The 69,192-nt window shown below is 35.8% G+C and overlaps 2 protein-coding genes across 2 annotated transcripts; both read left to right on the forward strand.

Moving 5' to 3' along the window:
- The first annotated feature begins 991 nt into the window (after nucleotides 1-991).
- On the forward strand, nucleotides 992-26,712 carry LOC110465050. The gene is made up of 2 exons (XM_021520624.1): nucleotides 992-1,051; nucleotides 26,120-26,712. Exon 2 carries the CDS (start codon nucleotides 26,130-26,132, stop codon nucleotides 26,499-26,501), a length of 372 nt encoding a protein of 123 aa, XP_021376299.1. The 5' UTR covers nucleotides 992-1,051; nucleotides 26,120-26,129; the 3' UTR covers nucleotides 26,502-26,712.
- A 32,155-nt stretch (nucleotides 26,713-58,867) lies between these two features.
- LOC110465035 lies at nucleotides 58,868-59,701 on the forward strand. The gene has a single exon (XM_021520599.1). The coding sequence runs from the start codon at nucleotides 58,868-58,870 to the stop codon at nucleotides 59,699-59,701; it is 834 nt and encodes a 277-aa protein (XP_021376274.1).
- The last annotated feature ends 9,491 nt before the right edge of the window (nucleotides 59,702-69,192 follow it).

The following is a 69,192-nucleotide window of genomic DNA, read 5'->3' on the forward strand; positions in this document are numbered from 1 at the left end:
TTAAGAACGAAAAGACATCTGCTACGATACATGTAGTATATACCGTATATCATTTTAATTACACGCTATGCAAATTTTGGAATTGCTCTCGGCGGCAAAAACTTTCGAGTTGGTTTGTAGGCAAACGTTCTGTGATTATCGAACGCAAAGTAGTATTCATGGTTCACACATTATTTGTTTTCTCCCTGTAAGTAATATCGATCTCAGGCACGAGTAATCAAATTATGGAAACGGGTTGTGACATGCCTCGAAACGTGTGGAAATCCTTTTTTGACGATTTGACATCTCGGAATCACGCCCAAATGTGCTCGCAACTATTCGGTAGTACTTGCGAAAGGTTGCGTGAACGGTGTGGTTTATTGGCGAAATGTTTTCGCTACCGAAATCACCACTGTGTCATCTGCCTTCAGTTGAAGGTGTTAAAACAATATATACATAAGTCACGTTTTCACAGAATTCTAAAACTCATTTTAGCCGCCCAAAACATATTTAGCTAGACTGATGATCAATATCCTGCCAAACTCACGGCAGTTCAAATTAATTTCTCAGAAGCACCGAGAAACTAATGATGCTGTTTGTTTTGTTCAACCATTACAGTGCTTATCAGCATTCAAATGAAACCCTTTGTATCCTTTAGAATATATTAGGTTGATTCAAGAAGAAAATGGCGACATCGAGCGGTAAAATATAAGAAGTCTGAAAGGGTTTTATAGACGACAACTTTACGATAATGCAATACTGACCTTCTCCAATTCAGTATATATACAGTATGGGACAGTCATGGTTCCCATCAATTTGTGTCTCATGTTACACACAAGTCACTTAGCTGCCATTCATTTCCTCATAGAACCTGACAAACGTGTTAAACGACATCTATTAACTATCTTTCAATTTCTTGGAGATTTTTGACGTCATTACTTAATCTTCCTCAGGTTATTATCCTCGACTGATCGATAAGTTCCTGCTGCCGTATATATGTACCAATCAGGATCGGTGCGGAATCACAGAGCTCACAAGCAGATTGGAGCACGGGCTTACATTGCAGAAGCAGGTACGTTACTATTACATTTCATCGTTAGCGCCTAACACAATTTGTATCGATAACATATTTTTTTAGTATGAATTATGTGCTTTAGAAATTAGACTTTAAACGAATCAATACCGTAAACCTCTTTTTTCTATCTTACATATTTTCTGTGATATTTTGCAACATGAATAGTACTAACCAAAGTTTGCTTGGAAAGGAAAATTATGTTTATACATGCCAAGCACTACTTTAAGCTTATGTTTCAACCATTGCGGTTTTATACTAAGGTCTGTGTTCCTTTCAATATATAGCTCAATTTTATTGGTTGTTACAAAGTTGCATTCATCATACACTAGGTTTTTATAAATAAATTACATGTACACCTTTTTACAACATATCTAACATAAATAAAATAAACTTCACTTTTAGATAAGTGTGACCACTTAATTAGTCTCTATGGGATATTAAAGCAATTGCATCATATATTGATAGAAAAATTTGAGTCTGAGTTTTGCATTTATCAAGCAGTTCACTGGCATGGACTCAGATTCTGCACTTCAAGATCAATTTTTCAATTTGATGGGAAAGTCAAATTTTACAGCACTTTATGTTGTAAAGAGACTTTTTGAATGCCGCCAGAAGAAGAAATGTAGTTACTTTGAGCATGATTGCGTCGTTATGCATACAGTAACATATCGTATATAAATCAACTTTGTTATGTGCATTGTACTTGTATCAACTGTTCACAGATAATGCATCACTGACGAGAAAATTACTACGGAATCGGGATATCGAATAGAAACCAAAAATATCTTTTGAGATATATAATGATATTTTGGTATTTGTAAATAATGATAAAGGGGCGAGAGTCTTAAATGTCTATCCCAATGCTTTCCAGAGGGTTTGAGATTTAAGAATCTTTTCTATTCACAGAATGGGGAATGCTTAATGATTCTCCCAGTTACATGTACAATGCAACTGATTATTTTATGTACCAGAAACGTTGATTGCAATATTTCCAGCATTTGCTAGTTTTATTCCGTGATCTGCCATTTTTTACTTGACGTCAATCGTTGTTGACTTGACGTCATACCATTGTCTTTTTCCTAGATTAAGACAGACATATATTTCCGGAAGTGTGAATATCCCTGTCTGATGGGAGAGAGGCACGCTTCCTCAACTTGTAACTTAGTTCAGAACGTGGTTTTGCCCAGGTTGTGATACAAAAAACTTGCATTGGAGTAATAAAAGTAAATTAAAAATGGGTCCCTTAGGTCTTTCAAAACATTCGATAATGTAGAATTACGTTCCAAAAATTACTATTTAACATTACACCAAAATGACTATATATTTTTTTAAATTAGATTAAATAAGGGAACAGTATTTAAGTACAAGAACAATAAAAGTACGGGAACAGGGCCCGCGTTCATGAAACCATTCTCATGCTCAAGCATGGTCTTTGAGCTTAAAACCTATTTCTTATTCCGTTGATTAAGAATGAAATGTTATGTTTTCAATGATCTGGAAAAAAAATGAAAAGACTTAAAAAGCCAAATACAGTTATTAATGTTTACATTTTCGCATAAGCGGTTTGCATAAAGTAGCAGTCTGAGTACGGGAACAGTTTTAATAAAGGATTCTGAGAATAGGATTTTTGAAATAAGGGAACAGATTCAGTGCTAACACGCTTAAATATATATCAGTTCGAGTACCGAAAGTCAAAACTGGTTAAAGAACGTAAATTGTAAAATATGGTAACCGTTTGAGTGAGGTCGTTTTTTGTTTGGCACGACATCAATTTGAATAAGGGAACAGTGTGCATACTATATCAGTTTGAATGCAACATCACTTTTGTGTCAAGAAGCAATTTTAGTAAGGGATCATTTGATACGGGAACAGATAATAAGGAAAATAAGACACTGATATTGTCGTATGGTGCAGTTAATTCTTACTCTGTTTGACTTTCGACTTTCGAATTTCTATATACTTTTCCGTGCAACGTATTGATACATTTGTCTCTTGTATCCTCTAATCAAGGATACGACATGCGCCTCTATATAAATCACCTGTTAGAACTTTACGTACGTAATGACCCAACAGGATTACAAAGCTTTTAAGACATGAACCTAGGACACACACATGAGATTTCTAAACTTTATGTGAAGTGTGATTATTACAATTTTCTAATAATGAACTTTCCTTTTTCTTTTTCTTTAGTTTCAAAACAGAATTCAACGGGCTTGTTAAGAATGTTACTTTTTTCTTTATATACATGTCTAAAACAAACAAAACAAAATACAACATAGGGTATCGAGAGATGAAAGTTGATGGAGAGCATCGGAAAGCTTTATGGTCACCACCATGCTCTCATTCGGAAGTCCTCTATTACCTTTTATCACATAATCGGCCTGTTATCCAGTGAATTCGCCCGTGTAATATTTTTACATATGTCTCCAGTGTAATATAATCTGGAGCGTTTTTCATTGGCTTTGCCAGTCAGAAATCGATTGTAACGTCATGATATGGACAATGACGTGACGTCATAAATTGTGAATGACGCAAAAAAGACTGTCTCCGTTTGTAAAACCTGTCAAAATGTAACTTTTATGAGTTATGTGATAAACATTATCTCACATTTGTTTTTGTTTCATATGAGCTGATATGAAACTCGTCTCGAAGTTTTAATTTTCGCTCGCCAAGGCTCGCAAAAATATAAACTCCTAAGACTCGTTTCATAAAAGCTCATATGAAATGAAAACTCATTTAAGACCCTATATGTACGATATGGATATCAATGCTTCTGATGATATTATATTTAAGGTTCCATTGTCGCTACCTATTACCTCACTTTGATTATGTAGCATTACTTGGATTTGACCTAGATTAACATGGCGGGTGTTGGCGTGGAAGGAAAAAACCTACCCGTACAATTCCTAAACACGTCACCTTATTAATATTGTACTTTTTCAATGGTTCTCTGTGGGTATATCTATTCTATGTTTAGTTTTATTAATTTTGTCAATTTTCAGTTCGAATTACTGTTTTATTAACATTTTGATATCATCTTCTTTTCTCTGTTCAACGCTAATTTCAATACTACTTCACCTCAATGAATAGGTCGAGGTGAATTAAGAATACCATCTTTCATGAAAACGTAGTTATTTGAATTGGAAGATACTTTAAAATCAGTCTGATTCATCCTTTACATCACAACGACTGTCCAGAACAAGAGTTGTTCCATTCAGTTAGGTCACTAGATGTTTATTGTTGTGGTATTTTTTAACATTTGTAAATAAAGGCATATATTTCATTTTAATTTTAAGTACATTGTACAATTTATTATGCTTTACTTACGCTTTATAAATCATTTTGGAAGGCTTGTAAAGATATGCAACACATTTCGTGTAAAAAGGTTATAATATCAATGCAATGTATATATAAATATGCAAAACACGGCGTTTAGCTCTTAAGAACGTCAAAAATAAATTCAATGAGATGGACTGTAGTTGTAACGTTATGCGTTTAAATCACAATAGCATGCTATTTTTGAACGAAGTGCCGATGAATGTCATCCTCATTGACCCTTAATAAAAAAAATTGCTCATTTGGATATTAATTTTCATTTTTTTCCCGTTGCAAAATTACTTAATTGGATATTCCCCCTTTTTTGGCAACCGCTTAGTCGTTTTTACTAGTCCCTTGAGGGTGTTAGACAAACTTACTGTTCTCAAGTATGTCGTTTTGCCAGGAAGTTTCAGGATTGCATAATCTTATTCTTCTCTAACGTTTTATAATAGTCTTTTTAATGTGCACTTCGACGTTAAAGAAGCTATTCTAGAAACCATTCCACTTTTAACGGAATATTCAAGCGTGGATATAATGTATATATGACTGAAGTATCCTGAAATGAATTATACTTGAACTACACATTTCCATTTCCCAAGGATGAAGAAATCGATATGAAAAATACTTCCTGGAAAAAATATCAATTACACATGGCATGGGATATTGTACTGGTATCGTAAATTTATCACTCTGGAAGTAAGAAACCAGTTATATTAAATTTAATCTGATAACAAACTGCAGGGATATCTGTATAATTGTATTATATATACCTTTACCTGACGTAAACACTTAGATGACTCATTGTATCAAGTTTAAAAGTTAGCTATCCTAACCAATCCATGCATAAATACATGTAGCAGTGTCTGGCGAATTAAATATTGCTAATGAAAGTTAAAAATAAGGCTTTATTGATGTATCAGAATATGCAATACAATACGGAGCTATACATTATTTGTGTGTTTCATGTCTTCAGAGAGACGATTAGCTAAATAAACATACGATATATGTGGGTGTTTTTATCTGGTAAGACTTATCTGTGTATTATGTACATTAGCTTAACTTAATTCCTCATATTATCTTATTTAAGTCATGTCATGGAGGGCTGGATCCCCTGATCTTACATCTCCAAACTGTTTTGGATTATTGAGGCGATGCCAAGAAAAGATAAGTCGATGACATCAACCACACATTGTGTTTTGTAATTGGGGCGATGTACGGGTTGACTAACCACAGAGAGCGTTTAATAATTTGGCAGATGAAAAGTGTTTGCTTGGTCGTGAGATAAACACACACAGAGAGTGTGTTTTGTTATTCGGGTGATGTAGGGGTTGATTTGGTCTTAAGAGTACCACGCACAGAGCGTGTTTTATTATTAGGGTGATAAAAGGATTGGCTTGGTCTCGAGATTAACTACCATAGAAAGTGTGCTATATCATACAGCTGATGTAAGGAATGACTTGGTCCTGAGATTATCACCCTAATAGTGTGTTTTATTATTAGGTTCGTGTTAGGTATGACTTTGTTCTGAGATTATCAACCACATAGTGTGTTTTATTATCAGGTTGATGGTAGGTATGACTTGCTCCTGAGAGTATCACCCACAAAGTGTTTTATTATCAGGTTGATGGTAGGGATGACTTGGTCCTGAGATTATCACCCACATAGTGTGTTTTATTATTAGGTTGACTTTAGGGATGACTTGGTCTTGCGATTATCATCCAAACAAAGTGTGGTATATTATTAGGTTGATGTTATTGATGACTTGCTCCTGAGATTATCGCCCTTATACTGTGTTATATTATTAGGTTGATGTTAGGGTTGACACGGTCCTGAGATTATCACCCAAAATGAGTGTTATATTATGTTGATGATGTAAGGATTGGCTGGTCCTGAGATTAATAGCCTCGGAGTGTGTTTTATTTATTAATGTGGTGATGAAAGGCAAGCCATGGTCCTGAGATTAAGACTATCAGAGTGTGTTATGTTGTTTGGGTATTGAAAGGGATGACTGGGTACTTCTATCAACCCCCACAGTGTGTGGTTTATTGTTCGGATGACGAAAGTAATGGATGTGTCCCGAGAGCAACACCAATACAACGTTTTCATTTCTTCATTTTCGGTGTAGGTTACAAAAATGGTGTGTGACAAATTCAAAAATTCAAAAAAAAAATACTTGGGGCAATGACAGGGATGGCTGTGTCCTGAGTTTAACATCTTAACGGTTGATTATGAAAAGACCAGTAAAGCGTATGCACACAAAGATGTAAAATGTGAACGAGTTTTTCACAAAATCAATGTCGATTCGGCTACTTTGTTAACAGATTTGAAACAATAGTCACAGAAAAACAGGACAAAACACAAGAGCACAATCACATCTCTAGGGCAATGAGAACATGTGCATGTCCGGAATGGGCCCTAAAACGGGTACAAAAACAGTGTCAAAGTAAGGTTAAGAACATGAATAGACCATTCAAGGATAAAAACAAAACCAAACGTCAAGCGATCATCCCGTATATAAAGGGTACATCCGAAACAATCCAGAGGATAAATCGCAGTCATGGCATAGCAACAGCCATGAAGCCCCACAAGACGCTTCGTAATATTCTAGTACACCTAAAGAAATCGTCGCAGAATGCGTATACAAAATCTGATGCAAAAACTGCGACGCATCGTATATTGGAGAGACCGGAAGACGATTTATGGTCCGCCTTGGTGAACTGGTGAACACCGGAAAGATTTACCAGTTCAGAAAGAAAGCAGTTGGAGTCCCAGATAATTAAATCAGCAATCACAGACCATGCCAAAGAGAAAGATTGTATGATTGACTGGAATAACTCCAAAGTCTTTTTGGTACAGCCATAACAACTTTTGTACACACGCTTACAGAGTAGCTGAATCGACATCGATTTTGTAGACAACTCGTCTACATTTTACACTTTTGTGTGCATACGCTTCACAGGTCATTTGTCTAAAAAAGGTGACACATAAAAATTGTATTGGTTGTGTAAAAAGAACTCATCATAATCCATACTTACCAACCCGAAGAAAATGTTTAGAAAAAATCTTAACGGTTCGTTTCGTTTTTCTTTATTGGGCAATACTTATCACACATATGTGGTTTATTTGTTCGGTAAGCAAATGGATGACAGGGCTCTTAGATGAACACCCACACCTTTGTGGTTTATTTATCGGGTGAGCAAAGTCGTGACAGGGTCCTTAGATTAACACCTACACATTTGTGGTGTATTTATCGGGTGAGAAAAGAGATGGCTGGGTAATGAGATTAATGCCTACATATCTTTTAGACCGTCGTATTTGTCTGTAAACACCCGATAAAATAAATAGTGTGCGATCTATAACATTACATCACTAAACTACTACATGCACATAGGTCTCAGAACCCAGTCATTTAGCGGAGGAAAAGTTGTGGAACTTGCACTTATCCTTTAGAAAACAAGACAGACGAAGGCAAAAACATCATCCCACGAAACACAGGGAAGACATCCATAAGCCAGCTTATCAGTTCGTTGGAATCTAAGCATTCCTAAAAACTCGCATAATTTGATTGAGAAAATGCCAGCTGAGTCACAGTAATACCCATTATTGACTCGACCTTGTTTTCCTCCATCAGCTTTACATCAACAGATATTTGGTCGCCACAACAAAATCCCTGCTTTGTTTTGAGATATTTCACCATACGTGATTTGTTTGTTGAGACAAGAGTAGCTTCCTTAACCGATTGTCGCAATATGTTTGCTAAACAAAGCTTCGTTTGTTCGTCTGTATCGAATCACTGTTATACTAATATCCCATGTATGGAGAGCAACCTAATAATTACATTTATAAGGAAACCGTGATATTCTGTTATGTCCAATTTCATTGGAGGCTGTATTCCCCCCACGTTGTCATCGAGAGTAAACCATTAATTCTTTACCAGTATTTAGTGTATGTTGTTTTGACTTTGACGTGACAAATTTTTCTGTTGCAAGCTATCCTGTACCCACACTTTATTATTCGGATATGAGTCGTACGCTAATTTGACAATGTCGTTACTGCTCCAACATCAAATGGTCCTCAGGAGTGTTGTCCATTCCTCGAAATTGAATTTTCCTGCAGCGAGTTCTTCTCCCCTTTCTTTTGCAATAAACTGGTGTAAACCGCTGTAGGTGATATAAATTGCTGACACGAGCTGGATTCCGTTTCTGTTTTAATGATATCAACCTTATCACACTGATATCCTGAAAAAGGTATATCATTGATTCGAGTTAAATTTGTAACCATTAGTTACTTTTTTAACTGAAATGTGTTCCTGTCAAGAACAGATACTTTATGTTGTTGACTAGAAAAAATATATCTTAAATAAACAAACTATAATAAGATGTTTTCCAAATGCGCCTTCGTTGGCGTGGCGACATTATCACGCCTTCCTTCAAGAAGAAGCATGTCTATACAAATTAGGCAGATCCCTCATCTCATCATAAACGATGTGACAACTAATATTACACCAGCTGTACCATGTTGCTTCTCATTATTCACTGATGGCACTGTCTGTTATCTCGATAATAATATGTCAAGTTTGATTGTCTACCCAGAAAGACAAAACAAAATTTTGAGAAAAGAAAATTTAAGATACTTTATTGTCAAAATAATGTCAGTGTACACAATGTGAAACCGTTGTCAGGGGATAGAAAAACATGTGAAGTTAGACGTTTTCGAATTCTACTGCATTTTTCTAAATCTGGAATGTCCAAGTCTGTTATTTTTAACGACATTGCAATAGTGTCTTTGACTGTTATTTGCCAGCATAATTCCTAGATTCCATATCATTAAAAATCATCAAAATTTAAACATGTTTCCATCTTGTGTATTTAAGAGTGAATGTTATACAAATCTGTACTTGGCGCACGCTTGAATATTCCATAGCTTTGAGATATCCCCATGTCACCCAAACCTCCACTACGGGTTTACATAGATAAGCATACGTTATGGTGAAATTATCTTATTTGTCAACACAAATACGCTTTAAACCCCCTGTTGTAAAACTAGAAACAAAGAAATACATTAAATTATCATTTGTTGATAAGTTCAGGCATTTAAACCTGATACGTCAATATGATCCGTATTAGGATGATTATATGGTATGTTCACACCGGTGACTTACTAGTATTTTTACTGCGTTACTGGAAATGCCTTGGTATTGGACTGGGGTTATCACGTTTGGCAATCCCAAATGTTGAATTTGAAAATAATTTTAAATGGCTGCAATTTTGAAACATTAACATTCCCGCGAGAATTGTTTGGACGAAAGCGGACCGGTAATGACTATGTAGTTTACCTCTTTTTTCATTATTTTTTTCTGTGCTGAAACAAATAATATTTTTGACTCAAATACGGTCGTTTTATTTGCATCAAATATCATCACGTTGGAAGGTACATGTAACACTCGTTCAGTTGGAATTTTCCACTTCGTAACGCCACGTTATTGTTCTTCCACTATGATATCACGCATGTGAAATACAGTAGTGTGTTAAACACAGTTTTATACTCATTTCATGTTCTGAACAATCATTCCCACACACAGGAATGAGAAGTAATGGTAATGGGTTTTTTATGTTTGTATCTTGGTATCCTATTTCTATAATGGCATTATGAGATAGGGAAACTCTTCTAAAATTTATGGTATTAGGAAAAAAAATCAAAAAAAAATCCGATGCGTGTTTTAAATATGTTTAAAATAACGACCAATCGACAGTAATGATTTATAATTTAGAAATGGGCTAACTGACTCCCTGCCAGCACATTAATATTTTGTATGATAACTGATCTTCATCTAATACTAGATTGGAATGGATTTTGTTTGTTCAAAGAAATCTTCCGATCGCGGATGACAGTCAAAGTGCAGAACATGCGTTATGAATTTAAAGGAAAAGTTGATTAAAGGAGAAAGTAATGAGTTACTGTTCAAATCATAACATGAAACAGTTTCTGACTTGCTCCTCAAATTCATCACCACTGAGAATGGACGTATACTCCACAAAAAAACAAAACAAAAAAAAACGAAAATTAAAAACATGTTAACAAACAGAGGTGACTTCCTTTTTCCCTTAATGTAATCATGTGTATTCTTTATAAGGTATTATATTCAATTCATTCACAAACAGTGAGGCAGTATCTGTGTTAATTAATACATTACGCAATTACAATGGACAACCGGTCACATCTGAAATACTGGTGGATACATAAACATAGAGAAAAACAAGTAGCCTAATACCATGTTTATCCCCATATTTCTGTATCTCTGCAAAGACTGTGTGTGATGTTGAACTCTTGAATCGACGCTCGAATTGTTGTTAGTTATCGGGCTTAATTTGATGATTTCTAGCTCGTTTTCACTAGACATACAAACCATTTGCTAGAGATAACAAATTAGAAGATTGTCTTTAATCCCGATCTATCGCTTGAGTTTCTAGAAATATTCCGCTGACGGGATGACGATACTATTTTATATTGTTGTGTTGTTTTGTTACCCGCGTGATGTCATTGCAATATAAGAACAACGACTCGTCAATATATATAACAAGACCAAACCGAAATCAATGGACGGAAACCTGCAGCCTGATGCGATAACCAATACAAAGATGAAATCAAACCATAACTCTTCTAGCACCTACTGATTGCGTACGCAGTCGAAACAGTCAACGCAACATTCTTCACCGTGCCGCCCAATCTCTACCTTCAATCACTATAAGTAAGCAAAAGAAAAACTCATCAACAGAACGAGCTTCCCTTGCACGCTTTTGACAAGACTTTCAGCATCTGTGTATGATCTGGCTACCGATACAGCAAACAGGAAACTGATTCTCATATTGACCGTGACTGAAAAACCTGAACAAGAAAAATAAAATTACACGTTTCACGGAAGCTGTCTTTTGTCAAACGCCAAAATACAAAGTGAGCAGTAAGACGTATGCATCCAACTGAATTTTGTACTCATGTTAGTTTTCGTAAATATATGATAAAGGTGTTTTTTTCGTTATATTATAGTCAGTATTCGAACCCAAAATTAGGAATACAGATAATTCGAAGTAGCTCTGTTGACACGATTAATTATTAATAATACTAACAATAATTGGAGGTTCTTATATACCGTTTTATCACAACCTAGTTCATAGGTCTTCTCAAAGCGGTTCATAAATTATCATCCGTGGTTATAGGGCCTTTGCAACCAGCCAATATCGTTCTAAACTCCATGGGGAGCATACAGCCGGTGCTGCTGTTTCGGCTTTCTCAGCTAGCATTCAACAATTCTAGCTCTGCCCAGCCACGTACTCATTTACAGCTAAGTAGACCTGAACAAGCAGAGTAAAGTATCTCGCTCAAAGATACAACACAGTGCCGTGACGTGAGTCGAACCCGCAACCCTTCGGTCACGAGGCCGGCGTCCTACCATAAGATCTACCCAGGCTGTACATGACATGTCAGACACTAACTACAGTTTGAACATCTTTAGTTTAAGTACCCAGGCTGTATATGACGTTATATATCGAACAAAGTGGAACATCTTTAATCTAAGAACCCAAGCTGTACATGATGTTTCATACACTGCATATAGTGAGACATCTTTAATCTAACTAACCAGATTGCACATGACGTTATAGACACTGCATACAGTGAGACATCTTTAATCTAACTAACCAGGATGTACATGACGTTTCATACACTGCATACAGTGATACATCTTTAATGTAACTAACCAGATTGTACATGACGTTATAGACACTGCATACAGTGAGACATCTGTAATCTTAGTATCCAGGCTGTACATGATGTTTCAGACACTGAATACAGTGGAAAATCTTTAAGCTGAGTATCCAGGCTGTACATGATGTTTCAGACACTGAATACAGTGGGACATCCTTAAGCTAATTATCCAGGCTGTACATGATATTTCAGACACTGAATACAGTGGAACATCTTTAAGCTGAGTATCCAGGCTGTACATGATGCTTCAGACACTGAATACAGTGGAACATCTTTAAGCTGAGTATCCAGGCTGTACATGATGTTTCAGACACTGAATACAGTGGAACATCCTTAAGCTAATTATCCAGGCTGTACATGATATTTCAGACACTGAATACAGTGGACCATCTTTAAGCTAATTATCCAGGCTGTACATGATGTTTCAGACACTGAATACAGTGGAAAATCTTTAAGCTGAGTATCCAGGCTGTACATGATGCTTCAGACACTGAATACAGTGGACCATCTTTAAGCTAATTATCCAGGCTGTACATGCAGTATTGCGGTGGTATACATATTTACTTGTGAGCAGACTGTACAGGATGTTTCAGCCATTTACATACAGGTGCAGACTTTTCTTAAGGTTAGGTAGTCAGTTTTTGTATGATGTAATAGTCACTAATGATAAAAATGGAAAATATTTTTGATTCAATTGCCTAGTTTCTGTATGATTTTGATGCTTACGTACAGTACAAGCCATCTTTAGTTCAATGGCTCATTTTTAGAGTATTTAGAGTGTTTTCGAGTCTAACCCTGTCATAGAAAGAAAGAAAAAGGTTAGTTTTATTATTGTTTGTATACGATTTTTCATGACACTGACATACCGCAATAAACACTTTTGCAAATCGCCCACTTAAATACTTAAATTTGGTTTTGGACGATTACGTTCAATGAAAGACATCGTTAATTTGTTCAGCCTGTATATGATGTTCAGACACTGGCATACTGGTTGAGACATCTTGAGCTTAACTGTGCAGTCTATTATTTCGACAATTATGTTCAATTTGAGAGATATCCTTAATTTGTTTTGTCCATGTATGATTTTCAGGCACTGGCAAACAGTTTGAGACACCTAAGGTTAATTGCTGGTTTTATGATGCTCCTAACAATGACGTGAAGTTGAAAATACATTCCCTTCGTTTTGTGTTAATTGGATAATACATCATCCTGTAACGATACGCAATATTTCCCCATGAAGTTTTAATCGTGGCATCGTGACGGTTTGATATTTTACACACGCAAACAAATCTAATTACAATGTATCTAATCCTCACGGTCTCAAAATAAACGACTCGAATCACTTGTGTAATTTGTATTAACAGTTTAATAGTTAACTCACTGAAATAGGTCAACAGAAAACTTAACACCGCCTGCGTTTACTGTTTCTCAGATGAACTTCAAAGACATTTGATTATTTGCAGTATTACTTATATTCCTAGTATCACACAACATATGTCAATTTGTATAATTTAGAAATAGCTTTGAGGAGTCCGCAAAAACAACACATGCGCATCGATCTACGACAGATTACTGATCCGGGAAAAGACTTAAAGCCTCTTCTGGGGAAGTCTGAAACATAACAAATTTGAATGCCAAGATATCAATCTCAGGCTTTAAGGATGCTACACACCCCCTAATTAACACGAAGAGAAGATATAACCCTGATCAGTGACAGTTTATCAAAATAAACTCGGCATTTGCGGTCGAGATTGTGTGTGGAGATAAACAATTAATCGTAGGTTGACTAGAATGATTTAGGAATTAAGCAACAATGCGTGACCCTTAAGCAAGTTACAAGCCTCACATCAAAGAAGGCAATATTGGGCTTAGGGAATACTATTATTTTTATCATCTTTCGTGTTAGTTTGACATGGATGGATTGCTCGTACAGAGTCTGTGGGTATGTTAAAGCAGACTGCAGATACGATCTGTCTTAACACCCACTGATCAAGGTTGGTCTCGTAAAGTTAAAGAGATGTATTGAACAAATAATGGATGACATTTTATTTGTCTTTTGATGTACCTGTATCAGTCCTACATAAAAACGCACGTTCTTAGTTTTTGTTTGAAACGTTTATCTAGGCATATTTTTATATAGAGAAAATACAAGCTGAACCTTATATTTGTTTTGCTCCTGAATCTTATGAAACTTAATTATTCTAACTACCTAATAAATGTTAGTATATGTTATAAAGAATATTAAAGCTGTATTACCTGCAACCAATCAAATCAATTCAGCTATATTGACATATGACGTCATGACATAGAAAACAATGGTCACCTCATCGAGCTGTATTCTTAAAAGAGCATTTGAAATATCATTCTGCAATTATTCGTGTGTGTTTAGAATATGAGGCAATGCCCTCATGGCTTCTTTAGAGTAGTATCTTATAAACTCCCCATGGATTTTAACAGATAATGTGTAATAGACCTGTTATACAAAAAAGCACAATGTGTTTCTATAGTTATGTGTACAATCGTTTCTATGGTGATACCGTGGTGAAATCATTGCTCTTAGTGATACCATGACGACATCCGTATACATACCACGCCCTTCTAACCTTTAGCTGGGTCAACGTAATCAATGACAGCTATTCACATCATCACCGTTGTCATTTTATAGATAGATTAAGAGATGGTAGCAAAAATGAAAGAGTAGAGGAGAATGATCCACTTTGTATGGTATCCCCATTTCATTCCTGTGGGTTAGGTTAACCATAAACATTCGTATGTAATAATTCCTGGTGGTTATCCACCAGGGGGAAGAGAGTTAATTATTAAATAATAATATTAATAATTTTGACAGGAGGTGTGCATATAATAATAGTAGTAATACTAAATCGAGGTTCTTATATACCGCTTTATCACAACCTAGTTCGTAGGTCGTCTCAAAGCGGTTCACAAATTATTATCCGTGGTTATAGGGCCTTTGCAACCAGCCAACATATTTCTCAACTCCTTGGGGGAGTATACAGCCGGTGCTGCCATTTCGGCGCTCACAGCTAGCATACTATATAATTCCATCACTGGCCAACCGCGTACTCATTTACAGCTGCGTAAACTGGAACAAGCGACGTAAAGTATATTGCTCAAGGATACAACACAGTGCCATGACTTGACTCGAACCCGCAACCCTTTGGTCACGAGCCCGGCGTACTATCGCTAGACTACCGCGCCTCCAATATCTCTCAAATGTTGGAGAAGAATATTAACTTCTCTTTTTAAAGTTAATTTGATGTTATGCCGATGCGAATTTTCATTTTGCTTGCCCCATTCCACAACACTACCTAAAACTAATTTGAGACTGTAAAACCAATGTATGCAAATATAAGAGAGGGCCTTTATCCTCTAAATGAGTTTAAGAAAAGTTATCGATAATGGTGGCTTCATATATAATCCTTTATGAGTATATGTCAAAGTTTTCCTTTATGTTCAGAGGATAATGACATTTACGTCATCTGAGATGTTTTGTGCTTGACACAGGTTTTTACAGACAACGTGCGAGCTCCCACAAAAGAGATTACGGAATACTCCAAGGATAACTACTAGTACAGACTGTAAGAAACCTAATTAAATGCGTTGAAAACAATGTAATTGAACAGAGGAGCTTTTAAGAGAGACCTAATTATCCGCAGACGCTATGCGCCGGGCGCACTACATAAAAGCTTAAGACTGGAGGTGTGGTGGTAAGTCAACTTAAGACATGAATTCTCTGACATCGGACCTTCTAGGAAACATGTAATGTTAAGGTCGCAAAAAAAGTGAAACATCCCTCGAGTACGCGGATGTAAAAGTATGAGTTAGATGCTATGTCAACTTAACATGAATAATTGAGATTAATAGCGTCTCTAACACACAAGACCTGCTTTTTATGGACCCTTTTAAGCAAGGTCTCTTACCATTTTGTTACTGACGGCTGAAACAGCAGTTAAATCTCAAAGAGTCACAACATTTTTTTTCTCATTAATCACCATTCGTGTTTTTAAAAGAAAATAAACTCCAATCTGACAGATTCGGATTTTTTTTCCCCAAAAAATCATTGCTGAAAATGTGCCTGTATTTCTACATCTCTCTGTATAAGTTAGTGGTGATTTGACAGAACTGAAGTCATTCCGATTCATTCCCTGTCAGATCGCATTACACGGGACCTTTAACCTTTACTGAGATAAAGACTAGGTAATAGTACCACTCCATTTACGGCAATGATAAGTACCTATTCCGCACGTCCCGTGCTTTACGCGTGACTTTGAGTAAACGTCTCGTGTTAACCCGGCCATTATCCCTATTTATCTGCATTCCTATTGTTTTATTGTTTAACAACAGTCAGAGACAACACCGCCTTATCGGTATTTGGTCACATTAACCCGTCCGTAAGATGAAGCGAGTCTAATCGTCAAATTGTAACGTTTTGGTTTTCGATTTCGTTATTCATTGTATGTCTACCAAATATAAATAGCTCTCTTGCATACTTCATTTTTGTTATGCTCGCTCCCAAACTTACTAGGTTTTCTACATACTTGCTGTCTCACATACTTGCTTTTTCATATAATCGATTGTCCCACATGCTTGCACACTTTTTTCCCTCTAACATATTCGCTCCTTCAAATGCTAGCTTCCTGATAAACTCGCTTAATTTCGCACATACACATCCGCTCACATACTCGCTATCTCACATACCCTCGCTATCTCACATACTCTCGCTATCTCACATAATCGCAATCTTACATATACGCTTTCCGCTACAATATTTGCCCGACACTTTCCCTCATAATGTTTCTAGTAGCATGAATAACAATTTCACACGCCTTCTGTTGTTATGTATATTTTGTTTCCCTAAACTAGCAAAATAATTACCTTATGTAAGACGTTCTAACATAGTGAGGGCATAAAGTTGTTCTTTTTATACGTTTTACCATAGAATATACAAAACATACACTACACTCTTCCATAGTATCAACAAAACATATCCTCTCCTAGGCATGGTGATAAAACGTTATGAAAGTTGCTTTTTCATATATGTACATTGTACTATAGTGTAATACAAGAGTTGCCCTCTCTCATATCCTGTACTAGAGTGTAATAAAAGAGTTGTATTCTCTTATACATTGTACTAATATGTTGTACTAAAATGTAAAACTAGAGTTGTCTCCTCTTGTATATACCTATATTACTATGGCGGTATAAAAAAGCTCTCTTCTCCGATACTTTGTGCTATTGCATAAGCGAAGAGTTGATTAGATAAAGTGTTTTCCTTTTATTTTTACATTGCACTGTAGCGTACCAATAGATTCACCGTGTCATATATTGGTACATTGTATTTTAGAGTTAATTAAGGATATGTCTTCTCATATACGTTATTCTTGATAAGTCTAAATACCCATACTTTTTTTGGTTTTCCAAAGGAGTGTTTTTTTGTTTAATTAAAGCTTTTTTTGTAAAAAAAATAATCGATATCCTACATATAATTTATGCTGGAATCCAAAGACTTTTTATGTGGACATTATTGCATTTAGTAGAAGTTGTTTTGAATGTAGTGAAATCTAGGATTTCGGAATGTCAACGATGTTAAATTACATAAAATGCAATCATGCTTTCTCCCTGTCATTCTACCGTATGGTGGACTAGTATGACAGAACTGAGCCCCCCTCTACAGCCATTACACCGGTGCTGCCCACAGACACTGTAAAATGTTCATATTCATTCAGCAGTAAAACGTTTATGACTGATAGGAAATTACGACGACAGTCTACTTCCATATTATCAAGAAGGTATCATCATAAAAACAAATTATCCTGACACTAAAGACATTTAGTTATATTGCCTGATCGGTATACAATCTTGCTACGTAATTTCAATATAATATTTTCGATGGAATATATTTGTTACTTTTGACATGAAAATCATTTGAAGACTTTATTGTTGTTATTGGCAGATCAGAGAAGAGATTAACATCATACATTGTAACTTTTCCTTATTAGATAACCATGCTAATCGTTTTAACCATTAATACACTTATATTTTCCTTCACCTAGTCGTTTACAATGCAGGTTCATATATTCACAATCTTTAGTAATAACAACCCTGCTTCCCCTGCTAAAGGATTTTAATTTTCACAGTTGAATCGTTGTTAAAGGACTTGAAAGGACTTGCTCTGAATTCCCGTTTAAGATGTCGAAGGTATGCGAATAACCTTACATTGAGCAACCTTTTGAGATATGCAGAAAATGGACTATTTTTGTGGTCGCCATTGTTAGCTCATTTAGACATGACTGATTATGCTTGTACATGTGCCTTTTGTTTCGTTGTTATTACCCCGATTTTCACCTTTTGGTCAGTCATATTATACCGTAGTTTCATCAATTTTGAGTTTAAGTTATGGTTTTATTCAAAATTCGGTATGCCTTCGTTATATTTTCATTGACCTTCACCGTGTCTATAATCCATATTAGGGTTGATGTTTAAATGACTAGGGCGTTGAGAGTCAATTCTGGCCTCAATCTGGAATCAACAAAATACGCACATATGAAATTTCAAATTCGTTCGACATCTGGTTTGTAGATATGGCATTACAAATAGAGACATAAACCCGCATTTTCGCAATAAAATGCGTGAATTTTATCTGTAGTGCACTATTTGGTTGAAAATTGTCCATTTCGAAGGAAATTAACGTAACATTCTTCAATTTTTGAAAGCCTCCACATGCAACAAACAAATAAATATTTGACATGCTTAAACATTGTCCTACCAGTGTTCATTCGTAGAAAGTAAGTTTTGTTTTTCACATGCGAATGCATTCATTTCTGCATGCTTACTGTCCAAAAAACACCATATTTAGGCTATTTCTGCATAGCAACGCAAATTTGTTGCTAGGATATGGCATCTAAGCATGCGCATTGGAAAAAATCTTCACCAAAAAAGAAAGCCAATTATCCAATATGATGTTTTTAACAGAAATTGGAAAATAAATTCACTTTGGAATTTTTACTTTTTATGATGCCAAAAATGACCCATAACGCCCCAAGTCCTTTGTCGTGTCAGTAGTGTACATATATACAGAGATTGTAGCTGCGATGGTTGTCATTGTTTTCGCAATGTCAAAATAAAATCTTCCAGAATATCGAAATTGCTTTCTTTCGGTTTAACAGGCGCCTACAATCAAGTATGTCCCTGTCGATCAAAACTATGATTGTGACGTACTGGGGTAGATATGTTACTGACGTACTGTGGTAGATATGTTACTGCCGTACTGTGGTAGATATGTTATTGACGTACTGGGTTAGATATGTTATTGACGTGTCGGGGTAAATATGTTTTGAGATACTAGGGTCGATATGTTTTTGACGTACAATAGTAGATATGTTTTTGACGTAAAGGGGTAGATATGTTACTGAAGTAATGAGATAGATACATTTGGCTTTCTTTCGGTTTAACAGGCGCCTACAATCAAGTATGTCCCTGTCAATCAAAACTATGATTGTGACGTACTGGGGTAGATATGTTACTGCCGTACTGTGGTAGATATGTTACTGACGTACTGTGGTAGATGGGTTACTGACGTACTGGGGTAGATATGTTACTGACGTAATGGGGTAGATATGTTACTGACGTACTGTGGTAGCTATGTTACTGACGTACTGGGGTAGATATGTTACTGACGTACTGGGGGAGATATGTTACTGACGTACTGGGGTAGATATGTTACTGCCGTACTGTGGTAGATATGTTACTGACGTACTGTGGCAGATATGTTATTGACGTACTGGGGTAGATATGTTCCTGACGTACTGTGGTAGATATGTTATTGACGTACTGGGTTAGATATGTTATTGACGTGTCGGGGGAAATATGTTTTGAGATACTAGGGTCGATATGTTTTTGACGTACAATAGTAGATATGTTTTTGACGTAAAGGGGTAGATATGTTACTGAAGTAATGAGATAGATACATTTGGCTTTCTTTCGGTTTAACAGGCGCCTACAATCAAGTATGTCCCTGTCGATCAAAACTATGATTGCGACGTACTGGGGTAGATATGTTACTGACGTACTGGGGTGGATATGTTACTGACGTACTGGGGTAGATATGTTTCTGACGTACTGGGGTAGATATGTTATTGACGTACTGGGGTAGATATGTTCCTGACGTACTGTGGTAGATATGTTATTGACGTACTGGGTTAGATATGTTATTGACGTGTCGGGGGAAATATGTTTTGAGATACTAGGGTCGATATGTTTTTGACGTACAATAGTAGATATGTTTTTGACGTAAAGGGGTAGATATGTTACTGAAGTTATTGACGGACTGTGGTAGATATGTTACTGACGTACTGGGGTAGATACGTTATTGACGTACTGTGGTAGATATGTTACTGACGTACTGTGGTAGATAGGTTACTGACGTACTGGGGGAGATATGTTACTGACGTACTGGGGTAGATATGTGACTGACGTACTGGGGTAGATATGTTATTGACGTACTGTGGTAGATATGTTATTGACGTACTGGGGTAGATATGCTACTGACGTACTGTGGTAGATATGTTACTGACGTACTGTGGTAGATGGGTTACTGACGTACTGGGGTAGATATGTTACTGCCGTACTGTGGTAGATATGTTATTGACGTACTGGGGTAGATATGTTCCTGACGTACTGTGGTAGATATGTTATTGACGTACTGGGGTAGATATGTTACTGACGTACTGTGGTAGATATGTTACTGCCGTACTGTGGTAGATATGTTATTGACGTACTGGGTTAGATATGTTATTGACGTGTCGGGGTAAATATGTTTTGAGATACTAGGGTCGATATGTTTTTGACGTACAATAGTAGATATGTTTTTGACGTAAAGGGGTAGATATGTTACTGAAGTAATGAGATAGATACATTTGGAAGTCCTTGGGTAGATATGTTATTGACATATTGGGCTAGATTCATAGAATCTTTCATGGGTCTGTTCCGTGGACAGGGATATCTCAACCCGAGTGTAAGAGTTTGGCTGACCAGCACGAGGCTTGAGATATCCCTGTCTATGGAATAGACCCATGTTGGATTATATTTCTCACATACAAATAAACAAATTCCAGTCGGAATAAACATCGATCTTATTCTTCCGGCAAATCCAAAAGCCCTAGGGTTGAGACGGATGATTCCCCATTCACAACAATTGTATGACATCACGGAAACAATAAAATGACGTCATAGCGCGTGTCAGCTGTCTTTCCCTACCCCGTGTAAGATTAATAGAATCCATACCTAATGTGAGGTATGGATAAGATTATTCAAACCCAAGGGATAAAACATTGAGCAGGAGACCCGAGGCTTTACATTGTAACTACATGATACACTACATGTATGGCCTAATAGAGGAAAGTAATTCTAATGTAAAATAAACCAAGAAGTCACGTGTTTCACACCGGCAATATCCATTTTATAACATTTGAATCCCTCTACCAACAGATACTGCAAATACGTATGGGGAAAAGCAATATGGCTTGGTGTGTGTGTGGTTATTAACAATGAAGGTTCATTGTATATTGATTTGTGTATTTTCTTGAAACCTACTTTACTGAACTTGAAAAAGGCGGACTAACTTGCAGACAAATAACCTCCTAAAGCTTTCCCCAGTTAAGAAATATGTTAAAATCACTACAATGTTGACATAAAAAGATGTCAGCTCCACATCCAATCATGCCATATCATGACGTACACTGCCTTTGATGTATTTGTGTGATGAGCGCGGTAAATGAAGCAGTAATGTTGACTTGGGATGAAAGAATACACAAAGGAAGCACTTGAACATTGCAATTAAAGTCATCATAGCATTAGTTTATATTATAGCTTAATATCATAGGACAAACAATTCCTCTTTAGTATTGGTATGTCCATATTCACATGTGTCCCGATTTTTGATTAACAAGAGAAGCCTTGCAGTGCGTTCCTGGTGAACAGTACCGGTGATTTTTTTCCGTTTTCGAATCGATTGACGTTTATACGGGAAATTAACACCACTGACAACCCACATGAGGTTAGAATGGGATTTCGCTAATTCATTTGAATTATTGTTTAGCATCAATTTGGTTCGTGCTTTAGTCATTATAAGACATTGGATTCAAATATTACTAAAACGCATTAAACAACTAAACATTCAAATCATCAAATAGTTTGTAACATTTGACAGGGCAACTAAACAACACCATTCTCTGCCTCTTATGTTCTTTTTTAACTTATAATTTATATTTAAAATTATTTTTTTTATTAAAAGAGTGATCTTGCGACGGAGCACAGGTTCGTTACAAATGTCTGAAATGCTTATGTGTGCTGTGACTCATATCAGTAGGTCTGTAACATATGTGTCAGTAGGTCTATAGAATATGTGTATTTCAGACATTTGTAACGAACCCCTGTTGATCAGTGCAGACGATATTTCTGATAAATTGCATGAGCGTTAAAAATGTTTCCATTGCCGGCCTTGGTGATTTCAACCGATGTGCATTTTGTACGATATTGCAGACCTTGGTCTTGTTTTCGTTGTAATAAAAGTGTTTTTTATCGATTTTTTTTAATTTTGTACCTAAATTTACAATGACATTGTCAAATCTCACAATGCCCAGCGATATTTCAGCAGCCGTCATGTTTATTTATATTGGATATTGTAGTTCCGGTCAGTGTTGTATTAATACGCCAAGAATTGTGTCTCGTGATGCATGGTAATTAAGGTCCCATCAACGACACAGCTTTCAAAGAGGCTATATAGTGACAATGCCATGCAAATGTAAATATAACACTTTATTGTAATTATTTTATGGTTAACGTTTAAGATTGTTAAAACGATGATTTATTAAAGGCTTGCGTCTGACTCCGATAACCGGACAAAACCTGTTTTAGATAGGTAAGCTATATTAACGCAACAAACCTTACTTGGAAATAAGAGCCATATCGAGTCCTTAAATATGTCTTGCTCCAACCAATCATAACTATAAAGGAGATGTTCAGTGAATCGGAAAGTGAAAAAATGTACCACCTAGTTTGGGTGTAACAGGTGTCTTTCCCGTCTGCCGAAAGTGAGAGTGTGTCAATCTGATGTTCTATTACAAAAGAGGCCTATATATTTTAGGAGTGTGATCCTAAGTCTCGTGCTAACAACCCGGATTGTGAATCGAGAGATCAACGGTGGTTATTAATAGATCAGCCAATGCCAAAAATAGACGCCCTTATGAAACTAATTTGTAGAACCACTTTACCCAATAACAGGTAATCTCTCTATATAGCGCTGAGAAAGAGCGTCTGTATATAGCTGTGACGATCAGTTTCTACAATTTACGTAAATCCAGTCCGTAATACCTTATCTACTAGTGCGTCATCAACTTCACCTCCGTCTATATATGTCCATGGTTTCCAATCCTGAACTGTATTCAATATCTCTCTAATTTAAACCTTTCAAATTTAGCAGCGTCATTCCCATCATTGGCCATACAAGATTTTATCGATTAGTGCTAACACTGAAAACATAATATTAATGTTCTAAGACAAAGGGATGATATGGTGAAGCCCCCTCGAGGGACGGATTGCAATATTGGTACTGTTCGAGCGAACTATGAGAAAGATCCTATCCCTTTTACCATGGATCTGGTAGTGGTAATGATTCACTTGAAGTATAGATGTCTAATTATCTATAGGATTTCCTATACAACAAAGAGGCTTTTCATCGTCACTTCACTTACACCTTCCCTGGGCGGGATCAAGTATTCAGAACACTGTGGCATCTATGACACTTGTAGTTAATAGTGACATAATGAAATTTGGCGTTTCCTCATACAATGATAGTAAGCCGGTGTAAGCCAAACGTAGTTAGATGGACATATTCATTGCCTGGTGTATCATCAACGACGCAGGAGGGTTCCATACTTTCTCACTTAATCTGAATTTGATTGACAATGATTGCTAAAATACCAAATACATAATAACTTCAGATGTAGCCAATGTGTGTACGTTTGGCGGGCGGATTGTGTACACAGCACAGAAAGTCACACGGCAGTGGTATGGTGACATCACCGACGAAAATATTCAAACTGCCCTGAACTGGTTGAAGGAATGGTGGATAACTCTTGTTATATGATATAATTATGATATGTTTCAGTGGCTTAGTGTATGTTATAACAATGATGCTATTGATGTAACATATAACACATGTCAATAGACATGTCATTTGATTGCATGCATAAATAAATAAAAACAATATCTTACTACTTCTAAACATTTTCTTCATGTTGGTAAGTATGGATTATGCTCTTTTTACATAACCAATACATTTTTTTTTGTGACGTTTCGATGACTAGTACGATATGTACACTGTCACCCTCATCAGACAAATGACCAGTGAAGGTGTAAAGTGTGTACGAGTTGTCCACAAAATAGATGTCGATTTCGGCTACGCTGTAAGCGTATGTACAATAGTTGTTATATCTGTACCGAAACGACTCGATTCAGCTACGCTTTGTTTAATACTTGAACACCGGAATGATACAGATTCCGAAGAAGGTAGGAAATTCACAGGATCAAAAAGGAAGCAGTCAGATAAATTAATCGGCAAAAACAGACCATGCCAAACAGAAAACTCATGTGACTAACTGGGATAACTCTAAAGTTTTGGACAGAAAGAGCAACCTGTTCAAGCGGCAGATAAAGGAAGCCATCTGGATACGCCGCACTGGTCAAGTTCAAAATCGATACGAGGGGGCTCAAAGACTATCGCACATCTATGACCAAGTATTACACAAAGCGTAACTGAATCGAGTCAATATCATACGCTTACAGCGTAGTGGAAATCGACATCGATTTTGTGGACAACTCGTACACATTTTACACCTTTGTGTGCTTCACTGGTCATTTGTCTGATGATTGTGACATTGGACATATCGTACTAGTCATCGAAACGTCACATAACAAATTGTGCAAAAAAGGACTTTTCATAATAAAATATCTTACTATAGAAAACCATATGACTTTTAGTCCAAATATGTTCGAACTATATATAGATAGATATATAAATGGGCCACGATGGCTGAGTGGCTAGGTTTTGAACTCTGGTTGCAGGCTCGAGGCCTATGATTGGCAGTCACCAGGTACTGGCCGCAGGTCGGTGGTTTTCTCAGGGTACTCTGCATCCTAGATGTTAATAGCACGTTAAGCACAAACAAAACAAACAAATATAAAGAATATAACTATAAACATCTTAATGCATAGGTATCTATAAACAAAATAAACAATATTTAGATACATGCATTTGAAGGAAATGTTAATGCTATTGATTTAAATGTACGTACATATGTCAAAAAACCACAATGTACAATGTAACTGTTACTTTTATATATGGGGCAAAGAAGTAATTCCAACAGTGTGGACAAGTTTAGGTTGTCAAATTTTCGGAGCGATCCGCTCCTTTTTCAAGACACAGTGAAACAGAACAGTTACATGTACATATACATCATATTACATCATGTTACTTTGATATATGTAAACGTTTCTATAAACTGTCATAACAACACGGTATTGCAATAATATAATAGTAATGTCCACCATAAGCTATTAAACTTTATATCATATCAGAATTGGAAGAGTTTATTACTGATCGCCTACATGGATAGATAACTCAGTAATAGTCAGCGTGGATTATAGATACCGAATTCCTAACGATTCTTACCGGACTCACTATATTACCAGTACAGAGTAATCACTCAGTAGGACTGAGCGTGATATAAAATATCTCACAAATATTTATTCAACCATATTATTACATTTTCTTTCTATGACTTATAGAAAGGAATCAAATATCTTCAACAAAATGGTAGAAATATCATAATAATGATACTCGATACAGTTACATGGTTATCACTTTTTAAAATGTTTTATTGATTAACTAACCTTTTTTTTTTGCAGAACTGATAAAATGGACAAACTTCCGATAACGCTGTTGCTCGCCACGTTGTCTCTGTTGGCCGCCGTCACAACTGTATATGGCGACTTTCCCGCCCATGACGATTTCGGTGCTAACCCATTTGAAAAGCAGAATTTCTTAAAATGGAACCTCATGTACGATAAATTGCGAAAACGGAGCAACATGGCCATGTTTCCAGGAAGGGGTTGGGCGTTCGGTCCGGACAGAAACCAGCTTTCCAACTGGAACAACTTGTTTAGGAGCCTGCCGAATACAAAACGGCACATGAGTGCTGAACCAGCAGGCTTTGAGTACTTCAACCCATTTGGGAGCAATTATCAGAACTGGAAAAGCCAGTTCGAAAGCAAAAGAAACCAGGACTAACCTTTAACGAGGACTTATTTCGATACGTTCTTTTGGGTGTGGCCGTGGTGAAGGGGAAACTTTGCTTCGTTTTAAGCTATCAATTTTAAGTTGACAAATTAATCATATAAGATATCTAAAAGATGTATTTGGTTAACATAGTATCAATCATGCACGTATTTTCGTCATTACACATAACACTTTAAACTTTGTTCTGATTAAATAAGTTTTTCCAAGTCGTATGTGTTTATAGTTTTTATATGATCGCATGTCTAATTAAGTATAATTACGAAGTATAAAGGTGACAGTGCAAGTTAAAAAGCTTTTAATTGAGATAAAAAATGTTTCATTTTTTTCTGGTTTTGAGATCTTCCCCATCTCTTCCGACTACCGTTTCTAAGGAAGTGCGGATATTTTAGTTTTCCTTTGCTTGGTAACGAGTATGGATCTCGCTGGATAAAAGTACCTGTCAAACCGGTTATCATCCTAGAACTGACCGTCTTGTGATTCAATGCACCATGCACCTTGATCGGCAACCGATATAAAAAATCAAACGCACTCACCTAAAGACTTTGAGACATTGTCAAGCTGGTTGTTACCTATGGTACATCCTCGAAATTGTGTTTCCAAAATAAAAGTATATCACTGAAAGTACTTCAATAAATCCCATATATATCATCGATCTTTTACATTCATAGAACTGCACCAACACACGAAAACTGTATCATGAACTCTCTAGTCTTTACTAGCAAAACACGTGCAAATGAGACTCCCATGTGGGTGGTCAACAATGTGAAAATTGATAATTGAACCGTTCTCATGGAAATGATTGGAACTAGTATTGGTTTCACACAGGATGTTATTACTAGTTGAATATCTAAAAGGTAGGCATTAGCGTTAGTCATTTGTTTGTTTCTTTCATTGGCTTTTGTTTTTGGGCTTTTTTGGGGTTACCAGAAGCATTTAGGAGGTCATTTCGTAAAGCTATGGCAGTCTGGAACCTGTGACGCCGTGCCTGTATGCGCAACGACCTCCTGGGAGGGTTTCCGTTAGTTTGGAAACTATGTCACATTCTTGCAACATCACTTTGAGACATCCCAAGGTCTGCTGCAACCTGACGTTGAGACAGGATTCCGATCCCAATTTGGCATACACAAATGACACATCCGAGAGGTATATCCTGAATGTACAGAGCTAAACAAATGAATCTATATGTACTACTCGAATTTTGCTAAGGATCACTCTATTTTTGGGCATATTTAGAATTAAATATTTTATTTGGTTTATACTGAGATTATTTTTAAAAAACTGATTGTTCTTTTAATTCATCAGCATGCAAAGTTTCCAAAAATCATATTTACCGTCGAAAAATGAGCAACAGGAAAATGGATACCCTTTAAATTGGTAGCAACAAGGTATTCACTAAAAAACTGAAATTGAACAAACTCATCCTAAACAAACAGAAACTGTTTTAGTATCGAGTGTGAAGCCCATGAGCATCACTTACAGTTCACAACGTCTGTACATGCCCCGAATGAGATCGCGTATCCGGTTTTGTGGGATAGCGTTCCACTCAGCTACTAAAACTGTTCCTAGCTCCTGGAGCAAAATGTGAGTTGTACATATAGCTATTTTTCATCAAACCTATTTCGTGGACAAAGTTTAATTTCTTCTGATGTACGTTCTATACAGACCAGCGACGTATAAACATCCCGAGTTAAAATGGCAATTTGAAAAGGTATACGCTCGTCGCTTCTCTTAAACACATCAAAAGGACATACACAGCAAGCTTACAAATAAAAGTAGAACATATGTTTATGTATTAACAACGGGCTAACAAACAAAGGTAGAACATATGCCTATGATTCAACGGCAGCTGTACAAACAAAAGTAAAACATATACATATGTATTAAAAGTGAGCTGAAAAAGAATAAAAGTATATATGTCTATGTATTAACAGCGAGCTTACAAACAAGTGTAGAACATTTGTCAACAGTGTATGTATTAACAGCGAGTTTACAAGCAAACGTTAAAAATATGTCTTTGTCTCAACAGCAATCTCAAAATCAAAATTAGAACATACGTCTATGAATTACGCTTGTTATATCGAGCCTGCAATGTAGAACAACTGAATTCTAAAAGTGAGCTTACATATAAACGTAAGATATAGTGTACACGAACATTTGTACTTGAGCGTATAAAGAGCTTACAATCAAAATAGAACACATGTTTATTTGCAGTACTTTTATAGTATATTTGTACGTACTGAAAGGTAGAACATATCAACGATGACAGTGAGCAAACACGAAAAAGTAAGAGCGAGAGAACAGAATGAGCAACAATATTTTTACAGTGAGCTTATAGATAAAAGTGTAAAAAAAAAAAAAATGATAATGAGATCAGGTGTTCCGGAAGAGTAAACGCCGTCTGCTTTAATTGCAGATACCCGTCTTACAATGTAACATCGAGAGCTCAGGTACTATCAACAAACCCACAAAGGCTCACTTATGAGCATAATTTAAAATATCGATCTTCACATCACACACACAAATGGCATACTTACCTATGCGAACATGATGGCGACCATAAAACGTGTCCGTTGTCTTCATCAACCGGCAGCTTGGAATCATGCAATTTTGTCCATTAGAAGTTTGGAATACCCAATCAACTGAGACATGGTAACACTGTATATAAGTGAAGCGCAATGTTACTATCAATAAAGGGAAATAACATATATACACAAACGGTGAGGTGGCAAACAAATGCAGAATATATTTACACTAGCAGTTTGCTTACAGAGAATAGTGTGGAATAAATGTACGCTATCATTATGCTTCTAGACATAAGAACATAATTGTAAATTATACGTACACCATCAGTGAGTTACAGACACCATTAGACGTCAGTGTTAGCATTAAAACCACACATCGATGTTTATACAAGATCAACTGGGCGATGTTTGTTTCCACTTTACATTTGGTAATTGATGCCGGCAGTACTGCTGCAGCTTGTCTATATCCACTTGGTTTGATTTCGTTGGAGGTGAAAATGGGATCGTTCTTATTCCCAGGACAGAAGGGGCGACTAATATGGAAAGAGACCAAGTGTTGTTTTTGGTAGAAAAAGTGCAGTCTACAGCCAAACATGCAGTGTACATAGGTACACAAGATGAATTTCTTGTGCACAATTGCAAATCCTTCGTGCTACAAACCAATTTCTGGACTAAAACAACAGAATCCTCACCAACGTGCCGGGATGAAGCCAAATGTACAAATATTTCAAGATTGGTCTTATCCACTGACATCAGTACATGTGTTACAACGTTCTATCATGCATTACAAACATATCACTTAATACGGCATCGCAGTACATGCCTATGTGATGAAAACCATGATGGAGACGCCGAACCAATTCTACATTATAAACATATTGACATATTGACCCCTGGTTAGGTAATAGGTAATCACAAAGAAACAAATATCAATAATGTGCCAAATACACAGATGTGCACATATCCCAAACGCATTTTAGCGAAAACTGTATACATTGCTTTTTACATTTTGTGAAACCTGATGATTTTCAATGAAAGTAAAATCACTTTATTTAGACACCAAATTAAATCTAGCCTTTACATTAATGTTCCTTTTCGTATTACCCTTCAATATACATGTTTATGGCTTTATTACCGACGGCTTAAACGCCAGCTGGCTAGCTAAGTTTTAGGTTATACTTTGGTTATAGTTGCTACCATGTTTGGGATATTTGCAACTCTTTTGTATTTCTGTGTTTTTCATACCCTAATTACCAAGTATAATGGACACAAAAATATATTACTACAAAATAAAATGTATGTTGATTAAATTTTATATGTACCAGAAATTTAATCATCGGGCAAATTCGTGCATATTCATATTGTATCCGTTACTAAATAGTTATATATATATATACATGTATCATATTATTTTACATCATTTGAAATGAACAATCCTGTACATCAATTTTTTATTGTCACGTATTGTCTTACAAAAAGGTTCTAACGCCAAATGTGTTACCCGTTTCCAATGATTAATTTTTGACAGTAAGCAAAATCTTCATAATTATAATATCAATCCATTATGTCCATATATCTACCAACAATGGAGAGGACTTATACAGGCTATAAGCCTGTTGTCCAATCCTTTTGACAGTGTAACATTCTTCTCTGTCAATAAAATATGTTGAAATGATATGTGTTTTTCAACATGACGATACATTTTTGATAGATACCACATGGTGGACTAATCAGTAATACAGAAAAGTCACCTAAGGGTGTTTTATTTCGTTCACATTTCTTGTTGGAGGTGTTCTTGTTAGGAGACAGACACATTGCAAGTGGTACGGTATACATGACAAGGTCCTGTATTTCTCACTCTGATGATATAAGATGATGTATTATCCCGATAGTCTCTTTTGTTGGAACCCAATAGATGTTATTTACTGGTCAAATCGCCGAATGGATGCAAGAATTAGTTTCAACACTTTTGCACTAATTTAAGCTATAGTGAAGTGATTCCGTCTTCTTCCTATCTTTGTAAACCATTGATGTTCCATTTGAGTTTTCGGAAACGTAAAATATGGAATAATGATGATCTATGTTATGCAGAAAAATATAATATACATAGAAAAAACAATTGAAGATATGTAATACAAGCAATACCACAAATATGTGTCCATTACATTGTAGAAGGCACGGTAGTCTAGTGGTAGGACGCCGGGCTCGTGACCAACTGGTTGCGGGTTCTAGTCACGGCACGGCACTGTGTTGTATCTTTGATCAAGATAATTTACCCCGCTTGTTCCAGTCTTTTCAGCTGTAAATAAGTACGTGGTTGGGCAGTGCTAGAATTGTTGAATGCTAGCTGCTAGCGCCGTAATGGCAGCTCCGGCTGTATGCTCCCAATGGAGTTGACAAAGGTATTGGCTGGTTGCAAAGGCCCTATAACCACGAATATTAATTTGTGAACCGCTTTGAGACGACGTATGAACTAGGTTGTGATAAAGCGGTATACAAAAACCTCGAATTAATATTATTCATCTGTGTGTTCATCTGTTTATCAGACGTTTCAAATAACTCACATTTATTGAGAGATTGGATATATTAAATTCAGACCACAGCCCTCATGGAACATATTCGTACGCGCAATGAACTCGTTCAATGTGAGACATCGATTTAATACATGTGAGGTATTGTCCATAAATAAATTGGTTTGCTTTTTCTTTGACACATCTCCATCACATAGTCCGTCCCTTGATATTCCCCTCCATATTCATCATCGAGTTTTGCCCACCTAAATCATACTGATATTCATGTGATTTCCATTTAAACTTGTACATGTGTCCTTAATGTTTAAATCTCAAAGTTGCACATATCTCAAATGTGTTAAAGCATTTAAAACATCAACCATCTTTTTACACGGCTTTTACCTTGGCATTTTATTACAAAGTGTAGCAACAAGTGTCTACCTGATTCTGCACTGATCGTGCTACTGTTTAGTATCATACTAATTTATACGTAATCCACGTTGTTAATAAGCATTCTTCGTGCTTAATTCCATTACACGTATTGGATTTATTCTTTTATTACGACGAACAGCAGAATATTTAGTTTATATTTTGTATGTAGATTTTTTTCTTCAAATATTACAAAAAAACGAATGCAATTCAAACTTTTCCATCATGATTTGGTGGAAAGGAGAACAGACTGATTGCTGACTGACTAACTATAATGTGTTTCGATCATATATATCAGTAGAAATGCTTATACATGTAGGATATTTGATAATTTAATGAAGCTTTATTGACAGTCTAAAAATAACAAAAAATAATTTCCAAATGAATTAAGAAGATAGGACACACGCATACGATTACACATATATATAATTTGATAAGTGATACACTATGACAAAAATAAATAAAACTGCATCATACATCTATTTCGTCCTTTTTGTATACATCGTCAATGTTAATAGGTGGATATATAAATTGGACCAAACTATGTATATTATTCAGAAAGAAGAGGAGTTGCATACACCTCCTTTATAATAGGAATGGTATGGGGTTATTTAATCACAACCTAAACTCAAGTGGATCTAGAACAGTACTTTTAGTCATCCACCTCGCTCTATACAACACTCAAATAACCTTTAGACACTGCACAATTATTAGTAAAGAGGAGAATGATTGATGACACAGACAACATGCTTTTCTCTGGTTGCATTTCAATTGTTCTACGACTTCCTTTGTCGTCAAATTCCAAACCTCAACCTACACATCGTGCTTCAATATTCAACAAACTTAAGTTTAAAGTGTGTATAGGTCCAGCGGGACCTATTAGAATGCATATCAATACTTGATAGCGAATTGAAGTTATTGCTGCCTTTCACACTCAGCAATACGAGTACTTGATTGAGGGTCGTTTGAGAACGTTACACTAGCGTAATTTACTTTGATGCCATAGGAATAAAATCTGAACTGAAACTATTTTAAATGTTACGCGTTAAGTGCTGTCTTTCACACTCAGCAATATAACTACTTGATTGTAGAAAAATTGTGAACATTTAGGACACGTTTTCGTTGATGTTAAATTATAGGTATTACAACTGAACCAATATTACATGTTATGTGTTAGCATTATTCTGACAGCACACGACGACACCAAAAATTGAATGCTACATGTACGAGCGAACTCTTCGCAGAGTTTCAGTTGCTTTTTCCGTTCGAAGCAGTCCTGGACAATACTAGCCTGTCATCAGACCGCAGATCAAAATATCATTTTACAGAATAACGATGGAACACAAAGACCTTTGAAACTGCAACAGAATAAGACCAGGCGTTCCGGAAGGTACGCATATGACAGAGTCATATTCTAAAGGAATGAATCAGGTGACAAAGAGAGCACGAGAGTTAAATTCATGATCCATTACCCATCAAGTCCTCAAGTGCTTTTTTATCTGATTGTAGACCGAACTTCGAGTGATTTTGCTTAAAAAGTCTGTAAAGTATTTAAAAGTACGAATGCATGTTCGCCTTGGCATCAGCCACTCACTACCTGAGCCCTTGCCAAGGAGACACACGGTATAGATTACACTTAAATGAATCTGCCTTCTCAGTTTATAGAGGTAACACGGTACGCATTTCAGCATTAAACACAACCATCGAAAAACACAAAAACAAAATTAATGATTAATTTCTGATGATAGAAAAATCAAATATTTTCATGAATATTGGGCATGTTACACCGCCAAGGCACCCAAGAGGCTCATACTACGAACACTCACTCACCATGTCCTAGAATTGAAGTTCCTTATGGTTGTTATCAACTATCTTCAATCACGAACTGACACAAGACACAATAAGATAACTGCTGCATCCCGCCGGAGAATGAACACAGACATGTAATCTCACAATTCAAAGTTAACGTTTTGCGTATATTGAATACCAATCAAGCCTGCGTAATATTTATTGCAGTGCTTCAACAGCAGTTACCTCCAGAACTAAAGGCTATCTATCAATATCAAAGTTAAACCTTTGCAAAACATATAACTGTCTTGCTGATTGGATTGAGTTTTGAACAAAAGGAGAAACAAGATGCGTGATTTACATGTGAACCGTATGTCATTCATAACAATTTTGCATACATGTAACTTTTCGTTCTTACTACAGTTGTTGAATCTGACAACGATACACGGTGTGCAGTGTGCGCACGATAAAAACAAAATGTGATTGTAGTCTGCACAACTGTGCAATAGTTATCGCATAGTTGTTCGATGGGTACAATGGATCGTGGATAATATATATTGAGGAATGGCCTGTGGATAAATACTATTTCATATTTAAACTGGTATACATGTAATACCTCATTTACGTACGTTGCCATATTTCAGCCAGATTTACATGTAATTATTTATCTTACAGTTATGGGCACATCACGTAACCGAATATATTTTGAAATAATCTAAATCGAAAAGAGTGTTGATAAACGGTCATGCACATGTACGTAAGGCAAACACAGATAAAATATATACAAAGCAGTCTCACATGTTACCTGTTAATTATCAGGTAACGGAAACATATTTTGTATCCCTAGTCAACCGTTAATTAGATGTGAAATTTCCGCACGAAGCGTTACAGACACAATTAAAACAGGTGAGGTCCAGTTGTGGTTTATTAACTGTCATGCGTGGAATTTGAAAAAGAACCAAATATGTCAAACGTATATTCAATAAGTATACATTGTACCTCATTTCACTCAAGTCTTTTTGTATTCACCTCGTAACATCGACCAACCGATCTTACCATATTGCACATACGTATGCATTTTATTGCTCAACGGGGCAATCGATAGTTAAATCGCTCAGTTGTGCGTATTTTGTGCGGACGATGTGCACACTGTTATTAAGTTGCATTGTGGGATCATAAAACTGTAAGATTTAAAAAAAAAAAAACCTGGACAGATTTATATATGATTTACGAGCGCTAGCTATATTCAAAGGATCAATATTATGTATTATCAAAAAAGAAATACTGTGTACATAATGCATGCGTAAGTTACCAAAAGCTTCGTCGAAAATGTGCCGTCAGAATCTTGAAGTCAACGATTACTATTTAGTTCATCGATTATGACGTCACGACGAAGTTTTAATCACAATTTCGTTTTGTTACATATATACTTTTCACGCCAAATGTGGAATAACAGCCACCAGTAGACACGACCACATCAGTATATTGTATACTAAGCGTGCCATATTGTCGCTGTACCTAATTACCGACACTTTGGCCTTTGGTCCTATTTCATCAACCCATACGACTGTAATGTCTAGGCGACGCCCAAATGAGCGGTAATGATCGAGGCTAATAAACAAGAACAGCGAGCGGTGCATGGACATTGTGGCATTGCTTGCTTGCTTCATTTACTCGTTTAATTAAATTCATTCGTCTATGAACGACACGGCGTATTTTTCACCCAGGGAAGCACCTCCGACATCACGACCATTCTACAAGTCTCAAACGCGGGACTGAAACGTGTTTGTGTCGCTTTGTTAAATGATATTGGCGGCGCAGACTGTACAAATTACTCCATACTGCGGGTCAAGCAAACGTCAACTGAACTGATTAGATATAATATCCATGGTGACGGTCACTCTTTGCGGTCACACTCGTCGTTCCTAATGATGTTCATCGTTCACACGAACGCTCCTTCTAATCGGTGGCGCTCAGTATTAGGTTGGTGGTCATGTGACCATGATCTTTCACCATTTAATTTGTTCGTCTATATTTTACATTACAATATATCAGATTGCGTCCACCAGTGTGTAATAAGATATAAAAACAACTTATTTTACGTGGACGGAACAACGATTAATAAAATAAATGCTCATAAGTAAAGGTTAGCATTATAACTCTTAGTCAAAATCATAGGGCACCTAAGGAAACAACACAATTATTGTCATACACCTTAAATGGAAAAATTGATATATGCTTAATATTCTCTGAGCTTAAAATCAATTTGCAGCTTTAAAAAGCTAATTGACATAATAAAAACCATCAAGGTCAGCGATTTGGAATATTAAAATTCAATTTTATTTTGATATTGTAAACATGGTAAATGGAAACATTACGAGTCATATACAAGAATTTACTGAAACGAAGATGAACGGAGCATACTTGGAGGAGATTGGCTCATTGTTAAGGGGTGTGATACATGTACCATCAACTTGTAGTTGACAAATGTGGAGGTATTGTCAGTCCATACCCAAATGTTTTATTAACTAGGTTCGGTATTTTTCCATTGCGAATGTCTTGTGTAAGTACCCTTTTGGGGTTTCAATTGACATTTTCTTTACGATCCGCATTGTTTTATGATTTAAACAAATGTTGTAGTATCTCTTCTAGCCTGAAGTATAAACTGAAATAAGTGATTCACTAAGATTCCGAGGTCGATCGTGACAGAACAATGTGTAAAATAAACAAGCACTGTGCAAAACGTTCAAAATAATAGAAATGCTTTAAAAAATAGACAAAACATATTTGTTTAGCTCGTGACTCACTCAATGCAAACACATAAAAAGGATAGGTATTGTGACGATGAACTACGTGAACATTAATCAGCCTTAAGTTAACAAAAATGTCTCAGAATACACAGAGTTGTTATAAAATCATATTATCAAGACATGATTTGCATATCAAACTTCAAACACACAGAGGCATGAACAACCCACCTTCAACCGGAGTAAACAGTAGTGCAGTATATTCCGGGGTGCACTACGGTTGACTAAGCCTGTGTGTAATTTAAGCTGGGTATGAGAACAAGTCTTAATTATTTTATATTTGTGATAGATATATGTGTATATAAACGTTGTCTAGCTAACATTAGTTTATTTGCTTAAAGTTGCATAAACATTATTCTGCCCTTTGGTCCGACAGATAGACGACGGCGACGAACATGTCAATTTCTTTAGACTTTTTATTCATCAAAACCGTAAGAAACTACAACAAAAACATACAACAAAATGTAACAACGGTAAAAAAAACTACAATTATACTTGTAAGGTACTTTACTGTATAGTATTGATACATCTCAACTTGGAATTCAATTAACAAATCATACCAGGCTGCATAATGAACACAAGTGGGGATTATAGGTGGACATTTACGGTATTATTGCAGAAGTTGTCAAAGGGAAGTAACTCCAGGACAAGTCAAGGAACAATCAATTACAAATATCAATTAATTCCCTATATTGATATTTTCCAAGGAACAAAATGACTAGTATTTTACATAATACATGTATGCTATTGTAATAGAGTTATGCGACAATAGGTGTCCAGTGGATAACTAGTGACAAAAATGTGTAAAATTACTATATACAGTAATATCATATTTAGTTGTTAATGTCTTCTCAAACGAATAAAAAACAAATAATAAAGTGATTATCTAGATTGTGAACTTACACGTTGCTAGCTCGGGGAGAACTACAACCAACCATGGGTGCGAGGATGCATTATCATGTTCTGGTGACACACTGTAAATAGCAGTAATATTTATATGATAAAAAAGTATCTTCATTTCCAAAGTATTTTGACCTTGTTATTTACTACCAAATTAGCTACATGTTACATATGTGACCATAGCAACACGAATGCACTGTACCAGCAAATCAGCTGTACTTTTTATACTGTAATTATCTATAGCAATACAATAGCACACTAGCTGTACAATTAACAACTGGGCAATTTGCCAAACCGCAACAACATTGGCAACTAACAAGTTGGTATATAACTAACTGTAATTACATTGGATACTTATGGAAAATGTTGTTACATAGCTTACACCATACAAGATTGATGGTTAACATTGATTACTTCTCCAAATAATAACACACATGATGAACACTGTTCTGATAATACTATGTTTCCTATAGAATATTAGTTTAACAACATATGGCTATCATCTTATAAAGACATAGAACAATAAAGCAATATAAACAAAGATATTGATCTGTTGAATTTGGCACAACTAATACACCAAAAATGGGTCATCTCGTCTCCTGAATTAACACACGTTAAAATGGGACGAAAAGACTAGAAAAATACTAAAAATAGAATGTGCGACAAATTACGGTTAATCAAAGACTACAGATTTTTTTCTTATTTGTAAATGTAAACAATCAATCACAACACATTTTTGCTTGATCATTATTCTGATGACAACTTACAATTCAGAGATTCAGAGGTTCGGAGGCTCTCACAATTTTGATGCATGAAGCCCATCACGTGAAAATCATGCTATACAAGGGCAGTAACTCTGCCAAGAGCGAAAGTGTGGTGTCAGTCCACCAAAACTCACCGGTGTTCCGGTACAAACATAGTCTAGATGATGTGAGTCTAAGTCTGTAACCACTAGTAGTTACATTTTTGCTATTTCAATTCAATTCAATTTATTACCAAATACACATTGTATATATAATATAGGCATATATAAATATACATATTGATCAATTTTTACACCTATGCTGTACAATGGCGAAGAATATATGCAATGGATTCAATTCCATATAAAATAACATTTTGAAGATGTCTCAAATATGTTTCAAATCTCTTGAATAAAAGTATCCTTTATACTTTGTATGTATAATAATAAAAACAATATTTCTCATTTGGTACACATTGTGCCAACCACACATCTCCCAAACTCAACGTACACAAATCACGTCTCAGATGATAAATCCAGTTTGCTTTACAATTTGTTTTCCTGTTATAAAGTTCTGAAAGTTCATCGTAACAATCCCTAATAAAACAATTACCAGTCTCTATATTTGCAGCCAGTACTTAACAATAGTAATCCCACGCTGTATATGCAAAGGGTAACGACCAAGTTCAAAATACACCATGGCATTATTTACCGTTTTCCTGACACCCAATCAGGTTTTCAAAAATAATAAATGTAATTTTCAATCTGCGTTGCAGGGCTATATCTCCATGCTTCACACCCGTAATTCACAATACGTGATACTAAGTTTATAAGTATCAAATAAATATAAGTTGGTCTTTTCATTCAATATAAAGTTTTTCGCTTTCCGATTAAGAAGAAAATCAGCTTTCCTTCCTTGTACAGCAATGTTTTTCAATGCAATAGTAAATTTACAAATATAATTTACAACCAAACCTAAATAATCAAATTGATCTACCACTTCTATAGCTTTACCATCAAATATCCACTGCTCGTTTGGAAACAATCGTTTACTTTTCCTAAAAACAGCTATTTTTGTTTTGTCTACATTTACAGACAAATTCCAACGTCGACAATAAGTGTTTAAAAAATTCCAACATATTTCGGAGGTCAACTTTATCTTAATAAAAATACTTTGTCATCTGCATACATAATTAGAAACAAATCAAGTATTTGCAAGTGATAATTTGCCAATTCGGATTCCATGTCGTTGACAAATGAAGAAAACATTATTGGAGATAAAGATTCCCCTTGTAATAATCCGACCTGTAAGTCGTACATAGGGGACAAATACAGATTTAATATCCTCTTGTTAAAACTCAGTACCAAAAGCACCACTTACCTACTGCGTTTGAGGCTCAACGCACGTGGTTATCGGATGTATGAGGAAAAGAAGGCACCTAAAACGCTGCTTTTTTGAAATAAAACCGTAAAATGGAAATGTGATCAATTCGTGACTATTCCGTCTTTGCGTATTGCAGAGTTATCTTCTCCTGTGAGCAGGGATTGATTGTTACGTCATTTGTTTGTGTGAGAAAATTACGTCGTTTTCTCAAAAATTGATGACGTTACTCCCACAAACAAATGACGTAACAATCAATACCTGCTCACAAGTGCAGATAACTCTGCAATATGAAAAGACGGAATACGCATAGTCAAAGAAAACCAAAGTGTGAATTTATCTGAACACTGAAACGATTTTTGTCATGAAGCAGACTATTTTTTGCCGTTTTTCAAAAATTCAATTGAAATACAATTTAATCATCGATACTTCGGGGTTACTGTAAACATGTATTATAGTAATTTGTAGAGCGAATAAAACGATTTGTATTCAAAGCAACAACTGAGAAGATGTCATAATGAGTATTATTCGGAAGTCCTTAGCCAATCTTTAGGTTGAAGTAAGGAATCAATGTACCTTTCCGTTATAAACCGTGTACAGCTATCATACATCTGTCGAGTGTCTCTTGTCATATTTCCTTTATTAAAAACCACTATAGAACAATGAGCAATACTCGCTGCACCTGGTATCAGAGGGAGTGAATCAGAGGCGCGTCAAGCATGTTATCTTTACTATTATGTTATTGTTTAACTTCTGTTTTATAGAAAATAGTAGTTGATTTTATGTAAGGGGAACGTAATTCTTTGTTTCCCCTCGAAGTTCTGTCATGTTTTACTTCGGCTTCACCCCCGGTAAACAAGATGAATCTAGGGAAAACAACGAATTGTGTTTCCCAACAATATGGATGATACATGAATAGCATACATATAGCATGTAAGACATGTAAAAGAGATATTTCAAGAGTTCTTTCGGTTGTTTGTAACTGGTCCCAGACCACAGCTAATGCTTCCGGTTCGTTGTACACGAATGTAGTGTATTTCTCAATTTTAGTTATTTTTAGAGGTTTTATTTCTTCTATTTAAATGAAATATAATTATTTGTCAAACAAAACTGAAGCATGATCTTTCCCCCTTTAATTAATGTAATTGATTAATTTGTTTGAAATATATTACGGTGAAGGATATCGTATATTGTTGGGCCCCTGAGAATGAAGTTCACGGTCATATCATGGTACAACGGGGTTATGTTGACATAATAAAAATGATCAACGGAGAACAGCACGTTCTTACAATCATGCTGGTTGCAGATTGTTTTGTTTTGCGTATACAGATTACCACTGTGACAGAACGCTAAATGATCTTAAATGTTTTGGTAATCATATCACGTTCTCGGCCATTTTGTGATCAGTCTGAAAAATATAAAACTTTTTGTGTGTGTTTTTTTCTTCTTAATTTTGTTCGCTTGTTTATGTTCATTAAGAGATAGTCAACACGTGAATATGGTACTTTAAAAATATGGAACCATATGTTCTAACTGATGCCATAAAAGGTTACGGACTGAACATCAGTCTAAGAATAGCATGTGTTTCTTGTTCGAAGGGATCTAACTCTTATGAATGTGAGACAAGTAAGACGGCCACTCATTCCTGTTAACGTGGCGCAACGACACCACTCGTTGATAGTGTAGTGTGGGTAAGGATGTGTGTGTAACAGTATTGGTACAAATCCGTTCCTGTAAACCTCTAAAACAAGCTTAAAATCATTTCCATCCTCCTTGATTGTACAGATAGCATCATCACACTCAACTGCATGCTGCGTAGAAATTGAAACGTTTTCTGACAATTTCTTAACGTCAATAAATCTATGGCCATCAATTCCTTCAATCGTCAACTTATTGATGCATGAAAGACGTAAAATAGAAGATGTGGTTCACACTTTTAGTCCTGTAAGTGATGTTAGGAGACATCGTACACAAACCTCACACAACGAACACCATTGGAAGTATACGTCACATTAATTTTGTAATTTGGGTACGTTTAACTTTAGATTTAAGTCTGTTAAAAGTCAATTTTAACTCTTCCACATTACGTTTAACAAGTTTGGCATGTTTACTTTATTTGATTTTGTTGAATCGTGCATGCCTCCTAACAGGTGGGTTGAATTTTTGTTCATGGTCCCTTTTCCTACTACTTGCCATTTTGCATATGCTGTTATAGATACATGTCACAAGATGTCATCAGGCGTACACTTGTTCATTTTGAAATTAACTAACAGTGTGTTGCATGTTCAGGCAATTATTACATAATCCAAGTTTAGAAAGTGTCCAAGAAGCAAAAATGCATGTTTTGTTCATTTATAAAACATAGCCAGTCTCCTGTCATAAAATAACAATATAGAAGTTTGAAACGTGAATTTCAAATGAATTCCTGATGTACGCCAATAACAATGGTGCCACTTTGACTGCATCATCGTGTCTAAATGATGCCACTAAGCTACCATGCACAGAATTCATAGCGAACATTTAACAGTGGACACTGTTAATCACGGGTTTTCTGGGCATTCAGTGTCAGATCGCAGGGTTCAATATGGGGAGTTGTATACAATTTGAAATATTCATCACTTTTTACACGCCTTCAACTAAATTTGTGTACATTAAAATTGAAGACAAATATTTCGTAATATATTATGGACGTTAAAACATTTCATTAGCATATGCATACTTCCCTTCCTGAAAGAACCTACTCGACCAGCACGTGGTTGACCGTATAATCCGCAAGACAACTGTCACTCGCCGGTGAAATCTTGAAATATCTAATGTAAAACAAATTCGATTCCTATTATATATGTTCGAAATCACCTATGCTATGCTTACACTATTTGAAGAACGTCTGGTAAAGGAATTTACCTGCATTTTATATGTATACTAAACACGTCGTTTGTTTATTTTTCCAAGTGGTCAAACATCTAAACCGGAAACGGTAAAAGTGGGTCGTCTGCTTGCGCACTAAAAACAAAAATAGACTCATTTAATATACGTTATCATAAAGTTTGATACATTAACACACGACTTCCATGTATAAATTATTGTGATAATCATTCAACAAAGACATTACAAAATGTATTCCTCCCATTTCTCTAACTATTTATGATCATTATTATTCCCCCAAGCAATTGAAAATTACGCATTGTAATTGATGTTTCCATTATTTTTCATTGCAACCCAAGATTGACTGGAAGTGTCAAGGGAAAGTCCTTAATCTTGAGTGGGATACCGGGATACAGTGTTACTAGACAATACAATGGTAAACATGATGAATTATTATAAGAACACAATAACACAAAAAAGTGACTAGAAATAAGAAGCAATAGTGGTTTGAATTTATAATTAATCATTATGTGATGAAAACCTACCGAGCTAGACGTTTTCGTTTGTAAGTCACCGCGTTCCCTTGCATTCTCCATGCTATTTACGCGCATGAGTAGAGTTGGCCTCGTTCTAGCCCCAGTCAAAACACATAGGTGATGCGGACAATCGCCGGGTGATTGACAGGTAGGTCGGGGCCTATGGGTATATAAGACGGTCAAAACGCGTGCAAAGTCTGCTGGATAACCAACTACTCGATAGTGAAGCGGACGTGAAACGTATCGATCAATCAATTGATCGCGTGCATGGCCACTCGGCCATTCTGTATCGGAAGCTAAACGATAGCAGACCATTACTTGTTGGTTGTGAGTGCATTGTATACTAGAGAGCGAGCTTTCAATGATGGAATATGTCTGAATAAGACTGTTATCCATTACAATCGCTCAATCGAAAGTAACAAACATGACAAGGGCGAGCTATCGTGTTGCTTCAGATCCGCTACATTGATATATCAAAACGAGCACTTTGAGAGCTCAATAGGTTGCTATAGGGAGTTATGGGGAACACCGAGTTGTCAGGATACATTTTGTAACATAAAGTTAGCTACATGTAGGGAAGTTCGACATATTGTACAGTATATGTATATGTAGTGGTGCCGAGCTATTATTGTAGTGAGATATCAGCATGGCTGGACATATACGCAAATCGGCCGTACTGAGCTATCCGAGCTATCGCCAATACAGGTAGTGTTGTCAAAACCTGTGTGTGTGTTGCAGTGGCGGGGCAGTGAGAGATCAGATAGCGATCGACCTCGTTTTTAGATATTTAGATTAGTCTTGGGTGTTTTATTGTTCTATACGCAGTTAATTTGCATTTAATGTTACACTGATACAGCTTTGTATATATCCCCTGCATATATGTATGAATATTTACATTCTGTATGCTTAGACCCATTGACAAAAATTACATTCATAAATGCATAACACAGGTGTTCATAGAACCTCAGCACGTGGGAACTGATAGTAACCTGATCACACTGCGTAGTAATACACTAAAAAAACTACTCACTCGGAACGCCCGAACTAGATGCTTAATTCTTACATCTTAAAATATTATTGAACTGTGCGTTGTGAAATATCCACGTATTCTCGTGTCCTGTGCTACAAATAAACATTGAATATGGAACTACATTTTGTTGTGTTATTGTTGTTGACGGTTGCTAAGATCTCTCACGATATTGTCACATTTCCCCGCGAAAAAACACTGTTCTAGCAGGAACAAACCCTGTTTATTTGTTTTATTCGTTGTTATATCGATCCACTGAAAGGATTCGTCAATGTAAATATAAGGAATGATATTTATTTTTTCTACATTTATGAGGTCATAACAAAAATGGGTTTATGGACATATTGAATGAATCGCGTTTACGTAAATTATGTCCAAAAACCCATTGTTGTTATGACCTCATAAATGTTGAAAAAATAAAAATCATTCCCTAAGTACAAGATCACAAGCGGTGATTGCTCGGACATAGGCAATGTTTCAGAGCTAGATTAACTTGTCTGTATATATTGGCATCTTTACTAGAATATTGATACACTCCAGTTGGGGTAGGTATACTCGCCAGAATCTCCAGTGTGACTGGTACCGACCATAGGGGTAACGTCAAAATTACACGAGTGGCTTATTTAGAATATTAGCAATTTCTAAATACCAAGAATGTTCTTGTTTATGCAAAAGTGTGATTGGTTGTATTGATTTTAGAACTTTAACTTCCAATAAAAGTAATACCAGTACATTTTTTTTCTCAGAAACGTTTCATTAAAGCTTTGTTTATAAAAAGAAAAGTACAAAATGGACGGAGATTCTTATATGAATAGTAATCCGGCATCTGTTGAATGGGACTAAGTACAGGTAATAGTGCTAAAATAGCGAACAAATAAATGAGAAATCGTTTGGTTTGGTTTTAATTTTGTTTTAATGTCCTATTAACAGCTAAGGGCATTTAAAGACGTGCCTCCATGTGTATTGTGTCAGCATGCATGCATGTATGTGTGCTGAAGAAAGGGTATGTTGGGGTGATAGGATCTGATGCCGACTTTAAAGCACTACAGTATCTAACTGAAATTATAATTTGAAATACCATGCCGAAGGCACCCACCACAGCATTCCGCCCGGTCACATTATACTGACAACGGGTGAACCAGTTGTTACCATCACCCTTAATGCTGAAACTTAAGCATGGTAATAACAACTACCATTTTTAAGGACTTTGGTATGTCCCGGCCTTGGGACAGAACCCATTGCCTTCCTCATCTGGGCGAGCGTTCAATGTTAAAGCCAAAAGTGAAGTATTGCCAAGCGAGTCGTTAAGAAACAAAAAGTAGTTAGAAGTAAAGACAAATAATGATATCCAAACTATAGCAATGATGCAGCAGTTTTATTTTAGTTGCCTTTGTGTCCCCAAATAGAGGGCACGAAAACAAATACCCAATTCTTTTGTCGCCTCTAATACGATACGTGCAGGGGATAACAGCATTTGTATTCTTTTATCAATACCCGACCTGCATGGGTGTTAATGAGCAAATGACAACATTAAGTAAGTTGACAATCATATTACAACATGATAAAAAGTAAAAGGTTTGATTATTAATCCTGAAACAAACCAAAGTTACAAAAAAAACAAAACTTAATAAATCAGTTAAAACTTTATCTTACACAGTCATTGGCTTAGTGTTAAATCACGTAGTTATCAACGTCTTTTCAGAATAATTATGGATGATGAAAACTGATCAATCAACTCATCCTCAAATGATGGCAGCAAAGTTATCGCATTTTATTAGTCTACGAAAACATTAGATACTATTTTACACCATTGATTTGATTTATCTCCCTTTTTCTATCAAAGATTCAACGAAAAATACGTCTGAACAAGTTATAAAGGATTCAACTTAAATCAATTAATCACCTTCATCTGATTATGTGACAACGGAAAAGGTAAATGTCTAAAAATATATCAAACAACATATTTCATGATTTTTTTCTTTAAAACAATTACGTGTGTTAGAATTCTCTTGGTATGTAAGCTGATGTCAATATCCATGACCTGTCGCATTAAAAAACATTCCAAAATAAGCCCCTTTTGTCTCGTGCAATACAACACTCATTGATTACATAATCAGTACAATATCTGAAGTCTAGAGCACACATAAATCATCCGATACATTTGTATGTGTACAATGTATTATATGAAAGTATATACTGTACTTATTGTATGGTAAATCACGAAGACAACTATTTTTGTAAAAAGAAATTGTAAAAATGCTATATGTTAAAGAAGTATTGGTTTCTAATTTTTTTGTCGTGTAAGACAAATTAATATTTTAATAACTCGAGGTTCTTATATACCGCTTTATCACAACCTAGTTCGTAGGTCATCTCAAAACAGTTCACAAATTATTATCCGTGGTTATAGGGCCTTTGCAACCAGCCAACATCTTTCTCAATTCCCTGGGGAGCATACAGCCGGTGCTGCCATTTCGGCGCTCACAACTAGCATTCAACAATTCTAGCACTACCCAACCACGTACTCATTTATAGCTGAGTTGACTGGAACAAGTGGAGTAAAGTATCTTGCTCAGGGATACAACACAATGCTGTGCCGTGACTCGAACCCGCAACCCTTCGGTCACGAGCCCGGCGTCCTACTGTACCACTAGACTACCGTGCCTCCTATAAATACAAGGATAATAAAAAAAACACGATGATTCCTTAACATGTAATTCCTCTAACAAGGTCACAGGCTAATATAAAGTCACAGTGATCCATTTAGAAGTTAAAGTATGATAGTTGTACACTGCGTGACCTGCGTCTGGTCAGGTTAAACACAGTGTTAAGTACTGTTGCAATATTCACGATATAAATAATGATAATAATAATAATTGGAGGCTCCTATATACCGCTTTATCATAACCTAGTTCAAAGGACGTCTCAAAGCGGTTCACAAATTATTATCCGTGGTTATAGGGTCTTTGCAACTGGCCAGTACATTTCTCAAATCCCTGGGGAGCATACAGCCGGAGCTGCCATTTCGGCGCTTACAGCTAGCATTCAACAATTCTAGCACTGCCTAACCACGTACTCATTTACAGCTGAGTAGACTGGAACAAGCGGAGTAAAGTATCTTGCTCAAGGATACAACACATTGCCGTACCATGGCGCGAACCCGCAACCCTTCGGTCACGAGCCCGGCGTCCTACCACTAGACTACCGTGCCTCCTATGTATCTGTGATGTATATTACGAGGTCATTAGCTTCATTAAGACTGTTTTGGCACATTTCATTCTTTGCAGAAACAACTTAATTAGCAAAATATGAGTTTTTAAAGAGTGCTTTAAAGGCAAGATTTGAATGTTTTCATTAATATTGAATTTCAAGAATTAAGTATAAACATGGCATAAGACTAAAAAATAGCAGGTAAACACATGATATATTATCTGAAGAGACACAAAAAACAAGATGGAAGGTACTGAGGAAATACTCTTCGTTAGACAAAATATAATATAAAAATTAGTTCATTTTACTGCAAGTTGGTATTAAAAGGTAAATACTGAATGAGTAGTTTCAGCCATTTGGAGTTGAGGCACGAGCTATATTTTGCATGCTTTGCTTGACAAAGGAAACATACATTTCCGAAAGCTTGCAAGATAAGTTTACGATTAATGTTTTTGTGTTCAAAACAAACGTAGTATTTATAAACGTTTTAGCAAAACTATAATACACGTAAGCACGTATTATCTATTGACTCGTTGTTAGCTTGTATTATCTGAGAGCACTACTGAAATCATTAAACCCATTTCCAAGAAATGTTTATAGATACGAACCATTTAAAATCCCATTTGGTCATTACAGAGGATTTAAACTTCAATGAAATAAGAAAACATATCTAGTGTATACATAAGGTATACATTAACCAAGGATTTACCATGCCAACATTAGTATCAGCAGATTTAATTGTCAGTAAAATATTGGCACGGAAATACGCTATCAGTGTTGTCCTAGCAATAACAATACACCACAGTCACAAATCTCGCGCACAAAGCTTGTATTGGTCTAAGTGGCCTTTTACCGTTATTCTACACTGAAGAACCGTAGCACGAGAGAAAACTGATGAGTTTAATAAACCGTAATTTGTAAGGCTGACAATATATTATGGAGGAATGAGATTCCGAACGTGTCGTCCGAAATTATGTTAAAAATAAGTCGTTCAGAAGAGGTATTTTATATTTTTCTTTTTCTGCAACCATTTTCAAGTCGTGAAATACAATATCGTCAGTACTTATGGAAAATCATGTTGTGGACAAAGAAAAAGAGGAGGCGGTAAAAGAGGAGAGATATTAAGAAGGCTACCAAAACGCAAAGGAAAATGGCAACACGAGCAATTCAGTGTCATCAATTACCGTTGCTAGTAACCATGGCCAGTTTTTTCTCTCCACATTCTCCACATTCAGAAGAACACAGAAAGCTATTTAATAATGGCTCTCGCATTTTCTTTTTTAGTCTATTATGAACAACACTATGAAAACATACCGCGCTAAAATATAATTGGATCATGATCATGTGAATGGTTACGTAATTACTGTCAATGGCATGATTGCGTGTGGGTATAAAAGACAGGAATGCCGGCTACGGAGTCACGTTACATGGCGGGAAGAATGTTGTTAGAAGGATTATAGTCTGTTTCTAAGTAGTATGGGCAGTATTTACCTGTGTTTTTACCTGTGTTTACCTGTGTTTTTACCTGTGGTTAACCCTTCTATCTAAGGTGGTGTTTTATCATATTTAATTTAATAATACATTATACAAGGTTTTTTCAGATTTGTAATGACAAATATTAAAATTTAAATTATTTAAATATTAATCAAATTTATAAATATATATATTCAGTATTAAATATATCCATTGCGTAGTCCTTGTGCTGCTGATATGATAAGATGAAATGTGTTATTTCATTTTCTAGTACATTTTCTTTAAATAACCTTTATTATTGTAACATTTAATAAGATGCCTACATTACCTTGTACAAAATGTAAGAATGTAATGTGTGACTAAGAGCGTGGTGTTAAACAGTTAATTAATCAGTTAATCAATCAAAATTCCTAGATGTTATAAATATCTTATAACTGTCATACAAATCATTGAACATCTATAATTATCCAAGCTATCATATCCATCCAGGTGAGCTAAAAGTGATCACGGCCTATGCTAATTACTGAGATGATGATGCGTGTTACCATTATTTAAGCACTCCTTAATTTGTATCCAAGCTGATGATGAATATCCAAGCCAAATTGGTTATATACAGCACACAATCATTCTGGGGCAGTCATATCCAACGGTACAGCTCAGGCAGTATTACATTGTTAAGAACAACAGAGGTGAGAGGACCTACTGGCCCTGTGTTGATGCCACCTGCCCTGCCACACTGACTACACTAAATGATATTCCAGTACGGTTTGGACAACGCCAGCACACCCATCCTTCAGACCATGCCAACGTCATCGCCAGAGAGATTATGAAGAAGAAGGTTCACCATGTACATCCAAACATCTTCGCCATCATTAGAGTGTTCCTGGAGATTCAGGCAGCCAACGAGATCAACAGGATACAACGAGATGCAGGAGGAGTCAACAGACCACGCGAGAAGCGATACCGAAACAGGAGCGCCTTGAGAACCAGACGATGGATCTTATGGAGTACGCCAATGAAGCATCACATCTCTTACATTTGGGATAGATAACAACAAAAATGTGTGCCTCTTGGCTGTTGGACATGAACTTTAAATTGGAGAGATGATATAAATTTGAGGGGGGCCAATTTGAGATTTCTATTACTAAACTTTACTATTCTTAATATGTGAATATTGTCAATGTATTTGTATTGTAGTGCTGTTTTATTCTATATTATCTGTTTAAAAGCGTAATGTAAATATTTGACTGTAAACTCTACATATGTATAAGTATAAAAATATATCGATTATATATAAAGATATTTGAACCCCCAAAAAGTATTAGAACCTTATTTATACCCAACATATACAACAAAGCTACATGTCACACAGGTAACTTTCACACAGGTAAGTTACCTGGGGGGTAAGTATGAAACAGACTATGATTGGTTTGCCATTGTCTTCCTAAATCAACACTTTCCTTTGTTATATAAAAAGTGGGGGAAACGAGAACACCCCACACAGACCCTACCGAGTCTGACAGACAGCGCCCAACAGTAAAGTAGCGCGTTACAATCAGGCAGCGTCCTACAATAACACAGACCAAAAAGCGTTCATCAATAAGGTATGATATTGTTTTAATAAACTGTGTTCTTTTCTACACAGGCTTTGTTTGTTGCGGGTGTAACGTCTTCGTAACAGCTAGGGTACATGTACTATGATAAAGCCAAGACATGAGATAAACATAAATAAATAATGTTAGTTATAATTATCATTATATTTTAAAATACACATTTGAAATGGAAGTAATTTAAAATATTCAATACATGTATCTGTGTAGGAGTGTGTGTAATTTAAATTTTTATTGTTTGGTAAACATTGACATAGAGTGATTTAACGTGGCTTTGAATCATACTGCGCTGGCCTAATTACAATACTTATTGACTTATTATTTCAACATATTTAATTTTTTGCCTATTAAATGATGAAATTATAACATTTATTCAAATCATCACTGGCAGAACGAAGTGTGGAGGCACTTTTTAAAGAATTAAAAAGAAGCAGATGCAAAAACAAAAAAAATAATAAAAAAATTAACTCATGTTAATAATCCCAGCTATAACGTTACAGTTTACATGAATGACTTTCAAAAATCACTATATTTACTGAACAAAGAAACCTATTTGAAATTGTAGGAAGCTGATGTGAAAAACCCAGTATTGAAATTGTAATTCACTATAATATTATGATCATTTCATGAATCTAGGAATTCCATACCATTTCATTTAATAATTAGAGGCAGAGTTTGGTTTATAAGTAAAGATATTACAACCTATTATGACCTCCACTAGCAGTTCAGACGACTAAACTAAGGATGTTTGTAACAAAATATTTGAACAGAAAAAAATAATTTAAAAATAATTCGCATTTTCATTACATCGAAGTCGCAATGGGTTTTTTGAAGTCTTATAAAAAGAAGTTCTACAATTAATAGGTATCAAGTTTTTGGCACATATTTAAAATGAATGCTTTTATGGAAATTGATATAGTTTGTCATTTAAAATTAAAACTTGCAACTCTTGTTCAAAACGGGATTTGAAGTTGATTAAAAACTCAGAGGATTAAATCCTCAAAACGCCTACAGTGTGTTTATATCGATAACTGATATCAATACTTCCGTTCAATGCGTGCTATCGATAACGGTGTCATGATATATGGAAGGAATACTTGAATAAAGTTACACCTCCTAATGATGCAAGTCTACGGAAACAGAAAAGCAAGAATTTCGCAAAACAATCAATAGATATTGCGTAAATATGATGGAAATCTTCAATCTATAATTTAAATATTGCATTTTAGTTGAATGTAAATTATATGACGGTTATCTCTATTACTTGGATAATTTATCAGGAAATGAACTGCTGTGTCCCACTTCATGTATATCGTGAGAGGTGACTAATGTTAGCCTCCTGCACATAATGTTTCATCTCTGCTTTCTGAATAGGAGACAAGACATTATTATCAGTAACAATTGCAACACTAATACCCTTTACTTTGTCTTTTGTTTCCTGTGAACTCATAATTTTGCGGCAGTGACTCCCTAGGAACTCCTGTTCACGGCAGTTGCGATGTACTTTAAAATATTTTGTTTTTAAGTTTAATCTTTGTGGAAATATAACACATAAAGCTGCTTGTATAGCCATATCAATCGTCTTATTATACAGAATGAAGATGAGGGTGATACTATTTACCATAGTACTATGCCTAGCCGTCTCGGCTCTAGAAGTACAACCAGCAAGAGGTTTGGAAACTGCAAATGAACTCAAAGATAATGCAGAGTATCACAACCGAAACAAACGTTCACAAAATAAAAGAAATGCCTTTCAAGATGTAGTGGAAATACCACCACCACCAGGTGTACATTAGGGCAACAACACAACGTCGATCAAAGCTGAGAAATGTTGTTGGTAGGAATTCAAGGATTTCTAGCAACTAACGTAAATAATGTCAATTGGTAACATAAACTATAAGTTAAAGTCCTTCATGGAGGTCATCGGCATGACATCCCTTTGGTCGTGATGTCACCAACGGGAACTACTATCACAATTGGAGGATAAACATGATGGAATAATCTAAATAACAACAGTTTGAAGTCTGACATGATATATGCATTTTATGTAAAAAAAAAAAAATATGAAGTAATTATTTTATAAAAGTAAATATTATAAACACCTGTTGTAGACATTGTTATCTATATGTATTCATACATCATATTGTATATTATTAGTGTATAGTAAGGGCATAGCCATCTGGATAATAGTTCGACATAAATTAAAATGGAATTCGTCACATCATTTGGGTTACACTGCAGACAGAATACTTGGATGTGTTCAGGTTGGTTAACAATATACTTTCTACATATTACGAATGAGAATTTAGGTAAGTACAAACAAGCTTCGTTCCAGCTGATTGTATACATTATACAGTTGTACGTACATTTCGGAAAAGGAAACATGTTCAAGGAATAATGTCCAAAAAAAAAGGTCAACAACAAATGCCAATTAGAATACTTAAAGTAGTAATTATTAATTAATATATCGTTATTATCAGACGAAAATGTTTTTCTGAAGTATAGAATGGTGGAAATATGTACATTTTCGAAAAGAGATTTAAATGTAGGATTTATCATGTTATGATAGAAATCAACTTGTTTTGACAAATTACAAGTCTATCAGTGTAATGGTTTGTGACATTTTATCCATTGAGTGTGACCTTCGTGTTTTAATAAATAAATGCTAAATTGCGTAACATAAAAAAGACCCAATTGTCTTTCTCAATAACAAAGAAATAACCTTCATCGATTATACGTGCAAAAGAAAGTAATTACCTGTTTGTGTATTTAATCCATTCTTTCGCCGCTGAGACCATACAATACTTGTTATCAGTGGCTTATACATATTTAAAACCAATTATAGATAGATTGGATGGTACCGATAAAATTGCCTTTTTTTGGATTAAAGAACAGAAAGCTTATTATGAAATGATAACCTCAACATCAAGCACAAAAAAACCCAACCTAAATTATATAATTGGATTATTTAGGTCACCTTGCATTATTTAATTGTATGGATACTACTGTAGACACGAAAACACACGTTCATGTAATTTTTCTACGTTATAGAAAAGATATAAACATGTGTATTATTATTCAACATATATCTCGAAGATTGATATGTTGTAAAGGAAAAAAATACTCAGGTAGAACCTGCGTTCATGAACTGTTTACCAATCTTTTTCTCACTATCGTTATAATTATATTATAAAAACAATTTCGTTTGTAATAACTGTGACAGGAAATGAAAATAAATATGACACTTATACACTCCTATGCAATGTTTAAATCCCAGTAAAACAGGCCCGGGTTTTTGCGTTAAAGGGATTCAATTTAAATGGCCAGAGCGGGTTATATTTCGTCATTTAACAGTTTGAACATATATATGCATATGATTTCATTGTGCGAAGTAGGTGAGTGTGTCGGAGAAAGCTGTGAATCTCGGCACTAGTATGGGTATTAGGAAATCTCAAGAAAAAGAATTTTAAAGACACCAAATCTGACATATTTAACACCTTGCAACTAATTATTGATATTTCTGTCGTTGGAAATCATATTTTGTATTTGAAGTAACATTACAAAAACAGATTTAATCTTCTGGACAATCCAGTGCTCTAGACGGACGGATCCAGGATTGTGTTAGTCGAAACGGACCAAGACATTGTATGAGGGAGATGGCACTTCTTTTAAATTTGGTTAAGCTGACCGTATTTATTACACGTTCAGCGGTGCTGTGCTTTTCATGAACAGGGAGATAGCCTTAAATGTTTTTTAAATTTCAGCGGTGATTAAACTCATTTACTCACCGAAATATTCCTTTTAAACGCAGGGAGTCTTTGATTAGATCACGATGTGTATGTTACTCGCGTCCTTTGGTCTCGTAAAATATAAAACGTGCTGATTACCATATGGTATCAAATATATAATTGTTATGGTATGTAATAACTGCTTCGTGCGAGACAAAATTAATTAAGTATTTAACATTTACTTTCCTAACAAGATAAAAGGCTAAACGTACATAAAACATTACGTGTGCCCAGGGTTTGACACAATACATATTTGGAAGTAGCTATTTGTTAAGCGAGTGTGTTCGAAGTGACTGACAACCCCCTAAAAAGGATCTATTTGAAAAGAATGCTTTCATAACAAAAAAAATAAAATAAAAAAATACATCAATTATGTAAGCAGTAGATATGTTGGCTCGTGATCACACTTAAATCAATTTCTAATTTCTTTTAAATAAACTTTTTTATAGGATACACTGATTTGATCAGTTTCAAAATACTGTCCTGGCCTCGAATTCATTGACGCAAGTTTATTGATCTAAATGTTCAAATAAATTGTTTAGAGTTACATGAATATCAGACATGTAGTATTCAAAAAGTGTTTACACTATTGAATAAATATTAAAAAAATGAATAAATGAAAGCGACCAGAAAAACAAAACAAAACAAAAAGCTTTGGAATCGATTAAACTCGCGACTTATACACAGCAAATTATTAACATTAACTCTAAATCTTGACAGATGGATATAGTTATTACATTTTCCAAATTTAAAACTGTTTGAAAACTTTTTTTTAAGTTATTAAGGAATATAATATGCGTATCCAGATTTAAAATTACACAGTCATGTTTTTACATTAACTGTAAATCTTGACTAATTGTTATTAAATTCACCCAAATTAGAACAGGTTGAAAACTTTTTAAAGTCATTAAGTAATATCATATGCCTATCCACATTCCAAAATGTTTCCGTAATCCTTCTTCACACTACAGTTTAAGTGTGATGACTTCCAATAGTTTTATTCTGATTGTTTGAAAGATGAACGAGCTAACCTTACTTATGACAACGTTCTGAAACCAGAACGACTTAGCACTGTTAGGAAACGGTCTGAAAACAAAGCGCAACTTTCACTTTCATGTCCATAACGTAATTATAAGCCTACTTTCTGAAAGCAGAGTGGCATGCGGAATTATCTCCAGAGTAGAGCTTGTATTAAGTTACAATGCTGTTTAAAACCATTAGGCCTTATGAGACCAGAATTAACATGAGACTGTAGTGTTTATTACGTAGTGTTTCTGTAGGAGGGAAGGTGGAAGTTTAGCCCGTAGGCAGATAGTTATAGCTATGCACAGTGCCGGATATATTCTAGGCTATTGCAATTACTGGCCAAAATGGGCTTATCATCAAGTCAGTATTGTGTGTACGGAGAGTTACAATGGACACTTCTTAAGTCATTATTGTGTGTACGCATGTTATCTATTGTGTTAAGTTTTTGTTTTCCCCTGAGTATATTTTGTTGGCAGCTACAAAATGTTACGTTCCATATTTCTAAAGGCTTTATAACTGATTTTTGTTCTTCGACTAGTTAGGAGAAATGAACTGGAAGGTGGGTTTAGGAGTTGACTGTTGGTCACTAATTTTATGTTCCAAGACTTGTACAACTTGTACAATATTCAAAATTACACAACACGAGATCATTTTGGTGGAAAACTCTCGTCTCCTGATGCCGTCTACTACACATTCCCCCCCCCCCCCCCCCCCTCCGAATATGCTGATGTAATTTGGAATAATTGTGCAACCCAACTAAACAATTTACTAAAATCTATCCACTACAATATACTATATGGCAAGGCACCTTTATCCTTGCAAGACACAATTAATTATTTTATTTAAAATAATGAAGCAAAGATATATGCATTGCGTGGAAAAAGAATATTTAGCCCACCACTCTCTGTAGATCAAACACCTACCTATCATAGTTTTTTCCATCAATGCTCCGAGAATTTAATAAACTCTCACCTTCTACAGTAAAAGCAACAATTTTAAGAAACTTATTAACACATCAAATGTCAACGAAGAAGAAGATGTGAGTGTTTCAAATGTATTCAAAAATAAAGGATCAAGGAAGGGTAATATCATACTTTGTCAGCTTAGAAATGGATGTAGCAACTTTAATTTCTATCTGTATATTGATCATTTAAAAGATAATCCTATGTGTTCTTGTGATTTAAACCATGAAACTGTCTCACTTTTTTGTTCTTCACTGTCCCCTGTTTTCAGTCCAAAGGGCATTACTAAAAAATAAACTTGAACTTATTGAAAACCATAACCACTTTCATCTCACCATCTTACTATATGGCTGTCAAATATGTAACGAAGGTGTAAATATGGAAATTCTTAACTCTGTCCTTAAATATAAAGTTAAAACTAAAAGATTTCTTGAATATCGAATATTATACTAGGCAATTTCATACATTTTGAGTTAATTCATTCACATATATGTATATATATTTGTAGATAATAACACTTATTTATAAAAACAACATACATTCGTACAAGAGTGCATCTCTCGCAGGTTATCATGATATTGTTATGCTTTCCTCTTATATTCCCCCATACTCATTATATCTTAAATTTCTAGTGTACGTACTTAAGATCTGCAATTTTACCATATATATAATCAAATGCATTACTGTGAATTTATACCGCAATAACATTTGCTCTGGATCCTGTACAGTGCCCATTTGAAGACCTAAACGTAACACAAGGACTGTGCGGTCTTCAATTTGATAGTATTGCTTGTATACTATATGCGGTATTATATTATATATAACTATCTATGGACTTTTTATACCTGCAAATTTTCACTATACCAAAATGTGCAGACCTAATTATGAGGTATAATGGATAGACAAATATATTACTACAAAATAATATGTATGTCGATTAAATTTACATATATGAGAAATTAAATCATCGGTCCTATTCGTACATATTCATATGGTGTCCGTTACTGAATAGTTATGTACATGAATAGTTATGTACATGTCATATACGTTTATATCAACTGCATGAGGTCTAGAAATATATCACCCGTTTCCAATGATTAATTATTGACAGTAAGCAAAATCTTTATAATTATAATATCAATCCATTATGTCCAATGGAGTGGACTTATAGAGGCTATAAGCCTGTTGCCCAATCCTTTTGACAGTGTAACATTCTTCTTTGTCGATAAAATATGTTGAAATTGAAATTGAAATAACGAATATTTGAATGTGCATAACTTCATTTCGTCAGTTGTATTACGTCTATGAAAACTAGATACATTTGTATCTGTTTCGTACTATGTATTCATGACCACTGACAAAGTTGATTTATCTGATATGTATACGGAAACACATTAATTTTCTGCTTTAGGCTGATCACTTCATACTTTTTAAAAACCTTTCCATATTTATCACTGCATACAACATACCTATCAACCTCACTGAAGTGATAGATGTTTTGTAAATGCTGAATTTAAACCCATGTCTAATCGGATTGCTTAATAGGAAGAAGTACATGTCAACATTATGCCAAGAATATCAAAAGTGATTGATGTTTTGTAAGTGCTGAAGTTAAGCCAATCCCGTAATAAGAAGAATTCATGATTATGCCAGCAATATCACACCCTCTTTATAAGTCCTTGAAATACCGATTTCGTACTCGAGAACTTTTTCTAACGAGGAAATGTATAATTTCCTATGAAGTGAATATGTAATGTCTCACGCATGACAAAACATTATAATTAAATGTCTACAAAGTGTCACTTCCTTATTTAGCTTTGTACAACACTGTTTTGTTGCCAAATTATTAACATTCATTCAGCCCTTCCCTGAAGTAGTTATCACTATGCACCTGTTCTTCTACAACGCACGAGATACTGAACTGAAATTCTGACAGAATTGAGCACGAAGCAGGGCGTTTTTTATCTTATTTTTTTTCTTGATTGACACAAAATGTATCTCCATCTTGTTACCATCTTAGGTAGTTGTAGTATTGCTATCTCCCGTCTTTGGATCCTGATTTTAGCATTGAGTACTTTTATATGGTACGGTATTATTTCTTAAAAGTGCCGCGGACGTGAATGGGTTCTTAAAGTTTGATCTGTATAAGTAAGTGAGTGGGCTAGCTATTACTGTATAGCACAAAACATGTTTTGCGTATATTTAATGTTCGTATCTCGACACTTATATTGTAGTTACTCTATCATTTTCATAAGGAAATTGATAACAACCTCGTCACTGGTTGTGTAACACTCGAACATGTCAGTTATCAAACTGCCAGATGGTGATTAGGTATATCATACTAGTGTACATGCGCCGACCCCGTCAGTGTAGATATAGCCTATATAAATCTCTGATAACAACAGGATGCACATATTTTAAAATGTATTGTCAGTTTTCCGTGTCAAGTTTGCCTTCAAATTAAAGTCACCTCCCACCTCCAGTCTTCAGGGAACATTTCGTCTTGTTTCTGTACACAGGAGAATCGATGTGTTTATTTGTATAGCACTGCACCTTACCTTACAACGATATGATTGATTTAGATTTAGAACGATTTAAATAAATGTGTATTTGCATGTCAAAGGAAGAAGCTGTCAATGCAGACTGGCCTAGCGATAACACCACAATCACCTAATGTCCCTATATGTGCACCCATGTGTCTCTTGGTCGTCCTCAATAATGACACATCGGGACGCCAGACTACAACGCACTAAGGAAGTTACATTTCACTGAAACCATGAAATGGCAGAGGTAGAGAGGAGAAGATTTGGTAATCTGGTGACGAAAGTAAAGGATGTTCAGAGCAATGCTCTGTACTACCGCCGGTTGTCATGGTTTCTGTTTGGGGCAGAGATGCCCATGCTAACTGGAGGTTGTTTTCTTGATGACGGGAGACTACTGTTGTCAGATTATAACAACAAGAAGCTTATTCTGTTCGATGACAGCTATAACTATATAAAACATATTTCAGTGGACGGGTGGCCTTATGACGTCACAAGAGGGAGAGGTGAAGGGGAAATTTACATTGTCCTTTGTAAAAGCGTCATACTGCGATGTCATCTTAATGACGATGAACTCATTATACGCGACAGAATTCGAGTGCCAGACGACGTTCGGTGTGTGTCGGTACTAGATGACGTCATATTCACAGGATCACGTTCAGCTGTATCGATGATGACATTGGATGGCGTTATCCTAGAAGCCTTACCCAAGGCTGGTGGTAACACTTACTTAGCATCGTCATCACTACACCGGAAGTTCTTTCATAAAGATGGCGACATCATTTTGTGTCGGACGCTTGACGGGAATGAGGTGTTTAGGTATGAAGACAGCCATCTTATTGATCCGAGAGGTATGTGTTTGGATCACGATGACAACCTGTACGTGTGTGGTTACAAATCTAAAAACCTTATAAAGATAACTCATGATGGACAGAGAGGGAGGGTCGTGCTTAATAGACTGCATAAAATATTGAGACCAATGGCTATTGTGTATCATCCAACGAAACAACAGTTTATCGTGACGTCATATGGAGAGGATACAGCATTCGAAGTGTACCAGGTCAGCTGCTGGTGACGTCATCATGACATTGATCATCGTCTTATCTTGTTAATGTTTGCACGTTCAGGAAAAGAAACAACACTTTATCAAGTTTTTTTGAAACATAACATGTTCTAACTTCTCGTAGTATATAAAAAAAACATGGATGTTTTGTTTAATATATGTCATTTCTGACAGATTTGATATTGTCATATATGCTCCTTCAAACTATTCTTAGTTATCATCTAATTAATTTCAACTCTTCATATCCTGCGTTATCTGTTGATAATGTTCACAGTTTATTATCCGTGGTTATAGGGCCTTTGCAAGCAATCAGTATCTTTCTCAACTCCCCTGTGAGCGTACAGCAGGTGTTGCCATCTCAGCGCTCACAGCTAGCATTCAACAATTCTAGCACTGCCCAACCACGTACTCATTAACAGCTGATTAGACTGGAACAAGGGGAGTAAAGTATTTTGCTCAAATATACCACACAGTGCCGTGCCATAACTCGAACCTGAAACCCTTCGGTCACGAGCCCGATGTCCTACAACAAAAACCGTGCCTCCTGCATGATCAATACATCGGGCAAGTTCGTTTCTAAGAATTCTTTAATATTTCAATCTTTTCCAAAAATAAGTCGCCATGGTTATCAGAAAGCTTTCAGTACTAAAAAGTGCACGGGGTCGAAGGGTGTGTAAGAACACTGTTCTTTTGTCGTTTGAATAAACTGAACTGTGAAAAAAACAATGAATTTGACATTTACATCTTTTTATCCAACATAAAATTCCCATCTATATATTTGATCTTGCGTGGACCAAATTAAGACGGAACACCAAATTTTTCAGCGATTTCTCTTCATTGGTATAAGGTCATGTCATTGACATGTCATATCAAATATCACGGGTCGTTAGCTACAGAAACACTGGCAACACATTGATCATACATCTTGCAGTAGTCTATCACTTACTCTCCAAAGGAGACATTAGTATGATGCAAAGGGTCAAATGACGTTCCCAGCATCATCATCAGCATTCTAACATTATATATTTGGCCGAACGTAATTAAGTTGTGTTTCACTGTTTTTATCAAGTTCTTTCACATCCTTCCGTGTCTTTAAATCTTGTAATATATTCTAATTCATCAAATTTATCCACATCCTTTCATTTAATCTCTTTTTGTAATATATCTGGCTATTTTGTTATTGAGCCTTACATCAGAAGAAATATTATTTCCTGGTGAAGACTCTGAACATGCACTTCATTATATTCCCAATTATTATGATTGAACAGGAGATATATTATCCATTTGTCCTAGTGTAACAACAAGGGCAAGGCCAGTCATTTTCTTCCTGATTATCCATTATGAGTAAGGAATAAATTAAGCAATGCGCCAGTTTAGGTTATATGCGCGGGAAACAAAGGAAATGGGGGCAATAACCAGGAGCATGTCATACATGGTTACATTCATAAATAGATATAGTCTGTCTCTGACCATATCCAGGAATTTAGGGGCTAACCGAAAGTACCATCTAAATTTTTATACAGACAATTTTAGGTAAAATATCTTTATATGGCGAAAGCATCAGTAATAAAACATATCCATTGAAAGATAGTCAAATTTTCAAATGTTTTTATTATACAGGTATGTTACGAAAAAATCATATTCATTAGATCATGATAAAAGCTTATGATATTATATTAAAATGAAACAGAACCCCAATAAATGGCCCGAAATAAGAAAGATCTAAAAATTACATCTATTTATCCCCGAATCACTGCCATTTGTTTCATTACCAGAGTATCAGTATCAAGCGAATATATAATAGATCTTCACGTGTATGACATGTCTAGTCCATAAAAAAAGAAAGAAAAAAAAAAGGAACGGGCATAAAGTTCTAGAATCAAACTCACTTGGGGTGGCGTTAAAAAGAGCCGACATTCGTTGGGAAATGCATACTGTACGGACAGTTTTGACACAAACAGACTAAACAAACCAGTGGTAAATTTTCAAGCCTTGGAGACTAATTTGGAATTTTGGGCTACTGGTCAACATGATAGGTCTATGGATCATAATACCATACCAGCACCTTATTCTTACCTGAAAGTTGATCAAAAACTGATTCTGTCTGCAGAAGTGTCTTTGCAAAACATGGTTCAAGTTATTGGACACCAGTCAGAACATTGTAAAGAACATCTTCAAATAAAAAACCTAATCAGAAAGGACATGGTTTAAAGGCTCAATTTCAATGTGAAAACCATAAGTTGGTGTAGTCTTCTTTCCCTTACCTTTCAGACAAGGGTTACTTAGTGAATGACAGAGTTCCGCATGGTTTTATCAGCAGTGGAATGTTACCCTCACCATATGACACATGGCATTGTATGACATGACAAAAAGCCACTCAAAGGGCAGCATCAGGTCCAACTGTTCTTCATGGAAAAATTTGGTCTTTTCAGACTAGTGACAAAGCTGATTCGGTTGCCTTCCACATGCACTGGTCCGTTAGAAACTGCAGGGGCGATGCTGTAAAACTGCACCAATCTTTGGAAAACATCACGAAACATTACAAGAACAATGGCAGTGCATGTCATCTAACATCAAGATGCAAACAAGATCAAAACTACGATATATCAAGGATAGGAATCACTGATCAAAAAGCAGAAAAGTAACTTAGTGGCATACTTACCAATTCAACATTAAACAAGTGTGCAAAGGACTAAAGGTTGGGAAGAGACACATTTTATGTAGAAAGATTAAAAAATATGATAAACATTTATCAGGACAAGAGAATTGCTAATACAAACAAAGAGCCAACTTGGCAGTCCGTCAATGGAATAAAAAACAATCTATTTGAAATCCTCAAAACCAACGCGCACCCAGTTCCAGAGGAAAGAAACATTTACCAAAACAATCGAATTCAAGTTCAGGCAAGATATTTGGCACACATATGTTGACAAACTGTACTAGAAAACAAGGAAACAAAAACGAAACAGCCTGCATGAATGACATTGGCGTGTAAGATGTTTATACTACATGCTGTATATACTAGCCATGCGCTCTAATGTACTGCTAGCTATTTATAGATCACTGTCCAGCTATGGGTGGGCCAAGGCCTTATGGTTTACCACCTTGTAACATAAAAAGGTCGACCCTGGCGCATGTTTACTTTTGAGAGTGATCGGACAAATAAAATGGCTGACATGCGGCCATCTTGGATTTTGAATGTAGAAGCACTGGAGAGATATTTCTCAAATTTCATGTAGGTTCCCCTTGGTCTTAATTCAACATATTTATTTTTGAGAATGATCAGAAAAACAAAATAACCGACAGACGGCCATCTTTGATTTTTACAGTAAATGTATGTTATCTCAATTTCTCAGAAAGTGCTTGATAGATCTTACTTAAATTTTAAATGTAGGTTCCTTGTGGACTGTTGTTGTACATGTTAACTTTTAAGACTGAATGGCTTACTGGTGGCCATCTTGGATTTTGACAGCTTAAGTTTGGTATAACCATTTGTCAGTAAGTCATGCATGGATCTTTCTCAAACTTAGTGTAAATTCCCCTTGGTCCTTAATTATGCATGGAGGTCATCTTGAGTTTTTATATTTAAAAAAATATTATTCCTAGTTCTTTCTCATAAAGCAATGATCAGTTATGTTTCTTACACATGAAACACTGAACTAGTAAATATGTGAAATGACAAACTCACGTTGAAGGTTGTCTTTTATACACATCAGTATGAAGTTTAGATAAAATTTTACCTCAGGATGTAGATGCTGTTTTCATGACTCGATCAAACAGGTAAGAAAAAAAGAAGAGAACAGATCGAACTGACATAGAACTAATGAAGGTGGTACAATGGTGGGCCCCAAGACCCATCTGGGATCTCTCGTTTGCATCTATTATATGTAAAGGACCAAATGTAACAGATGGTAGGGTCAGCCTATGAGATAACTGTTTATCCAAATTACAGCAAAATGATAATAGAGTACAGTTTGAATAGTACATTATGATTATTTATTTTGCTGCAGAAAAGTGCACTGGTAAAATGTTAAGACTATAATCAATCCAAACATGATGTACGTTTAAACGATTTAACAGTGATTCAGATACTTCAAACATAAATGTGAAAGTTGAAGGTACATGAAGCATAATTAAATTCTGTTAATTGAACAGTCAACACAAACATTACTAACACTTCTAGAGATGGATATTATTGACAAAAAAAGCGGAAATGCAAAGACAATTGAAATAAACTGTACATGTATAGTTCATAAAATTGAAACTGACATTATACAAGTATAAGGGAATATTTTTACAAAAGCCTCAACGGCGGTAGTGGTCACCTGAGTAAAGAGTTAGGTAGTTTTCATTGTTGAGACATGAAGTGGAATAAATAAGCATGTGAACAAGGAAAATCTTCATCAAATCAGAACGATCTGGGCAATACAAATGACCTATGTCCTAAATGTGACTGTCACCTTAGGCATAGGCACCAAATAGTGGTATGTAACACATTGCCTTACCATCTCGGTATACATGTATGGCACTAACATTCCATCGCTATCTTCATCATGTCAGAAGTTATGGGCCCGAAATCTTCATTTTGAGGAAGCAGAAAAAAGGGGGAAGTAAGTAGCAACCCCCCCCCCCCTTACGTATCAACCTTTACAGTAACGTGTTCTACTTTCGTTTTAAATCGATGTGACAACATAAAAAGAATACTGTCATATACCAAATGTGTTCACTTCAAGTGATTATAGCATTTAGTATTTATTAAAAGCGGACATAGATGAACTGCAGCAAATAACATTGCATGTACCATAACGCATTCGGAAACTCTTGTTTTTGTCATTAGGAACGAAAAATACCAGGATAGGGCTTGTATTCGCATTACGCCTGTTGCGTATTCCTTTTTTGTATAAAATATTAAAAAAAAATCGTTGTGAAATCAAAAAAGCCAACTGTATATACATGTATGTATATATAATATAAAAAATCGATGTGAAATGAGTAAGTAGAAAAAGAGTAAGATATAACGACCGATTTCAAAACTTAGTAATATGTTTTATTTAAGTGAGTATATTATAGTATGTATGATGGAAATATGAATTGTTGAATGACATTATATATACTGTTTTCCTATGCCTTGTTTTTGAAGTCGGTCATTAAATCTTTTTTCATTCTAAATATGTAAAACACTAAGAATTACAATATAGACATGATACCAGCTTTGATATCAAACTTAAAGAAAGAATTATCTCTATTGGTTTTATCTGAGTATTATATCGTTTGTGGTCAGCACCAGTTGCGTTGTGATGGTTATTAATTACAGTATGGCACTATTTAGACAGAAAATATCCCCAGGATCGTCACCAAAAGATGAATTATAAATCTACCGGTGTTGGAGGTAACGACATTGATTACGTCAACGGACAGACTCTCATGCGGCGCGTCTAATTACCCAATACTACCAGTGGGAAAATGGGTCATAAGCCTATTACTGCTTTATATATTTACTGTTGTCTTAGTGTATTCCCCTAATACCATTCTATAAGTAACCTAACGGGTACGGTAGGGCTATTCGTTCGGCGTATGCTTCCCGTCAAGTAGCAGCTATCGCCGGTGCAGTCTGTTTGTTTACATGGGTGTAAGCTTTCGAGACGACCGGATTTTTGGTGAGTCGCCGGTAGACGTTCCGACCTCACTACGCATATGCCGTAGATTTGGCCAATCAGAATGGGTGTGCGGATACAGGTTACATAGGACCAGGAGGCTGGGGTATAAAAGGGGATGCACGGGTCAATTCGGGGACTTGCGTGGCCGGAAATTCGGCTATATCAGGAGAGGAAAACCTCTCCACACAGGCGCTGAAACCAATGCTACCACCCAGGCGCTGAAAACAGTGCTACCACGTTAGGGAACGTTAAGGCTGGTTAGTAAACGTATATCGGTGTTCTGGGAGGGGTTGTTTTTCAACGACATAATTACTTATATGCCTTATTTTACCGTGTGGGGGCTGATATATATAGTTATATGCAGTTTTACTAAACATACGTTCTTTTCTACACACTGTAGTTTTGTTCTGTCTTGTATTATATGCTCCTGTTATTAATGTACGTATTGTTTCCCGTGTTTTAACGGCTACCTTAGCCGGGTGATATGCAATAAACGTTAGTTAACTTTGAAACAAGGTGTTGATTGATTTATAACTCGGATACTCCTCCACATCTGACGGACCTTTGTCTGACTGTACAGACGGACGCAAAAGGGACGTTCTTGGGGATTGCCGCCGACCAGCTTGTCGGTAGACTTGGGGAAAACATTAATAACTATACGATCACTTTCATCTACCGACGCTGGAAAGGCTCTCCCCACGGACGTCCCATTCCAGAATGGTGCCGTGACCGTGGATGTGAAACCGTGAGTAACGAGTTATTTTCAGAATTCATCTTTGTGAATAAGTTAAAATACGCTATTTTGATTTTATGAAACTATATTGTATGCGTATTTGAGGTCTACCTTTATCGTTAGAAATATCAAGTCCTGTAACGATTGATGTTCCTTTGCATGTATTGATTTAGATTCACGTATTGTAGCTTTGAACTGGTAGGTTTTGCAGTGTACATGGCGTAAGATCTACAGTAGATAGGGCCTTTATTTTGCACGCGTAAGTTTCTGTGTAAACCAATGTGGCGGAACGCCCGGGTTTCTTTGAACTTTTTAGCGGGAAAATACGGGAATTGTATAACAGGCCTTATCGAATTGTTAGCTCTTCAGATTTGTGATAGACGTAAGAAGGAGAATTCATATTGATTGGTGATTGTTTAAAAAGTGTAGTTTGATATACGACTAAAAACGGTTTAACAATTGTGGTTTTACAATTAGTCAGGTATATATAGACGCTTTTGGTGAACATGGCGGCTAATCAATACTCCAGTGATTCGGAGATTACTAAATCTGATTGGGAGGAAGAGTTGTTAGAGACTGCTGTACAAACACCTTCAGATAGATTTACATCAACACCAATAGGGGCTTCAGAAAAAGATTTAAAGCCTTTTGTCCTCAGTCAAGAGATCATATCGTTTCCTAAACGTAAAGGTGTGGGTAGTAGGGAGGTAGTTACCTTAGAATCGCCACCCAGCTCAGAAACAGAGGAAGATGAAAATACAGAGGATGAAATAAAAAGGGTTTTAGTAAAGAGAAGGTTAAGACAGTCTGCTGTACATTTTACCCCTAAAACTATGAGAGTTAAGTCGGAAGGAAAGGGGGAGGATGTTAAACCTAAGATTAAACAGGAAGTTATCAGTCCTATTCTCCGGAAGAAAGACTATAGGACTGGGAGGGAGAAGTCAGAACAGTATGAGGGGGATACTGAAGATGATGAATCAGAGTGGTGTAGACATAACAATAGGAGACCGATCAGACGTAAGGTGTCGGGGGCAGCACCTGCTTCACGCACGATCCCACAAACTTTAGTTACTAATGATAAATCAAATCAAAATGTGTCGGAATCGAGGGTGCATAGAAAAGAAAAATATCCAGATACATTTAACGGTACAAGCAGTGACTGGCAAGACTATCTTGTTCACTTTGAACAGGTAGCTACCTGGAATACTTGGACCGACACTGAAAAAGCCCAACAACTCAGTATGAGCTTGAGGGGCACAGCCTAAAAGCTGTTAAGTAATCTAACGGTAGGGCAGTTATCTGATTATGACTCCATTCGACAATGTCTCACTCAGAGATTCAATCCTAAGGAAAGGAGTGTTGCACATAGGTGTACATTTAGGGGACAGAAACAGGGTAAAAGTGAGTCAGCTTCAGACTTTGGGTACTCTTTACGTAGAACAGCGTTACTAGCCTATCCAGATTTACCCTATCATTACCTAGAGTGTTAAGTAATAGATCAGTTCATAAACGGTCTAAACAACTTTGAAATGAAAAAGAAAGTCACGTTTAGCCATCCTAAAACACTAGAGGAGGCTATTTCCTCCGCTGTAGAGTACGAGGCTGTAGCAGGGAGTAGTCCACAGAAACCTGTGGAAACCTCTGAAAAGGTCTGTTCATTAACCCAATCTGATAGTACAGGGGGTCAGATATTAACCATTGAACAAATTAGTAAATTACTAGACAAGAGGTTACCCCGAAGCACAAAGTCAGGAAGGAATGATAACAATAAGTATACCTCAAGTAGGAAGGGTGCATGTTTCTTTTGTAAAGAGGAAGGGCACTACATGAGGGAATGTTCAAAACTAAGTACTCTTAGGGAAAGAGAAGAGAAAGTTAGCAAAGCGGAATACTATTTGAAGCTGAGCTCGAGGCCAAGAACTCAGCTACTTCTAAATGTAGGCCAAAAGAATATTCTTTAAAAACAGAAACAGATAAGAAAGGAAGAGTAGGGAAAAGGGGGTGTCTGATCAAATTAAACTTAGTATAAATAGTGTACATATAGACAAAGGTTGTCCTACTCGGATATACAGGTATTAAATACTAGTTGTAGGGTGTTGATAGACACTGGGTCCCCTGTTTCTGTTCTTTCTTATGCTGAATTCCTAAACTTAGGACTTTTAGAAAATTCGCTACAGGGATTTGAACCAAATCTCACCACAGCGGATGGCAACAGATTGGAGGTAGAAGGGTGCATTCAATTAGACTTTCTAATGGGTCCTGGTAGTTTTAGACAAAATTTTGTAGTAGCCAATCTTAGCAGTATAGCAGGGATATTGGGTATGGATTTTCTACGGAAATATGAGTGTAAACTTCAATTAGGGGAAGATCTCCTTATCTCCAGTCAGGGTAAGGTACAGTTAAGTAAACAGAAAACACTAAATTGTGCTTTAATCAGACCCTGTACAACAATAGTCTTACCGCCTCATTCTGAACAACTGATAAAATGTGAATCAGATGGTCAATTATTAGACAGCACTGTACTAGTGGAGCCTAACTCTAAATGGAGACAAAAGGGAGTATTGATAGCCAGAAGTCTAGTAGACTCTAGAAAAAAACAATTTGATTATCTCAGTCATGAATACAACACAAAGTAGTGTCAGCTTAGTCCCAAAAGTATTTATAGGGAGTGTTGGGAGGATAGAACAGGTTGTTAACACTGGAGGTACTGAGTTTGTAGATACCTCCAGGGGAAAGCTACCTAACCATTTAGAACCTCTTATAGAGAATAGCTCTAAAGATCTGGCAGCTCCTGAGAAAGAAAAACTAATTAATCTAGTTACAGAATTTCAAGATGTTTTTGTAGGGGAGGATGGATCTGTAGGGAGAACCAATTTAGCAGAGCATACCATAAATACTGGCAGTGCTATTCCTATTAAAATACCACAGCATAGAATACCTTTAGCTAGAAAGGAAATTATTGAACAGGAGGTAGACAAAATGTTAAAACAAAATGTGATAGAACCCAGTCAAAGTCCCTGGTCTAGTCCTGTTTGTTTGGTATCTAAACCAGATGGGTCTTATAGATTCTGTGTAGATTTCAGAAAGGTAAATTCTGTAACACAAAAGGATGC

Source organism: Mizuhopecten yessoensis, unplaced genomic scaffold (genome assembly GCF_002113885.1).
Source record: "Mizuhopecten yessoensis strain PY_sf001 unplaced genomic scaffold, ASM211388v2 scaffold11047, whole genome shotgun sequence".
NCBI lineage: Eukaryota > Metazoa > Mollusca > Bivalvia > Pectinida > Pectinidae > Mizuhopecten > Mizuhopecten yessoensis.

Excerpts from the sequence above, each read along its gene's own strand:
- LOC110465050 (XM_021520624.1), top strand. The coding sequence starts at position 26,130 with ATGGACAAACTTCCGATAACGCTGTTGCTCGCCACGTTGTCTCTGTTG.
- LOC110465035 (XM_021520599.1), top strand. The coding sequence starts at position 58,868 with ATGGCAGAGGTAGAGAGGAGAAGATTTGGTAATCTGGTGACGAAAGTA.